Genomic DNA, 72,089 nt, shown 5'->3' on the forward strand with positions numbered 1-72,089 from the left:
GCTATACTAACCTATACTATTCTACATTATTGGGGACCAGAGTGAGCTCCACTAGATAACATATAGGGATTTAACATTTATGAGTCAAATAAATATTTTGAAGAAGCAACAGGAAGTGAGTATCCTAGAAAGACTGAAACATATTGACTTATCCAATTAAATTGGAAAAGCAATTTGCTTTCTCTTCAGTAACAGTCTTATTTGATTTTTAAAAATTCATTTCATTTGGAAAATGTAAAGATATCTTCTACTTCCTCAATCCAATGGCTTACATTTATTCAGAGGACAAATTCATGCTTGCTGAACTATTCTTGAAAACCCGACCACTCACAATGACTTTGATGGCTTTCCTAAACCACAGGTAAAATAAAGCATAGATCAAGGGGTTCATGGCTGAGTTGTAATAAGCACACCAACAGCAAATCTCATAAATATAGGCTGGGGTTATGAAGCCCATAAAGGCATCAATTAATGAGTCAATACTGTACGGTAACCACGAAATCATGAATGCTATGACCGTGATACCCAGGGTTTTAGCTGCTTTTCTCTCTCTCGGCTACTCTGGATGTGTAACTGTCTGATGAGGACTCTGTTTTGCTACCAGTATTTTCAATCTTTTTAGCCTGTTGTCTGGCCACAAGAAAAATATTACTGTAGAGAATGATCATGACAAGGGTAGGTATAAAGAAGGACAGAAAATCTATCAATACCCAGTTTTGATTTACAACTGTCTGGCAACCTCCTGCACAGTTGAGGGCACTAGACAATTCCTCTAGCCCATTCTCATTGGCACCTGTGTAGAACACGGCGCCACTGTAAGTAATGGGTAGGATCCAGGAGATGCTGATGCATATGCATGATACAGACACCGTGAACTTGGTGGGATAGACCAGAGAGTCAGTAACAGCAATGTACCTATCGATGGAGATGAAGGACAGGTGGAAGAGAGAAGAGTAACTAAATGCTGTATCAAAGCATGTCCGTGAACTTGGTGGGATAGACCAGAGGGTCAGTAACAGCAATGTACCTGTCAATGGAGATGAAGCACAAGTGGAAGAGAGAAGAGTAACAAAATGCTATATCAAAGCATGTGTGAAAAGTGCAGAAAGTTCGCTCAAAGTACCAGCAGCTCTCCACAAACTTGACCATGCTGAAGGGCATCACAGTCACTCCCACCAGAAAGTCTGCACAGGCCAGAGAGGCGATGAGACAATTGGTTGGTGAGTGCAGCTGCTTGAAATGAAGGATGGCAGTCATCACCAGGAGGTTTCCAAACACAGCCAGGACAGCCCCAAAGCCATACACCATGTACAGAATCACGCGGGATGCTGGTGAGTAGGGGCTTTTCACACAGGATCCATTCAGGTGCTCATAGCAGAGCTGCACAGCTGCAGTGGGGGACGAGTTGCTCATGATCTGCCCTTTACACTCAAAGAATTCTGTCCTCGATTTCCACAGACTTTCAATGTTTCTGAGGGAAAAACATACAGTAGGATGCCTGAGGAAATTATCACATATTAGTACTATTGTTTTTCAATTTTCCTTTTTTTTACTATAAATCTCAATTGTGTTCAATAGCAAAATAAAATACAAAAAATTACATTGGCCAAGATCACTAGGAGTTAGTTTTGACTAATGCTTAGTTTCCTTGATTTGGTAAAGTCCTAAATATTTTTAGATGCTTTACCTCCAGAGTTCCTCTTTTCAACAGGGTGTGATATGAGAAGTAATTGTAGACGGAAAGCATCATCTCCTGTTAGGTTTATCTGCATTACTGCCTAAAGCACACATTCCTTCCAGATAAATAAATGCCATCTATAGGAAAATCCCCAGATGGAACCCCTGTAGAGCAATGTGTGAAATTGGAAGATTGTTTTCAAGAGTGATTATTAAGACGGTTATTCTACAAAATGACTCCTCGCATTAAGTTACGTTACTCATTACATTTCTACAAAAAAAAAAAGCCAAAGACTTTTTTTTCTTCTTAGACTTCAAATATTCCCCTATTTTCACTTCTGTTGTGGACACTTTCTTGCATTTTTATTACAAAGATAAAAGAGGGTATGAGCAGTGACAGCAAATACTTGGCTTTTTTCTCCGGTTAAGAATCAGCTTTGCATCTTCACTGGACACCAACAAACAGAAAAAGGAACACACACTGTGAGCAACTTGCAATGAAAGCACTGAAAGCTCCATTCGTTGCATTTAGACACACCTTGCTTTCTGAACTTCTGTTATAGTTAGCGCTGGTAGGGAGAAGATCATTGTGTTCTTAGGGTATTGTCACCGGAAGCAGATTGCAATGTCTCTCCATCCATGTGAGAAATGGGTGGAAACCCCCCAAGTCCTGCCTCTGTGAGATACTCACAAACAGAAGACTTCCCATTCCCCTTTGCAGTGGGTTCCATGCTATCCCTGCCCCAGCCTTTGCCAAAGATATGTCCTTGTTCTAACCCCCCAAATCAGATCTTCTTTGGAAAAGAGGCCTTCACAAATTTAATAAAGAGATCACCCTGTACTACGAAGAAGGGCATTAAATCCAAGAGCAGTGTCCTTATAAGGAACAGAACTTGAGAAACGGAGAGGAGAGATGGCCCTGCGAAAATGGAGGCAGAGAATGGAATGATGCCACCAGAAACCAAGGAATGCTTGGAGGATCAGAAGCTAGAAGAGGTAGAGAATGACTCTCCCCAGAGCCGTGGGAGGGGAGCATGGCCTGTCAGTCCCTTGATTTCAGACTTTTGGTTGCAGGACTGTGAGAGAATACATTTCTGGAGAGAATAGTGCTGGCAAGGTTGTGGTTGTTTGTATGGCGGCCTGGGAAAGTAGGACACTCTCCTGGATGATTTTCATTAGAATGGTTGGCAAGGAAGAAATTGTAGCAAAGTATCAAAGGAGGAAAATCAACACAATTCACTCAAAAGCTGGATTTCATAGCTTTGAAGGCAAGTTGCAAACAATGAGAGTGTCTGTTGTCAGACAATTAGCAGTCATAACCTGATACTGTAGATATAATTATGTTCATTTTAAACAAAATATTTTTAGAGGAGTTTTAGGTTCAAAACAAAATTGTGTGGAAGGTACAGAAAATTTTAAATCCAGCTTGTACATCTGGAAGTTTTCGATTCATGTACCGTTGAAGCCTAGCTTGAAGGATTTTGAGCTTTACCTTGATAGCGTGTGAAATGAGCGAATTTGTGTATATGCACCACATCTTCCTCATCCATTCATCTATAGATAGACAGTGATGTTGCTTCCATGTCCTGGCACTGGAAGCATGGAGTATTAACCATTGGACCACCAGGGTCTCCTTTCATTCTCCTCACTGTGCTGAGTGTCAGAACCACCACCCACCAAAAAGTCAGCCAAGGTCAGAGAGGTGATGAGGAACTGAGCTGGAGAAGACAGCTGTTTGGAATAAGGCCAGTGAGTAGAGCTGTTGGTACTTCAGAGGGCTTTATTATCAACTGCACTATTATTTTGAAGAGATCTTTTGTTATTCTGCCAACTGTCATTGAGTTTGATTTCTACTCTTTATGCCATTTCTGAAAAAGTGATGAGCTACAATACACGAGTCTGGTATAAGCTATAGGGGGAGCCCACCTTCTAAGCTGGGAAGACAATGTCCCTGGAGAATGATTGTACAGGGGTTTGAATCAGAAAATACCAAGGGTAAATCCTGGATATGTAATCTTGGACAGCTTACCTGAACTCTCCTGGCATCAGATTGCTCAGCTCTGATTTGGGAGTAGTAATACCCACCATAAAGAGCTGTCTGAATAGAAGTAAGGTAGGAAAAGACTTAACTTATGCTTAAGTCCAATTAATTACTATATTAATTACATTACCAATAATATAGAATAATACAGGTTAGTATAGCATAGTAGAGTTAGAGATATAATCACCATTAGTAAAAATAATAAAACAAGTGCAGGTTCTTTCCTTCCAGTTTATAACTTCACTTCTAAGGACTGAGTAGAATGATGGTGGGTAAGTGATGAATGCCTGTAAGCAATAGGTGAAGGCTAGAATGCAGTTCGCTTCCTAGAGCAAGTGAGCTGGAAAGACTGGTGTCAGTGATTAGATACCCAAATTGGAGGGATTTCAAGTACCGGTCCATATTCTAAAATTCTAAAATCTATAACATTGAAGTTTGTTTCTAATTAATTTGTTGACAAACACTTACATGAGGCTATTTCTAGTGTTAATTTCTTATCAGTCTATCTGAATATTCATGCAGAAACATTGTTTTGACTATCGGAGTATTGATGTGGAAATAATGCATTGATGACAAGTGCTTCACACTCTCCACGGGTATATTCCAAATATTTAATGGATAGGCCTTTTAAATGAAAAAGTAAAAGAGTCTGATTTCTACAAGTCCTAGGGGGTTCAGATAAAAGATTGTATCTAGTAAATTACAAGTCCTAAGTAAGGACAGAGGCAGGGTGGAGGTGATATTCTAGAAGGAGAGAATTTCTAGAAACTGTGAGGCAGATTAGTGCATGGTCAAGAGCACAGACTCTGGATCCAGTTGTCCTAGGATTGAATTCAGGCTTCCCCCAACTTCATAAATGGCCCAGGCCTCAGTATTTTCAGCTGTGAAATGGGGACAATAATTTTACCTTCAACAAAGAGTTAGTACGATGATTATTAGGGTTAGTATTGCTAAAGCACATGATTCAGTATTTAACAGAGCAAGTGTTCACAACTTTAAATGTTTTATATACATATATGTTTATGTATAAATATATGTATTATAGTTGTGGAGAGAATGATGAAGTGCTCAGAATTAACATTAAGATGCAAAAAGGAAGAAGGACCCTGTGCCCATATTGACAATATTGGAGAGAGGCAAGACTGGTACAATCTGATGACCTTTGGGGGTTTCTGGGAGGTTGGAGGGTGAATGCTCCACCACCATGAGAAAGAACGCAAAGGATGTCCCCTCATTGCTCTGCTGTGAAAGAGTAGAGACCTCAGATGAAGACCAGGTTCCTAAAAGGTGCACAGAACTGACACAGAAGAAACATGTTTGTAAAGTTAAATCTCAAAATTTATTCTTTGTAATGTCTTTCGATCTTAATTCAGTTATGCTGAAATGCCAGTCTGGGGTCAGTGCCAGTCTGGGGGTCAGAGGAGAATGAGACCAATAAGATGCGTGTCTCATATTGTTTGTTCAATTTACAGAACTGCCCTTTATTCTTAAATAATCTATTTCTTATATATTGATATTAAAACATACTTTTCTTCTGTGCTGCTACTGCGGCTAAGTCACCTCAGTCGTCTCCGACTCTGTACAACCCCATAGATGTCAGCCCACTAGGCTCCGCCGTCCCTGGGATTCTCAAGGCAAGGATATTGGAGTGGGTTGCCATTTCCTTCTCCAATGCATGAATGTGAAAAGTGAAAGTGGAGTTGCTCAGTCGTGTCCGACTCCCAGCGACCCCATGGACTGCAGCCTACAAGGCTCCTCTGTCCATGGGATTTTCCAGGCAAGAGTACTGGAGTTGGGTGCCATTGCCTTCTCCTTTCTTCTGTGAAATTCAGCCAAAACATAAAGCTGTCCCTGCTACTGTTGCTGCTGCTGTCTATGATGTCCTGAGTTGTCAAAGTTTGTTTGGCAACTATCTGTTGGTTCCTTGAATTTTTTTTTTTTTTTTTTTTTTTTACAAATTTTCTTATTTCTGAAACCCAAGTTTCTAAGAACTACCATCCTGAGACATTAGTCTTTTTAATAACAAAGGTTGTATTTTTGCATAGAATAACCCTAAAAATAAACCAGGGCAGCCTCTAGTCAATTCCAAACTTCTGAGACAGTGAAATCTCTTCCAATAAAAGCAGATATCGGAAAAATCAACTACATATATTAAAAAAAATAAATAAAAAGCAAAAAAAAAAGAAAAAGCAATATCTAACATCGACTATGAAAAGAGTCGTGCTGAGCCTTTCTATATTGTTTTTGCTACTCGGCAAAACTTATTAGAGGAATCTATGCTATTTGCTACTCTAGTGTTTGACTCTCTCCTATATTCCACATACAGTGGGAGGTCCATCTAAGAGGTATTCATAGGAAGAGCTGGTTATCTTCCTCTGAGGAGCGCACATCTGGGGAGAGAGGGGGACACAATATACCAAACAGATCATCAGAAAGCAGAAAGCAGTGTAACAGACAAATGAACAAAGTGGTTCCTAAGAAGGCAGGGGCTATGTAGATATACATTTACAACCTCTATTGTTCTTGCTTTTCATTCATGAAAAAAATGAAGACACACGTTATCAGGTACTGCTGGGACTTCCCTAGTTGTCCAGTGGCTAAGACTCTCCATTCCCAATTCAGGGAGCCTGCTTTCAGTTCCTGGTTGGGGAACTAGATCCCACATGCTGCAACTAAGACCCGGTACAGTCAAATAAAATAAAATAAAAAATAAAATTATAAGGTACTGTTAATATATGAGCTATTAAAGGAGCACACGATTTGCAAATATAATCATTCCTTATCATAATAATATATGATATCCATGAAAAAATTGTATGCAATTTGCAAATTCATAACACTCAGGTGCCTTGAAATGTTTTGAAAGTAGAAGTCTTGCTGTGGAGAAGAGGCTCAAAGGAACCAAATAGTTATTAATAGAAACAACAAGATTGTTTGTATTTGCTTGCTGTGCAGACCAATCCTGCTATAGAAATTAAGATGTAATTTATCTAAATGATCCTCCCTTCACCCTTAGAGGGGGAAACCTTATACAGGAAAATATATAATGAAGAAGTCTAGGTTAAATGATATGTCACAGGAAATCAATTATTCCCACCAGTGTCCCCATATCTCCAAAGAATTTTCTCTAACCTTTCCTTTATGATGACAGAATTTTTCCTTTGAAATAATTAGTACAAAGCTTGTTTTCATATTGCTCCCAGAAACTTGATGGCAGTGGCTGGGCCACAATGGGGGAGAAAATTTACTTACTGGTTATTTCACTTAATTTCTGACTCCCTGGATGTGAATACTGGCTCTGTGTGTGTGTGTGTGTGTGTGCTTGTGTGTGTGTGTGTGTGTGTGTGTGTGAACACTCAGCCACATCTCACTCTTTGCGGTCCCATGGAATGTAGGCTGGCAGGTTCCTCTGTTCATGAAATTTTCCAGAATACCTGACTGGGTTGTCAGTCCTTACTCCAGGGGAGCTTCCTAACACAGGGATTGAACCTGCATCTCTCGTGTCTCCTGCACTGGCAGGCAGATTATTTACCACTAGCACCACCTGGAAAGCCAGAATACTGGCTCTATTGTTTAATGGATATGCCACCTTGGGCATGAGACTCACTTCTTTATACCCCAGGTTCCTCATTTATGATGTAAAATAATAATAATATAGTAATAATATTCCCTTGCACATGGAGTTGTTGTGAAGACTGAGTAGGGGAGGTAAGGTGGTCCCAAGTGCACAATGAAAGATCCATAATTTAGACAGCACTCTTAGGGTTAGATTGTTTTTATCGTTGTACCCTGCCAGTTTCAAAGCTCATGTGTTACACACCAGAAACACTCAATAAGTGTTCGCTGACACAAAGGCCAATAGACTAGCCCGCATACAACCAGAGTAAATTAAGAAGAGAGAAATGAGGGCAAGTGCATGTTGTTTTCTTAATAAGAAAGTTCTAAAATATTTATAATTATAGGCAGAATTGAATGTTGACCTAGGAAAGGAAGTGGTAAAACTAAATGTTTTGTCTAATATATGTGAAAGTCTACTAAAACAAAAGAAAGACAAGTAAATATGCATTAAACTAGATGTTAGAGTGCTTATTTGAATCCAGAAGTTTTATGACATTCAGCAGACTTTTAAACTTTGATTTTAGCTTTTTCATTTTTAAAACGACGAAGTATGATTTCTCTATATCTTGTGGCACAGGATTAGAGAAAGTTATTGAAACTGAAGAAGGCAAAGTGGTTATCTGAGGAGGTTTCACAAATAGCTGATGAAAGAAGAGAAGTGAAAAGCAAAGGAGAAAGGGAAGGATATACCCAACTGAATGAAGAGCTCCAAGAACAGCAAAGAGAGATTAGAAGGCCTTTTAAAATGAACAACTCAAAGAAATAGAGGAAAACAACAGACTGGGAAAGACTAGAGATCTCTTCAAGAAAACAGGACATATCGAGGGAACATTTCACACAAGGATGGGCATGATAATGGGCAGAAATGGTAAGGACCTAACAGAAGCAGAAGATACTAAGAAGAGGTGGCAAGAATACACAGAAGAACTATATATAAAAGGTCTTAATGACTGGGATTAACCACGATGGTGTGGTCAGTCACCTAGAGCTAGACATCCTGCAGTGAGAAGTCAACTGGGCCTTAGGAAGCATTACAAGGAACAAAGCTAGTGGAGGTGATGGAATTCCAGCTGACCTATTTCAAATCCTTAAATATGATGCTGTGAATGTGCTGCACTCAATACGCCAACAAATTTGGAAGGCTCAGCAGTGGCCACAGGACTGGAAAAGGTCAGTTTTCAATCCAATTCCAAAAAAGGGCAATGCCAGAGAATGTTCAAACTACCATACAATTGTGTTCATTTAACATATTAGTAAGGTTAGGCTCAAAACACTTCAAGCGCGGCTTCAACAGTGAACCAAGAACTTCTGGATGTACAAACTGGACTTAGAAAAGGCAGAAGAACCAGAGAGCAAATTGTCAAAATTAATTGGATCACAGAGAAAGCAAGGAAATTCAAGAAAAGTATCTACTTTTCCTTCATTGATTTCAAAAAAGCCTTTGACTGTATAGTTCAACAAACTGTGGGAAATTATTCAAGAGATGGGATTATCATACCACCTTACCTGTCTTCTGAAAAACCTGTGTGCAGGACAAGAAGCAACAGTTAGAACCGGACATGGAACAAAGGACTGGTTCAAAATTGGGAAAGCAGAAAGACAAGCCTGTATATTGTTACTCTGCTTATTTAACTTATATTCAGAGTATATCTGAATGTACTGGCATGTGTACATCTGGCATGTGAAATGCCAGAAGGGATGAATTGCAAACTGGAATCAAGATTGCTGAGAAAAATGTCAAAACCTCAAATATGCAGATGATACCACTCTAATGGCAGAAAGTAAAGAGGAACTACAGAGCCTCTGGATGAGGGTGAAAGAGAAGAGTGAAAAGCTGGCTTACAAGTCAACATTGAGAAAACTAAAATCATGTCATCTGGTTCCATCACTTCATGGCAAATAGAGCAGGAAAAAAGCCAAAGGAGTGACAGATTTTATTTCTGGGGGGGGCTCCCAAATCATTGCTGACAGTAACTACAGCCATGAAATTAGAAGATGCTTGCTCCTTGGAAGGAAAGCCATGATAAACCTAGACAGCATAATAAAAAGCAAAGACATAATTTTGCTGACAGAGGTTCGTAGAGTCAAAGCTATGGTTTTCCGGTAGTCATGTATGGATGTAACAGTTGGACCATAAAGAAGGTTGAGCACCAAAGAACTGATGCTTTCCAACTATGGAAACTCTTGAGAGTTTCTTGGACAGCAAGGAGATTAAACCAGTCAATCCTAAAGGAGATCAACCCTGAATATTCATTGTGAGGACTGATGTTAAAGCTGAAGCACCAATACTCTGGTCACTTGATGTGAAGTGAAAGTCGCTCAGTCGTGTCCGACTCTTTGCAACCCCATGGACTATAGAGTCGAGGGATTCTCTAGGCCAGAACACTGGAGTGGGTAGCCTTTCCCTTCTCCAGGGGATCTTCCCAATTCAGGGATCGAACCCAGGTCTCCTGCACTGCAGGAGGATTCTTATCCCGCTGAGCCACACATGATGGGAAGAGCCAATTCATTGGAAAAAACTCTATGCTAAGAGAGATTAAGGGCAGGAGGAGAGAGGGGTGACAGAGACAGAGGATGAGATGGTTAGATAACATCATGGACTCAATGAACATGAATTTGAGCAAACTCTGGAAAATAGTGAAGGACAGGGAAGCTTGGTATGCTGCAGTCCAGGAGGTTGCAACAAGTCAAACATGACTTAGTGACTGAGCAACAACAACGATTGCATTTTTGAAAGCAGTAAATCAAAATAAATTGATGATTTTCACTGTCAGAACTGAAGAGTTGAGGGTAAACTAATGCTAAGCAGTCTAGGGTGCCTTTAAATCATTTGTTTCATCTTTAACTATCAAGTAAAGATGAGAGAGTTTCTCATAAGTACATTAAATCATAGATAATACACGATCTCAGGAAAGGTTTACCAATTTAAAGCATTTGTTTAATAACAGTCAGAAATGATGTCCCTAATATATGATTGATTTACATTAAATAAGAAATTAGAGAAATAAACAAGAATATTTTGATATATATTCATCCCTGTCCCAATGATATGATGCTCTGATTTTTCAAACTTGATATCTGATTGCTACAAAATAAAATTAGAATAGAATCAAGAAATTTATTTTAAAAACTCTTAAAATTACAGAATACAGCATTCTCTAGTCTTAGTACCCAAAACAAGTCTCCATGTCTGAAAAGTTGACTGGCTTCTATACAATGTGAATTGCTTAACTTGTTCAGTTTCAAATTTGTGGGTTATATAAAATGCATTTATCAGCCTCTGTCTGTCATCTTTTTATATCCTTCATTTCAGTTCTGTATTTTTTAGAACATATTTGTAATTTGGGCTTTCATGTATATCATTGAAAATCCTTATAAATAATCTTTGAAACAATGCAAAAGTGAACAGAACAGAAAGCTAATTTAACATAAAGTACAGTAAAAAATGACAATGTTAAAAACTCGTGCATGCTCTAAACATGTTAGCTGGTAAAGTTTATAAAGTCAGCCGAAATTTTATGAGCAGACAATCACCAGGAAGTAGCCCACTCAACAAATGAATGCTATTTATAACATCAATTACCTTTCCCATAGCAAATAATTCGACAGATATTATAGTCAATATATTTATCTCTGGGTTGATTTTATCCGACTCTGACATTATATTTCTGGACTCACAAATGTGAACACTTGACAGGGCAGAGTCACTACTTTGCCCTCCCTGAGCCAGAATACTTTTAAGTATTGTACTAGTAATTAAAAAAATATTTTACAGGAATAAAGAGAAGCTATAACCAGGGATTAAACTATTATAAAGTAATAAAAGGGAGGATTTAGAATAACAAAACATTGCAGTTTCTATCTTTTACATTTTCTCAAGAATGCTACAAGGAAGGGATTAATAACTAGAGATGAACAGTGAAGATCAGAGACAAGTAGCAACCCAAAATCAATGGTAAAATGCCACATTTCTGGCTCCAAGGTCATGCTGTTTCCATAACAACTAGGTTTTTATGTTATATTGACCAAAGAATAATGAAACTGAATTTAAGTCTTCAGGTCATATTGGAAGCATAATTTATTCTTTTACTTTACAAGATCTTGCATGTATATGATTACATTTTCTACCCAATGAAGTGTTCACTGTGAATCTATACTCAATTCCTCCATCTAAAATGTGGGCTTACCCAGAAAATAAATTTGCTGTTGAGGAATTCTCTCTCAAGACTTTGCCAGTGACAATGAGTTTGATGGCTTTTTGAAACCAAGGATAAAAGAACGCATAAATCAAGGGGTTCATAGCTGAGTTATAATAAGGAATCCAAACCAGTATTTCATAAATATATGTGGGAGTGATGAAGCCTAGGAAGGCATCAATTATGGCATCCAGGAAGTAAGGCAGCCAGGAGACCAGAAACGCCAGCACTGCGACGCCCAGTGTTCTCGCTGCCTTTCTCTCCCTCTTGGCCACTCTGTCTTGGAAGCTGTCTGAGCATCGCCCAGTCTTGTCGTTCAGACTCTCAATTTTTCTAGCCTGTTGTTTAGCAATGAGGAAAATCTTGGAGTAAAGAACTATCATCACAAGGGTGGGGATGAAAAATAATAGAAAATTCACCAATACCCAACTCTGATTCACCGCAATTTGACAGCCTCCCACACAGGTGAGAGCACTTACTAGATCCTCCAGTCCAGCTGCATTCGCTCCTGTGCCAAGAAGGAAAAAAGAATAAATAATCGAAAAGAGCCAGGAGAAGGCAATACACATACTAGAAACAGACTCAGTGAACCTGGTTGGATAGACCAGGGGGTCAGTGACGGCAATGTACCTGTCCAGAGAGATAAAGCACAAATGGTAGATGGAAGCTAAACAGAATGACACATCAAAACAGGAATGAAATTTACAGTAACTCTCCCCAAAGTACCAGCAACTCTCCACGGACCTCACTGTGCTGAAGGGCATCACAGTCACTCCCACCAAGAAGTCTGCACAGGCCAGAGAAGCAATCAAGAAGTTGGTAGGAGAATGCAGCTGCTTGAAGTGGAGAATGGAAATCATCACCAGGAGATTTCCAAATACAGCCAGCACAGCTCCAAAGATGAACACTGTGTACAGGACGAGGCGGGGGCCTGGTGAGTAGGGGGTTTTCACACAGGATCCGTTCAGGTGCTCGTAGCAGAGCTGCACAGCTGCAGCAGAAGGAGACGCACTGCTCATGATTCTCTGCTTTGCTACCTGGAAACCTGTCACCCTCTGTGGCCCAGGATGTCATTCCAGTTTTCAAAATGTCCTTAAAAGATAAATACAATGTCAGCACTTGCCAGTGTATTCTGTCTTTAATTCCTTGTAAGTGCAAATCTTCACTTGCGTGTTTAGAAAGTGATTCATATCCTCATCTTGTAAAATGATCACTTCCAAATGAATAAGCAGTTAATTTTCAACATTACATAAAATGCTGTTGATTTAAATTTTAAAAAATCTCACCTAGTTTTTCATATTAAAGGAGAGGTTGTCTTCAAGAAGCTTTTACAGGATACATGTTCGAATGCCACATTTTATTAGCATTATTTTCCTAATTTATCAAAGCAATGATAATGACCCAAACACTCCCTCCCCTCAGGAATGTAACTAAACAATTTCAATCCCCAAAGCCCTTAAGATTGAATCCCCATAAGTTCAAGGTGCTTAGAAAGAAAATTAAATAACAATTATGTTTATGCTAAAATAAGTTTATGCCCTGCGAATTTCCTGATGACACTTTAGCTTTGCATGGAACAGAATAGTGCCTATCCTTTAAAACCTTTGAGTGGAATTCGAAAGTCATATTATTTGCTATTATTAAATACTACCTTTTCACTTTTTTTAAAACCTTTTATCAGAGAAGGCAATGGCACCCCACTCCAGTACTCTTGCCTGGAAAATCCCATGGTTGGAGGAGCCTGGTAGGCTGCAGTCCATGGGGTCGCTAAGAGTCGGACACAACTCAGTGACTTCACTTTCACTTTTTCACTTTCCTGCATTGGAGAAGGAAATGGCAACCCACTCCAGTGTTCTTGCCTGGAGAATCCCAGGGGCAGGAGAGCCTGGTGGGCTGCCATCTATGGGGTCGCACAGAGTTGGACACGACTGAAGTGACTTAGCAGCAACAGTAGCAGAACCTTTTATGTATATGATTTCTGTGTTGAATGTCACTAGAACTCTTTCAGATAAACTCTTTATCCCTACCAGTGTTGATTTGTGTTAAAAAAATTAAATGTGTGGGCTCAGTTGTTCAGTCACTCAGTCGTGTCTGACTCTTTGTGACCACATGGGTTATAGCCCACCAAGCTCCTCTGTCTCGCCTTTTCCAGGCCAGAACACTGGAGTGGGTTGCCATTTCCTTCACCAGGGGATCTTCCCAATCCAGGGATCTAATATGTGTGTTTTATGTCTCCTTTATTGGCAGTTGGATTCTTTACCACACCACACACTGAAAAGCTCCAAGAAGTTAAATAATCATATGTTAAATACTTGAAGGCTTCAGGTTTACTTTAAAAGTTCTGACCTGGGAAAGTGGGGTAGCAGAATACAAGGTGTTTGCCTCAGGGAACAACAAAGGAAGTGTAAGGACAAACAGAACATCGTTTCTGCTCCTGTTGTTGTTGGAGTTGTAGTGGGAGCAGCGTGGAAGATACTTAAAAAATAAAATAAAATGAAAGGACTTTTGGAATGTGGATATTCCTATGTTATACACTAGATTATACCACTGACAAATTTCCTTTTTCTCTCAGCATTCTAGAACAGATCTCACCTTAGTTTTTCCAAAAGTGGTTTTTGCGGCTTCCCTGGTGGCTCCGTGGTAAAGAATTTGCCTACCAGTGCAGGAGACACAGGTTCGATCCCTGATCTGGGAAGATCCCATAGGCCATGGAGCAACTGAGGCCCTGCACCACAACTACCGAGCCTGTGCTCTAGAGCCCGGAGCCGCAACCACTGAGGCCCGAGCTGCAGCTACTGCAGCTCACGCACCACGTGCTCACAGCAAGAGAAGCCACGGGGATGGAAGGCGGTGCTCTGCAGCTGCAGAACAGCCCCTGCTGCTGCTGCTGGAGAAAAGCCTGCGCAGCAACAAAGACCCAGCACAGCCAAAAACTGAACAAAGAAAATTATTTTTTTTTAAAGTGTTTTCTGAGGAATGACTTCTATGTTTAAAAATCAGCTTTTTCATATTGAGGCATAAAATAAATTTGAAAAGTTTACATTTTTAGCACGCACGGACTGATGATATGATAAATGTATCCACCCTTATATTCACCACCACAAGCAAGGTAGAAAGCAACACCCTGGCAATTCTCCTCAGGCCCTTTTATAGTTAATCTCACCCCACATTTCCTTTTCCCTGTCCTAGGGAAAACGCTGATCTCCATTCTATGGCTAGAGATTAAATTTTCAAGGCCTAAAAATCTTTTATGAAAAGAGTCACAAAGTTTGTCCTCTTTGGTGTCTGGCTTATTTCACTCAGGTCAATGTCTGTGAGTTTCATCCATGTCTGAATACATTTTCAGCTCATTCCTTGTTATTGCTAAATGTAATTCCATTGTCTGAATATACCACAATTATTTTATCTGTATTTTGTTATTGTCCAGTTGTTCAGTCATGTCTGATCAGTTAATAAATATTCAGACTGTTCAGCTTGGGGTTGTCATATTGGAAGTGTAGGCTTAACTCTGCAAGAAAGTATAAACTGTCTTCTAAAGTAACTGGACCATTTTATACTCCCACCAGCAAGCTATGAGTGTTCCAGTTTGCTCCAAATCTTTCTTTCCTCCTGATGGATTGTCTACCGACTTAAAAGATTTTGGAATAAATCAAAGCTTATCCATTATACTTTATATTACTTCTCTAACTCCACATGAGAGGCCAACATGTGAACAAGTAATGGCAACTCAGTGTGGTGACGGCTGGGATACACAGAGTGCGGTGGAGGTCACCACAATGAAGCAAGGGAACCGTATCCACAGGCAAAGTTACCAAGCAGGTAACTATAAAGATAGGTTGAGAGGGTCAAGGAGATACTTAAGGTAAAAACAGACAGGGGTTTCCCAGGGCAAGAGGGCAATGTGTTTTGAGGCTCCGAGATGGGGGCTGGATGCATTCGCAGGGCTGAGAGCGGCTGTAGCGCAGGCGCAATGTGGGGAGCAGCATGAACTCAAGGACACCTGCACACAGCCTGACCCCACCCTCCTCATTTTGCCAAGCTGTTTGGATTTCTGCAGAAGTCAGTGGGTAGGAGGGGAGAGGACATGAAATACCCATGGTAACAGATACAAATCTTCGCTTCACCTGCTCAGGGATGCTAGATAGGATTTATTTTTCTGCAATACTCTTAAATCTACTTATAGTCTCACACTGCACCAGGTATAAGAAAAATACCTCAGTAAATATAGGGATTGTGACCTTTATCCCCACAGTGTCATCCGTCTTCGGAGAGCTTGGTCTCACATTAGTATCTCTGGGTGTTCTTTGAGGTCTGTCTTCTGAGGAATGCATTTTCCTACCCTAATAGGCAGACTTATAATCTTTCCTGGTGGCTCTGTCCATGGAATTTTCCAGGCAAGAGTACTGGAGTGGGTTGCCATTTCCTTCTCCAGGGGATCTTCCTGACCCAGGGATCGAACCAGAGTCTCCCTCATTGTAGGCAGACGCTTTACCAAAGAATTCGCCTGCCAATGCAAGGGATGCGGGTTGACCCCTGGGTCAGGAAGATTCCTTGGAGAAGGAAATGGTAACCCACACCAGTATTCTTGCCTGGGAAATCCCAGGTACTCTAGCCCGCCATGCTCCTTTGTCCACGGGGTCACAAAAGAAAAGACAAGACTTCGTGACTAAACAACAAGGGGCAGACTGGGCAACATTCCCCTTCTAGAGGGGAAATGCTCCTTCCAGCCTCGCTGGGAGGTGAAGTCTCTTCTCAGAATATGTGCGTCTACTCAACACATCTACTGTTTATCGCTTTTCAAGAAATGACCTGAAGAGTAGAAATAAAGCACAAGTGGAACGTTGAACCATGACTCTTGGTAGCTTCCATCGCTCCTAAAGACAGTACGCAATTAATATAAACAAGAAGAGTTGGAGCATGTTAAAGATCTGCTGAAAGAAAACCGTAAAAATACTTAAAAATATTAACATATAATTCCTTAGATACTTAATCTATATAAGGTGCAGTTTCTAAAATATACTAATGTACCTGTTGGAGAAGGCAATGGCACCCCACTCCAGTACTCTTGCCTGGAAAATCCCATGGATGGAGGAGCCTGGTGGGCTGCAGTCCATGGGGTTGTCAAGAGTCAGACACGACTGAGCGACTTAACTTTCACTTTTCACTTTCATGCATTGGAGAAGGAAATGGCAACCCACTCCAGTGTTCTTGCCTGGAGAATCCCAGGAACAGGGGAGCCTGGTGGGCTGCCATCTATGGGGTCACACAGTGTTGGACATGACTGAAGTGACTTAGCAGCAATGTACCTGTGTCATAGTTTCATTAGATAAGACAAAAATATACCAAAGATATATTCTCAAAAGATATCCCCCCCAAAATAAAACAAGCAAGCACACAGATAAAGCTAATGATGCTTAGATAAAAATAAAGGTGGTATTATTAATATCAATTTTAACCTATGTATTTTAATCACAAACATTAAAATGATAAAGCTAAATTACAAAGTAAATCCCCCTCCCCAAACACAGACACAGTCAGTTATACATAAAATTACATTTTGTAAAAGTGTAATATGGGGACCTAGTCCATATATTGTTTTACAATCTAGGTCAGATTTTTTTGCTTCTGTTTTCTTTTGATTTTAGTGAAAAAAATATATTGTGGTTGTCTTACCTTGTTAATTGTTACAAGGCATTTGTTCTTTTAAATGGTTTTATAATGTTCCATTTCAAAAGTAGAACATAATTGATTTAATTTACACCATATCAATCCTAGTTTATTTCAATCTATAATTGAGAGATACACAATGAATGTCCTTGTCATGTTTCCTTCCTTGCCTGACTCTATCTTCTTAGGCTTGCTTGGCAGAAATGGAACTACAGAGTCAAGTGACATGTGATTTGAAATTTTATATAAATGTCTTCATTTTCCTCTAAGACAAGAGATATTAAATTGTGTTTTTCCTATATGAAATGCCCAACTCTCAGCAGTGTGCTCAACTTCTCAGAATCTAATTAATCTGATATTAATGATCCTTTCAATGCTGTCCTTCCAATTCGAGATATGAAACTTTATTACATTTTAACTAACTTTTAAAATTATTTGTACATTGGACATTTTAATGTATTTCTTAGCCATACCTCTGTAAAATTTCCTATTTATTTGTTTAGTGGGACATTTGTCTCAGTCTTTCTATTGTGTAAATTGCTTTTACATTTTAAAATCTACTAATTCTTCATCATGCATGCTACCAATAGTTTTTCTAAGTTTGTCTGTTTTTCCTTAACATGGCGTTCTCTTTCTTTGAAGTTTAAAAATTAAGTGCCCTAACCCTAACGTAAGACCAGAAACTATAAAACTCCTAGAGGAGAACATAGGCAAAACACTCTCTGACATACATCACAGCAGGATCCTCTATGACCTACCTCCCAGAATATTGGAAATAAAAACAAAAATAAACAAATGGGACCTAATTAACCTTAAAAGCTTCTGCACATCAAAGGAAACTATTAGCAAGGTGAAAAGACAGCCTTCAGAATGGGAGAAGATAATAGCAAATGAAGCAACTGACAAACAACTAATCTCGAGAATATACAAGCAACTCCTACAGCTCAACTCCAGAAAAATAAATGACCCAATCAAAAAATGGGCCAAAGAACTAAATAGACATTTCTCCAAAGAAGACATACAGATGGCTAACAAACACATGAAAAGATGCTCTCATCACTCATTATCAGAGAAATGCAAATCAAAACCACTATGAGGTACCATTTCACGCCAGTCAGAATGGCTGCAATCCAAAAGTCTACAAGTAATAAATGCTGGAGAGGGTGTGCAGAAAAGGGAACCCTCTTACACTGTTGGTGGGAATGCAAACTAGTACAGCCACTATGGAGAACAGTGTGGAGATTCCTTAAAAAACTGGAAATAGACCTGCCTTATGATCCAGCAATCCCACTGCTGGGCATACACACTGAGGAAACCAGAAGGGAAAGAGACACGAGTACCCCAATGTTCATCGCAGCACTGTTTATAATAGCCAGGACATGGAAGCAACCTAGATGTCCATAGGCAGATGAATGGATAAGAAAGCTGTGGTACATATACACAATGGAGTATTACTCAGACATTAAAAAGAATACATTTGAATCAGTTCTAATGAGGTGGATGAAACTGGAGCCTGTTATACAGAGTGAAGTAAGCCAGAAAGAAAAACACCAATACAGTATACTAAGGCATATATATGGAATTTAGAAAGATGGTAACAATAACCCTGTGTACGAGACAGCAAAAGAGACACTGATGTATAGAACAGTCTTATGGACTCTGTGAGAGAGGGAGAGGGTGGGAAGATTTGGGAGAATGGCATTGAAACATGTAAAATATCATGTATGAAACGAGTTGCCAGTCCAGGTTCCATGCACGATACAGGATGCTTGGGGCTGGTGCACTGGGACGACCCAGAGGGATGGAATGGGGAGGGAGGAGGGAGGAGGGTTCGGGATGGGGAATATATGTATACCTGTGGCGGATTCATTTTGATATTTGGCAAAACTGATACAATTATGTAAAGTTTGAAAATAAAATTAAAAAAAAAAAAATTAAGTGCCTTGATACTGGATGCTTGGGGTTGGTGCACTGGTACGACCCAGAGGGATGGTATGGGGAGGGAGGAGGGAGGAGTGTTCAGGATGGGGAACACATGTATACCTGTGGCGGATTCATTTTGATATTTGGCAAAACTAATACAATTATGTAAAGTTTAAAAATAAAATAAAATTAAAAAAATAAAAATAAAATATTAAAAAAAATTTAATAAATTATCTTTGATCAAAAAAAAAATTAAGTGCCTGAATCCATATGGATTTTCTGTCATGATTCCACCAAAAAAGTTAAAAATATATATATGTTTTCTTCTGGTTTTTTAACATCGGGAAGAAATCAGTTTTGATTTTGTGAAATACATGAAGCAAGATCCTTAAGAATTTTTCAAAAAGTTTTATACAACCTTTCTAAATTACACATTTTTCCAATAACATAGATAATAGTGGTATTTTTTATCATAAACATTGTAAAAGCTCCAAATAGTACCTGTAGAAGGAAAAATAACCAACAATTGCTCTCCATCATGAGCTGGAAGGTAAAACAAACTTCATGAAATGAGAAAACGGTTACATAAAGGGATGCAACTATGATAGAAACTGGGCTTCCATTTGGCTAACGGTTATTCCTACATTTACAAAATATCTCCTAAAAAAATAAAACATGAATCTCATCCTGAGTCTGAAATGGCTGATGGATACGTCTCAGAGACCTTTGGGAGCTCTAGAAGACTGGACCCCAAGAATCAATTTGCTCAAAATAAATGCGGAGTCCACAGAACAACCTGATATTAACAGGGAACAGAGAAGGAAGAAACGTGAAAATGAAAAAAAGTTAAGTGGTAGGAAAGGTAAAACAGCAACAGGCTTGAAAGAAGAAAATAACAACTGACAGAGCAGGCTGGTGTAAATATTTGAGGAAACGAAATTACGGCCACTGTGTCGACCACTACGAGATAACAGGGTTCTATCAAATGCTCAAAGGATGCTCACTTTTCAAAATACATAAACGTATAAAAGTGAAGCTGCCAAAGTCGAGGTGCCATGTCTCCTCCTCAACTGAATGATCATTGTCAAGTCTATATTTCATGCAATCATCACTACAGAAATTTCCAATATATCACCAGATCAACTTAAAATTTTCAAATCATCGATATGAAACTTAGGCTTTAGAAGTTAGTTTTATAATTCATAAACTGTCTTTTAATATTGCCAGTTTAATAAGTTTTATTGCTTTCCCAAACCAATGGTAAATGAAGCATAAATCGAATGATTTAGGGCAATTTGCAATAGCTGAACCAACAAAGTATCTCATAAGCATATGAAGTGTGATAAAACTTAAAGAAGAATCAATGAATGAATCAGATACATCGAGTAATCATGAGACCAAAAGTGCTACATTGTGAAGCCTAGGGTTTTAACTGCTTTTCTCTGTCTCTTAGCCACTCTGATCTTGCGAGTCCCTGGTAACAAATTTATTTTCTAGTAATATTTTCCATCTTTTTAGTCTGCTTTTTAACCATAAGAATAATATTTCTGTACAGTAGCATTTTAACAAAGCCAGGTGTGAAAAATAATAGAAATTCTATCAATATCCAAAACTGATTTAAACAGGGTGAAAATCACTTATTACGCAGAAAGCACTTACTAATCCCTCCATCCCATCAACTCTGACATCTGTGTACAGCTTGGCACCACTGTACTCCAGGGGCAGGATGTAGAAGATGCTGAAGCCAATTCCTGACACAGACACCATGCAGACTTAAACATAATACTTTTAACTGCATCCCAAAAAAATTCCCTGGGAAAATAAAGCACAAAAAGCAGCAAACTGGAGAAAGTTAATCACAGAGAAATTTTTGATAAAATTGGGAAAGAGTAGATCAGTTTGTAAGGAAAAAAAGAAAAGAAATAAAAGGCAACAGACATGTTTACAGGTTACAAAGGGAAGAGTCAATGGAATAAGAGAGAAAAGGTGGGGAATGACTGCAGGGAATGGGAAATGGTGCGTTCTACAGCAGTTAACAATAATGGGCTTAAAATTTATTAGTCAAATAAATAATTTTGGAGAAGCAAAAGGGAAATGCACATCCTAACAGACTGAGACCCTGATTTATCCAATTAAACTGGAAAAGCAATTTGTTTTCTCTGCAGTAACAGTCTTACTTGATTTTTTAAAAATTCATTCATTTGTAAAATGTGAAGATACCTTCAACTTCCTCAACCCAATGGCTTACATTTATTCAGAGAATAAATTCATGCTTGCAGAACTATTCTTGAAAACCCGACCACTCACAATGACTTTGATGGCTTTCCTAAACCAAGGGTAAAATAAAGCATAGATCAAGGGGTTCATGGCTGAGTTATAATAAGTACACCAACAGCAAATCTCATAAATATAGGCTGGGGTTATGAAGCCCATAAAGGCATCGATTAATGAGTCAATACTGTATGGTAACCATGAAATCATGAATGCTATGACCGTGATACCCAGGGTTTTAGCTGCTTTTCTCTCTCTCTTGGCTACTCTGGATTTATAACTGTCTGATGATGACTCTCTTTTACTACCGGTATTTTCAATCTTTTTAGCCTGTTGTCTAGCCACAAGGAAAATATTACAATAGAGAATGAGCATAATGAAGGTAGGTATAAAGAAGGATAGAAAATGTACCAACACCCAGTTTTGATTTATAACTATCTGACAACCTCCTACACAGTTGAGGGCACTAGACAGTTCCTCTAGCCCATTCTCATTGGCACCCGTGTAGAACACAGCACCACTGTAAGTAATGGGTAGGATCCAGGAGATGCTGATGCATATGCATGACACAGACACTGTGAACTTGGTGGGATAGACCAGAGGGTCAGTAACAGCAATGTACCTGTCGATGGAGATGAAGCACAGGTGGAAGAGAGAAGAGTAACAAAATGCCACATCACAGCATGTGTGCAAAGCACAGAAACTGTGCCCAAAGTACCAGCAGCTCTCCACGGACCTGACCATGCTGAAGGGCATCACAGTCACTCCTACTAGAAAGTCCGTACAGGCCAGAGAGGCGATGAGAAAATTGGTTGGTGAGTGCAGCTGCTTGAAATGAAGGATGGCAGTCATCACCAGGAGGTTTCCAAACACGGCCACGACAGCCCCAAAGCCATACACCACGTACAGAATCACACGGGATGTGGGTGAGTAGGGGATTTTCACACAGGATCCGTTCAGGTGCTCATAGCAGAGCTGCACAGCTGCAGTGGGGGATGAGTTGCTGCTCATGATCTGTCCTTTACATTCAGAGAATTCTGTCCTTCTTGATTTCCACGGACTTTCAATGCTTTTGGAGGAAATCATACATACAGTAGGATGCCTGAGGAAATTATCAAATGTTAGTACTATTGTAAACAGTAACAGAGTAAAATGCAAAAAATTTACATTGGACAAAGTCACTGGGAATGAATTTCAACTAACTAAAGCTTAGATCCTTGAATTTGATGAAATTCCCTTTAGGTCCTAAATATCTTTAAAAAACTTTTACCTTCAGAGTTCCTCTTTGCAACAGGCACTGATATGGGAAGTAATTATAGCATCAACTCCTGTTAGGTTTATCTGCCTTACCGCCTAAAGCATACAGCCCTTCCAGACATACAAATGCCATCAATAGGAAAATCCCTAGATGGAATCCCTGTAGTGCAAGGTGTGAACTTGGAAGTTTATTTTCAGTAGTGAGTGTTAAGAAAGCTACTGCACAAACAACTGTTTTAATTAGGTCATTATGTTTCTTTTTTTTTTTTTCTCATACTTTTTTTTTTAACTTTACAATATTGTATTGGTTTTGCCATATATCAACATGAATCCGCCACAGGTATACATGTGTTCCCCATCCTGAACCCTCCTCCCTCCTCCCTCCCCATACCATCCCTCTGGGTCGTCCCAGTGCACCAGCCCCAAGCATCCAGTATCATGCATCGAACCTGGACTGGCAACTCGTTTCATACATGATATTATACATGTTTCAATGCCATTCTCCCAAATCATCCCACCCTCTCCCTCTCCCACAGAGTCCAAAAGACTGTTCTATACATCAGTGTCTCTTTTGCTGTCTCGTATACAGGGTTATTGTTACCATCTTTCTAAATTCCGTATATATGCCTTAGTATACTGTATTGGTGTTTTTCTTTCTGGCTTACTTCACTCTGTATAATAGGCTCCAGTTTCATCCACCTCATTAGAACTGATTCAAATGTATTCTTTTTAATGTCTGAGTAATACTCCATTGTGTATATGTACCACAGCTTTCTTATCCGTTTATCTGCTGATGAACATCTAGGTTGCTTCCATGTCCTGGCTATTATAAACAGTGCTGTGATGAACATTGGGGTACACGTGTCTCTTTCAATTCTGGTTTCCTCAGTGTGTATGCCCAGCAGTGGGATTACTGGGTCATAAGGCAGTTCTATTTCCAGTTTTTTAAGGAATCTCCACACTGTTCTCCGTAGTGGCTGTACTAGTTTGCATTCCCACCAACAGTGTAAGAGGGTTGGTTCCCTTTTCTCCACATCCTCTCCAGCATTTTGCTTATAGACTTTTGGATCACAGCCATTCTGACTGGCATGGAATGGTACCTCATAGTGGTTTTGATTTGCATTTCTCTGATAAAGAGTGATGAGAGCATCTTTTCATGTGTTTGTTAGCCATCTGTATGTCTTCTTTGGAGAAATGTCTATTTAGTTCTTTGGCCCATTTTTTGATTGGGTCATTTATTTTTCTGGAGTTGAGCTGTAGAGGTTGCTTGTATATTTTTGAGATTAGTTGTTTGTCAGTTGCTTCATTTGCTATTATTTTCTCCCATTCTGAAGGCTGCCTTTTCACCTTGCTTATAGTTTCCTTTGCTGTGCAGAAACTTTTAAGTTTAATTAGGCCCCATTTGTTTATTTTTGCTTTTATTTCCAATATTCTGGGAGATGGGTCATAGAGGATCCTGCTGTTATGTATGTTGGAGAGTGTTTTGCCTATGTTCTCCTCTAGGAGTTTTATAGTTTCTGGTGTTACGTTTAGATATTTAACCCATTTTGAGTTTATTTTTGTGTATGGTGTTAGAAAGTGTTCTAGTTTCTTTTTTCACAAGTGGTTGACCAGTTTCCCCAGCACCACTTGTTAAAGAGATTGTCTTTAATCCATTGTATATTCTTGCCTCCTTTGTCAAAGATAAGGTGTCCATAGGTGTGTGGATTTATCTCTGGGCTTTCTATTTTGTTCCATTGATCTATATTTCTGTCTTTGTGCCAGTACCATACTGTCTTGATGACCATGGCTTTGTAGTAGAGCCTGAAGTCAGGTAGGTTGATTCCTCCAGTTCCATTCTTCTTTCTCAAGATTGCTTTGGCTATTCGAGGTTTTTTGTATTTCCATACAAATTGTGAAATTATTTGTTCTAGCTCTGTGAAGAATACTGTTGGTAGCTTGATAGGGATTGTGTTGAATCTATAAATTGCTTTGGGTAGTATACTCATTTTCACTATATTGATTCTTCCAATCCATGAACATGGTATATTTCTCCATCTATTAGTGTCCTCTTTGATTTCTTTCACCAGTGTTTTATAGTTTTCTATATATAGGTCTTTAGTTTCTTTAGGTAGATATATTCCTAAGTATTTTATTCTTTTCATTGCAATGGTGAATGGAATTGTTTCCTTAATTTCTCTTTCTGTTTTCTCATTATTAGTGTATAGGAATGCAAGGGATTTCTGTGTGTTGATTTTATATCCTGCAACTTTACTATATTCATTGATTAGTTCTAGTAATTTTCTGGTGGAGTCTTTAGGGTTTTCTACATAGAGGATCATGTCATCTGCAAACAGTGAGAGTTTTACTTCTTCTTTTCCAATTTGGATTCCTTTTATTTCTTTTTCTGCTCTGATTGCTGTGGCCAAAACTTCCAAAACTATATTGAATAGTAATGGTGAAAGTAGACACCCTTGTCTTGTTCCTGACTTTAGGGGCAATGCTTTCAATTTTTCACCATTGAGGATAATGTTTGCTGTGGGTTTGTCATATATAGCTTTTATTATGTTGAGGTATGTTCCTTCTATTCCTGCTTTCTGGAGAGTTTTTTATCATAAATGGATGTTGCATTTTGTCAAGGGCTTTCTCTGCATCTATTGAGATAATCATATGGTTTTTATTTTTCAATTTGTTAATGTGGTGTATTACATTGATTGATTTGCAGATATTGAAGAATCCTTGCATCCCTGGGATAAAGCCCACTTGGTCATGATGTATGATCTTTTTAATGTGTTGTCGGATTCTGATTGCTAGAATTTTGTTAAGGATTTTTGCATCTATGTTCATCAGTAATATTGGCCTGTAGTTTTCTTTTTTTGTGGCATCTTTGTCAGGTTTTGGTATTAGGGTGATGGTGGCCTCATAGAATGAGTTTGGAAGTTTACCTTCCTCTGCAATTTTCTGGAAGAGTTTGAGTAGGATCGGTGTTAGTTCTTCTCTAAATTTTTGGTAGAATTCAGCTGTGAAGCCGTCTGGACCTGGGCTTTTGTTTGCTGGAAGATTTCTGATTGCAGTTTCAATGTCCGTGCTTGTGATGGGTCTGTTAAGATTTTCTATTTCTTCCTGGTCCAGTTTTGGAAAGTTGTACTTTTCTAAGAATTTGTCCATTTCTTCCACGTTGTCCATTTTATTAGCATACAATTGCTGATAGTAGTCTCTTATGATCCTTTGTATTTCTGTGTTGTCTGTTGTGATCTCTCCATTTTCATTTCTAATTTTATTGATTTGATTTTTCTCCCTTTGTTTCTTGATGGGTCTGGCTAATGGTTTGTCAATTTTGTTTATCCTTTCAAAGAACCAGCTCTTGGCTTTGTTGATTTTTGCCATGGTTTCTTTTTTTTCTTTTGCATTTATTTCTGCCCTAATTTTCACCCCCAAACAATGAATTTCACCTTTTTCTCAAGAGCACATGGAACCTTTTCCAGGATAGATCACATCCTGGGCCATAAATCTAGCCTTGGTAAATTCAAAAAAATTGAAATCATTCCAAGCATCTTTTCTGACCAAAATGCAGTAAGATTAGATCTCAATTACAGGAGAAAAACTGTTAAAAATTCCAACATATGGAGGCTGAACAACACGCTGCTAAATAACCAACAAATCACAGAAGAAATCAGAAAATAAATCAAAATTTGCATAGAAACGAATGAAAATGAAAACACAACAACCCAAAACCTGTGGGACACTGTAAAAGCAGTCCTAAGGGGAAAGTTCATAGCAATACAGGCATACCTCAAGAAACAAGAAAAAAGTCAAATAAATAACCTAACTCTACACCTAAAGCAACTAGAAAACAAAGAAATAAAGAACCCCAGGGTTAGTAGACGGAAAGAAATCATTATGTTTCTTGAGCTCAAGAGTTTTTTTCTTCAAACATTTGGATGTTTCCCCTATTTTTAGTCCTGCTGTGACCGCCTTATTGGATTTTTGTTACAGAGGTATCATAAGGTACAGGCACTGCGAGTCAATACTTAGCCTTTCTCTCCCAGTAAGAATTATTTTTTGCTTGTGCACTGGCTACTAACAAACATAAAAGGTAGCATACAGTGTGAGCAACTTGAGATGGATGAATTACATTTCAGGAAAACATTAAAAAAAAAAAAAAAACATGGTATTTAGACATGTCCACTTTTCTGAACTACTATGACTCTCGGTGCTCTTAGAGAAAAGATGTGTTCTCTTCTCAAGACATCATTGGAAGTGGATCTGTAATGTCTCCTCATCCACGTGAGAAGTCCACACATAAACCCTCCAAATGATTCACATTCGTTTGTGAATCCAAGTGATTTCTGTCCCTTGTGCTAAAAAATGTCAACTAAGGAATAATGAACAGAAAACGGAAACATAGCAATACATTTCTTGGTAATTTCCCACCCTTGGAATGTCGGGACAGAGCAGAGCAAAAGAAAGTATTATCCAGCCTTCTTCAAGCAGGATTCCAGACTCGATCATATGATACTTTTTTTTGCCTAGAATCATGGTTCTAAGTAAGGCAGATCCACTGATATATTGGGTTCAGACAGTAAAGAATCCATCTGCAATGAAGGAGACCTGGGTTCAATCCCAGGGTTGGGAAGATCCCCTAGAGAAGGAAACGGCTACCCACTCCAGTATTCTGGCCTGGAGAATTCCATGGACAGAGGAGCCATTGATTTTGAAGATATATCTGGACTGTAGGGCCACTGTAGGGCCACTGATTTGGAAGATATATCTGGACTTGTTCTTTTGAATTGTGCCATAGGAATTATTATTAATTCATCTGGCTATCTGACTCCTAATCACACACACACAAAATATTCTTAATGATCTCTTAGATTCTTCCTAATGTATTCTGAGAGTTTGATTTTGTAAAATAATCAGTTACTTAAATTGACAAAGATTTAGGCTAGGCTTTCTCACGGAGAAGGCAATGGCAACTCATTCTAGTACTCTCACCTGGAAAATCCCATGGACGGAGGAGCCTGGTGGGCTGCAGTCCATGGGGTCGCGAAGAGCAACACGACTGAGCGACTTCACTTTCACTTTTCACTTTTATGCATTGGAGAAGGTAATGGCAACCCACGCCAGTTCTCTTGCCTGGAAAATCCCAGGGACAGCGGAGCCTGGTGGGCTGCCATCTATGGGGTCGCACAGAGTTAGCCACGACTGAAGCGACTTAGCAGCAGCAGCAGCAGCAGCAGCAGCAGGCTTTCTCAGCTTCAGCACTATTGACATTTGAGTTCTGATAAGTTTTGATGTGGGATCTGTCCTGTACATTGAAGGACATCTAGCAGCATTCTTGCTACTAGGTGCCAGGAAAATCCCCTTAATTGTGAAAGCCAAAAATATCTCCAGACACTGAGAAGTGTCCTCTGAGGGGCAATTGTATCAGAAAGGGAATGAGTGAAATGAGCACAGTCGTGTCTGACTCTTGGCAACCACATGGACACCTCTGTCCATGCCAGGCTCCTCTGTCCATGGAATTCTCCAGGCCAGAATACTGGAGTGGGTAGCCGTTTCCTTCTCCAGGGGATCTTCCCAACCCTGGGACTGAACCCAGGTCTCCCTCATTGCAGATGGATTCTTTACTGTCTGAACCCAATATATCAGTGGATCTGCCTTACTTAGAACCATGATTCTAGGCAAAAAAGAAGTATCATATGATTACAAGTATTACAAGTAACACTTGTCATTTGGGGTACAGAAATAACTTTATCGCCCTCCATTATTTTAAATTTATTCAATAATTAATTCTTTAATCCAAGGCATATTTACTGAGTGCCAGGAGCTGGGTACAAAGAAATGAACAAAACAAATATGACCCCTTTCTTTATGACACTTTCAGTCTTGAAAGGAGAACAAACCTTCAACAAGTAAGCAGATAAATGGATGTATGAATAAAAATTGTGAGAAGTATTACAAAGATGAAAGACAGTATTGTGTGAGAGAGTAGTGACCACCTAGACAGCCAGGTGGAGACAGGAAAGTTCCTACCAACAGAGTAAACCCAAAATGCTGCTACAATATTGTAGACTTTTAATGTAATATATGGGCTTCCTTGGTGGCTCAGTGGGAAAGAATCTGCCTGCTAATGCAGGAGATGTGGGTTCTATCTCTGGGATACGAAGCTCCCCTGGAGAAAGAATTGGCAACCCGCTCCAGTGTTCTTACCTGAGAAATCCCTTAGACAGAGGAGCCTGGTGGGCTATAGTGCATGCGGTTGTAAAAGTGTCAGACACGACTTACAACTAACAACAACAACAGCAAGTAGAATATATACTCAGAGAAAGAAAATAGGAAATGAGTGAAACTATAGTTGGGGTTTTCAGACCTTTTTTTAGCATAGAGAAACTTAATGAGAAAGAAATATTACACCAAAAGTATAGAAAGAGGGAGAGATAGAAGTCTGGTTGTAGTCAGAAGCAGGATGGGGTGGGAGACCTGAAGCTTCTTCTGTGTAAAACCTGGACAGACCCCTAGATCTCCATAAAGTGAGGAGCTAGATTCCTCCCAAAGTAAAGCACACTTTTCTTTTATGAAATTATTGCAACGTATATATGATTGTCCTTGCTGCTGTTGTTGTTTTTTGCCATGTCCTCGGTTGGCAGGGTTAACACTCAGAAATTATCTGTGGGTTCCTTGAATTTTTCACCATCTTTATTATTTCTGAACCCCATGTTTCTAAGAACCACCATCCTGATACATTAGTCTTTTTAATAGTAAAAGTGGTATTTTATAAAGTTACAGACATAGAAAACAATTTATAATACCAGGGTATAAGTGGTGGAGGGATAAACTGGAAGACTGAGATTGACATACACACAATTTCTATATATGAAATGGACTTCCCAGATGGCTCAGTGGTAAAGAATCTGCCTGCCAATGTGACTGAACAACAAAATGGGCAGAGAGTATGTTATGCTTAAATTTTCTTCTCCTGCCTCGAAAAATAAATTGCATTCCATCAGTAGCTTGCAAAACAAGATTATATAGGAAAATTACTATATTGAAACCACAGTAATCAAAATAAATTCATTACACTGTGTTAGAACTGAAAAATTGTGTATAAACTGATACCATGCAGGCTAGGGTGCCTTTAATTATCTGTAAAATCAGATAGAAATAGTATGTTCAGTCACTAAGTCGTGTCCGACCCTTTGTGACCCCATGGAGCCCGCCAGGGTCCTCTGTCCATGGTATTTCCTAGGCAAGAATACTGGAGTGGGTTGCCATCTCCTTCTCCAGAAACAGTATAATTAGGAATAATACACTATTTCTAGAAATGTTTACCAATTCAAAGTATTTGTGTAATGGTAGTCAGAAATAATGTACTAATAGGTAATGCTGATTTACATCAAGCTAGAAATTTTTAAAATATAGCAAGAATACTTTGATGTATATTCTCTCCTGCCCCAAAGATATCATAATCTGATTTTAAAATCTTGATGTCTAATTGACATACAGAACCCTCCAGTCTTAGTATCAAGAATAATTCTCTGAAATAATTGGCTTGATTTATCCACTGTTAGTTGCAGAACTAATTCATTTCCTTTTTTTTTTTTTTTTTTTTTGCCTTAGAACTGAGTTTGTGGGACATAAGAAAATGCCTTTCACAGCCTCTGTCTTGGCTTCATTCTATGCCCTTCACTTCAGTTTTCTTTCTTCTTTTGAGCACACTTTTAAACTATGCTTTCAAGTGTATCCTCAAAATCCACTGTAAATTACTTTTAGAACACTGTACAACTAAATGAATATGGAATAAATTAATCTGAAAATAAAGTAACATAATGAATTACAGTCTTAAAACCCTGCTTTAAACATCTGCTAACTGGCTCTAAACTCTAATATAATTTTATGAGCAGACTTACTAATAAGGAAGAAGCTCACTGAATAAATACATGCTATGATGCAAATTATCTTTCCCATTGTACATAACTGAATTGATATTATAGTTAACAGAGTGATCACTTGATTTATATTCCCTGACTCTGAAACCACAATGCGGGAATCATAAATCTCAACACCTAACAGTGCAGACCCACTGCTTTGCCCTCCCCGAGCAAGGAGGCTCCACGTCACTAAGTGGTATTTACATTTTAATAGAAAAATAATACAAAGGAAGAAACAGAAGATTTAGACAGAGATTGAACTAATACAAGGTAATTGAAAGAAGGATTTATATTAACAAATATATATTAGGTCCTTCACTTGTATTCTCCTAAATTTGGTCATGACTACTACAACAGAGAGGTTATTATCCAGAGAAATACCATGAATTTCAGAAAGAGCCAAGCCACTCAAGATCACCTAAGATCACCCAAGTGTTCAACAGCAGAATGAATATTGCCATCCAGGCATTTCTGGCTCCAAAGCTGTGCTGTCCCCATTACAAATAGATTTTGATGTTATATTTACCAAAGAATTATGAGCTTGAATTTAAGCATCTGGGTCAGGGTTGAACTACAATTTAGTTATTTTACATTGCAAAAATTGCACTTTTACACTCAACTTTTTTCTCTTCATTATCCGTCTAATGTGAGTCTATTTTCAGTTCTCCCAAACTAAGACCAGAACCTACTCAGAAAACAAATTTATTGTTGAGGAATTCTCTCTCAAGACTTTGCCTGTGATGATGAGTTTGATGGCTTTTCGAAACCAAGGATAAAAGAAAGCATAAATCAAGGGGTTCATAGCCGAGTTATAATAAGCAATCCAAACCAATATTTCATAAACATATGTGGGAGTGATGAAACCTAGGAAGGCATCAATGATGGCATCCAGGAAGTAAGGCAGCCAGGAGACCAGAAACGCTAGCACTGCGACGCCCAGTGTTCTCGCTGCCTTTCTCTCCCTCTTGGCCACTCTGTCTTGGAAGCTGTCTGAGCATCGCCCAGGCTTATTGCTCAGACTCTCAATTTTTCTAGCCTGTTGTTTAGCAATGAGGAAAATTTTGGAGTAAAGAACTATCATCACAAGGGTGGGGATGAAAAATAATAGAAAATTCACCAATACCCAATTTTGATTCACTGCAATTTGACAGCCTCCCACACAGGTGAGAGCACTTACTAGATCCTCCAGTCCAGCTGCATTTGCTCCTGTGCCAAGAAGGGAAAAAGTATAAATAATGGGAAAGAGCCAAGAGAAGACAATACACATGCCAGAAACAGACACGGTGAACTTTGTTGGATAGACCAGGGGCTCAGTGATGGCAATGTACCTGTCCAGAGAGATAAAGCACAAGTGGTAGATGGAAGCGTAACAGAATGACCCATTAAAACAAGAGTGGAGTTGACAATAACTCTCCCCAAAGTACCAGCAGCTCTCCACGGACCTCACTGTGCTGAAGGGCATCACAGTCACTCCCACCAAGAAGTCTGCACAGGCCAGGGAGGTGATCAAGAAATTGGCTGGAGAATGCAGCTGCTTGAAGTGGAGAATGGAAATCATTACCAAGAGGTTTCCAAACACAGCCAGCACAGCTCCAAAGATGAACACTGTGTACAGGATGAGGGGATGAGGCGGGGAGCTGGAGAGTAGGGGGTTTTCACACAGGATCCGTTCAGGTGCTCATAGCAGAGCTGCACAGCTGCAGCAGAAGGAGACGCACTGCTCATGATTCTCTGATTTGATACCTGGAAACCTGTCACCCTCTGTGGCCCAGGATGTCACTCCAGTTTTCAAAGTCCTTAAAAAAGAAAAAAAGATAAATACAATATGTTAGTAATTACCAGCATATTCTGTCTCCATTTCTTTGTAAGTGCCAGTCTTTTTCTTTTTAAAAAATTATTTATTTGCTATATTGCATCTTAGTTGCATCATGTGGGATCTTTTGTTGCACGCAGGGACTCTCTAGTTGTGGCTTGTGGACTCAGTACTTGCAGTGTGTGGGTTTAGCTGCCTTGCAGCATGTGGGATCTTAGTTCTCCCACTAGGGATCAAACCCATATTGCCTGCCTTGCAAGACAGATTTGTAACCACTGGACAACTAGGGAAGTCCCCAAATCCTTGCTTTCATGTTTAGAAAGTGATTCATGTCTTGTAAAATAATTCACTTACAAATGCATTGACAGTTAACTTAAATCATTAAATTATTTAAATTAAAAAAAATGTATTCCTTTGCATTACCTGGTACTTCATGTCTGAGAAGTGCTGGTCTTCAAGAAGCTGTTATATGATGCTTGTTCAAATGCTACATTTTATAGGACCCTTTTCCTAATTTATCAGAGCATGGATAATGCCCCAAACACTATATCCCCTCAGGAAAGGAGCCAAATGATTCTAATACCCAAAACACTTAAGACTGTATCCCCATAGTGGAAGGTATAGAAATAAAGGAAATTTTAAATCATGATTGTGTTTATGCTAAAAATAATTTTATGCCCTACTAATTTTCTGATGACATTTGACCTTTTCATGAAATAGAAATGGGAATAGTCTCCTTAAAAACTTGCTCAAGTTTTGAAAGCCGTATTGTTTATTCTTACTAATTATGGGTGACTCAATTTTCATTTTGTAAGGACCACTGGTTGTTGATTCCCATTTGTCACTAGAAGTCTTTCAAAGAAGTACTTAAGCTCTTACAGTTTTAGTTTGGGTAAAGAGATTAAATACAGAATTATATTAAAATCTAGACTGTTTCAGGTTTAGTTTTAATAATTCTGATTTGGAAAACTGAATGTGGAGAATCAAAAATGTTTCCTTATAGAAATACATGAAGGAAGAGTAAGTACATCATAAAAGCAGTTCTGCTAAGGTTTTTATTTTGGAGAGGGAGGAATTTTGTTGTTTCTAAATGGGAACTGTTGGGAATATATTAAAGAAATAATATGAAAAATGTATTTTTGGAATGTGAATATTCATATATTATACTATGAATTTTACCATTGACAAATTCTCCTCTTAGAGCTCTAGAACAGAACTCAACTTAGACTTGAAAAAAATTTTTTCTGATGAGTGACTTCTGGTCATTTTACAAAATCAGCTTTCTAAATCTGAGGTGTAGTTTATATTTGAAATTTTCACACTTTTAAAGTGAACAGGTTGTGGAATTATGGTAACTGTATCCACCCATGTAACCACCCCTGCAATCAAGGTATAGAATAGACTGTTTCCAACACCTCAGTTCAGTGTCTGTGCAATATTCATCCATTTATTTGGTACATAAGGAATGCATTCCCAATTATTTGCTAAGGAGTGATCTATTGTGGGAACATACCACAATTGTTTTATTCATATATATTTTGATATTCATTTGGACTCTTGTTCACATTAGGGCTGTTATTAGGTGTTTCTAGAGAATACTCTATATAATTGTCTGCATAGACATGTGTTTCATTTCTTTTGGGTAAATTGCTGGCCCTATCATGATGGTGTGATCACTGACCTAGAGCCAGACATCCTGGAATGTGAAGTCAAGTGGGCCTTAGAAAGCATCACTACAAACAAAGCTAGTGGAGGTGATGGAATTCCAGTGGAGCTATTGCAAATCCTGAAAGATGATGCTGTGAAAGTGCTGCACTCAATATGCCAGCAAATTTGGGAAACTCAGCAGTGGCCACAGGACTGGAAAAGGTCAGTTTTCATTCCAATCCCAAAGAAAGGCAATGCCAAAGAATGCTCAAACTACTGCACATTTGCACTCATCTCACACGCTAGTAAAGTAATGCTCAAAATTCTCCAAGCCAGGCTTCAGCAATATGTGAACCATGAACTTCCTGATGTTCAAGCTGGTTTTAGAAAAGGCAGGGGAACCAGAGATCAAATTGCCAACATCCGCTGGATCATGGAAAAAGCAAGACAGTTCCAGAAAAACATCTATTTCTGCTTTATTGACTATGCCAAAGCCTTTGACTGTGTGGATCACAATAACCTGTGGAAAATTCTGAAAGAGATGGGAATACCAGACCACCTGATTTGCCTCTTGAGAAACCTATATGCAGGTCAAGAAGCAACAGTTAGAACTGGACAGGGAACAACAGACTGGTTCCAAATAGGAAAAGGAGTACGTAAGGCTGTATATTGTCACCCTGCTTATTTAACTTATATGCAGAGTACATCATGAGAAACGCTGGACTGGAAGAAGCACAAGCTGGAATCAAGATTGCTGGGAGAAATAGCAATAACCTCAAATATTCAGATGACACCCCCCTTATGGCAGAAAGTGAAGAGGAACTAAAAAGCCTCTTGATGAAAGTGAAAGTGGAGAGTGAAATAGTTGGCTTAAAGCTCAACATTCAGAAAACCAAGATCATGGCATCTGGTCCCATCACTTCATGGGAAATAGATGGGGAAACAGTGGAAACAGTGTCAGACTTGATTTTTTTTGGGCTCCAAAATCACTGCAGATGGTGACTGCAGCCATGAAATTAAAAGACGCTTACTCCTTGGAAGGAAAGTTATGACCAACCTAGATAGCATATTCAAAAGCTGAGACATTACTTTGCCAACAAAGGTCCATCTAGTCAAGGCTCTGGTTTTCCCAGTGGTCCTGTATGGATGTGAGAGTTGGACTGTGAAGAAGGCTGAGTGCCGAAGAATTGATGCTTTTGAACTGTGGTGTTGGAGAAGACTCTTGAGAGTCCCTTGGACTGCAAGGAGATCCAACCAGTCCATTCTGAAGGAGATCAGCCCTGGGATTTCTTTGGAAGGAATGATGCTGAAGCTGAAACTCCAGTATTTTGGCCACCTCATGCGAAGAGTTGACTCATTGGAAAAGACTCTGATGCTGGGAGGGATTGGGGGCAAGAGGAGAAGGGGACGACAGAGGATGAGATGGCTGGATGGCATCACTGACTCGATGGACGTGAGTCTGGGTGAACTCCGGGATTTTGTGATGGACAGGGAGGCCTGGCATGGTGCAATTCATGGGGTCACTAAGAGTCGGACATGATTTAGTGACTGAACTGAACTGAATGGAAAATATATGTTTAACTGTACAAGAAAATACAAACTATCTTCTAAAGTAATTGTAGCATTTTATACTCCCACCAGCAATTTATGAGTGTTCTAAATGCTTCAAGTCTTCTTCAACACTTGCTATTGACATGTTTTTAAATTCAACCATTCTAGATGGTGTATAGTCACATCTCATGCTTTTACTTTAATGAATGGTGGTATCGAGAACCTGTTCATGTTATTATTGGCCATTAATGTATCCACTTTTGGTGACATGTCCATTAAAAATTTTGTCCATTTTTACTTGAGTTCTAAAATTTCTTATTATTGAGTTTACTGGGTACAAGTTCTTTGGCATATATCTTCTGAATATTTGACTGAATATTTGAGTTTAGTTTCTTGGATAGTTTCCTGAGAGTGTCTTTTGAAGAATAGGGGAACACATGTATACCTGTGGCGGATTCATTTTGATGTTTGGCAAAATTAATACAATTATGTAAAGTTTAAAAATAAAATAAAATTTAAAAAAAAATAAAATTAATTAAAATAATAAAAAAATGAAGAATAGAAGGTTTTATTTTTAATGAAGTCCAACTTACTATTTTTTAGTGGCTAGTGTTTTTTTTCTTGTCTAAGAAAATTGTCTAATGCAGTCACAACTATTTTCTTCTATGCTTCTTCTAGAATTTTTATAATTTTTCTGCTAGTGTTTTATGACTCACATCATATTAATTTTAAATATATTATGAGGAGGGGGTCTGAGGTTTATTAGGAGAATGAGTAGTAGTATAAGGATAATCAGTAATTCCAGCAGAATTTCTTGAAATGACTATCTTTCTCCAGTGAACGATATTTGTTCATGTCAAAAATCAATCAACCATATGTGTGTGGATTTATTTCCGGGTTCTCTTCTATTCTGTTGATCTCTATTTCTATATTTAGGTCAAAACCCTTTTGTCTTGACTGAAACTTTACCTTAAGTCTTAAAACCAAGTTGTATAAACCTTTTACTTTTTTGTATTTTCCAAAATTGTTTTGGCCATCTTATGTCTTTATTTTTTATAAAACTTTTAAAAACACCTTGTCAAAAAAGCAAAAAAAAAAAAAAAACACCCAGCAGTGTTCACTGTTATAAAACTGAGTCTTTAAAACATTTATGAAGAGGGGCACTGGAATATTTGACTGGGACAGTAAATTTTCTCATTTCCCCATTTGATTACATCATGTATGGTTTTCTGGCTCATTGGAAAAGACCTTGATGCTGGAAAAGATTGAGGGCAGGAGGAGAGGGGGTGACAGAGGATAATATGGTTGGATGGCATCACTGACTCCATGGATCATGGGTCTGAACAAACTCCAGGAGATGGTGAAGGACAGGGAAGCCTGGTGTGCTGTAGTCCATGGGGTTGCAAAGAGTTGGACTTAGTGACTGAACAACAACAAACACAATAATGATTTATGAATTTAGATGCTTTTCAAATAGTTGCAAAGCCTCTAAATTTTAAATTGCTATAGTTTCCTAACATTGAAGGATTGTACATTTTAATAATATTGAGCCTACCTGGCCAAATGCATATTTTGTCTTTCCATGGTTAAGAAGCAAAAGAACACATTTGAATCAGTTCTAATGAGGTGGATGAAACTGGAGCCTATTATACAGAGTGAAGTAAACCAGAAAGAAAAACACCAATACAGTATACTAACGCATATATATGGAATTTAGAAAGATGGTAACAATAACCCTGTGTACGAGACAGCAAAAGAGACACTGATGTATAGAACAGTCTTATGGACTCTGTTGGAGAGGGAGAGGGTGGGAAGATTTGGGAGAATGGCATTGAAACATGTGTAATATCATGTATGAAACAAAAAAAAAAAAAAAGAAGAAGCCAAAAGAGGGGAAAAAAAAACAAACTAAAAGTATTATTTTAGCAAAATTAAAAAAAAAAAAACTGAAGGAAACAATAGAGAAACAAAATATAACGAGAAACAAGTTATCAAGAGAATAGAATCAAGTCAAATACGGAAAAACATTTATCCAAACTAGTACCCACTCCAGTATTCTTGCTTGGAAAATCCCATGGACCAAGGAGCCTGGTGGGCTACAGTCCATGGGGTCGCAAAGAGTCGGACACGACTGAGTGACTTCACTTCACTTCACTTCAGTATCTGTAGACACCTGTAATCGAGTGCCTACAGAAGAAAGGGCTCCGGGTGGCCAAAGGTTCTTGCTGCATTAAACATTTTGGTAAAAATAAGCAGTGTCTTGTGTTGATTAGTTTCTTTTAACTGCTCTGAAGAACTTGGCAGGGAAATGAGCTTAAAGACTTTAAAGTGCCAGCTTAACGTTCATATAAGAGACTCGAAACCTTTGATAAAAGCTCTGAAAGAACTCTGAATATCCTAGAGTCACAGAACTGAGTTTCTGAAAACCAAACTCCAAGCTGAAATCTGTAGGGCCCTGAATTACAAGGCAAATAGAATTCTCAAATTTCTAGAGCCTCTTTCACTAAAAGTCTGGTATTGATTAGCAAGGAAAGGGATTCTTGAAACTAGGATGGTGACATAAAGGCAGGTCCTAATGAAACTGGTTACCTCCGACCTCTAATTCTGTCAAGTCTTCTCTGGCAGAAGCAGCAGCCCTTCCCGCCACTGCCTGGCGCTTTCAGTCTTCCTTTCTCTGAAGGAGCTGCGGTGTCCTCCTCCAAGGTAGCTGCTGTAACAATGCACCTGGACCCTCCTCGGGGCGTCCCCTCACACCTGTCCTCATCTCCTTACCTATCATCAGGACCCAGTCCTAGCAGGACCCAAAGGGAACAGTACAAAGTGAGACTCATGAAGACATGCATCTCCAAACTGAAGCATGTAGGATTCTGCACATCTATATGGACAGAAACCCAAGGAATATATATAAGAATGGATCTCAAGTGTGTGATATCAGTGTGGAAGTTGAGTAAAGCAGAATCAGGCTTAATGTATTAATAAAGGCCCACCATGCAGCACATAATCTTTAGTGAAGGAAGAGTTGAAGAATCTTAAAGACATGCTCATGTTCAGTCATGTCCAGTTATTTGCAATCTCATGGACCGTAGCCTGCCAGGCTCCTCTGTCCATAGGATTTTTCAGGCAAGAATACTGGAGGGGATTGCCATTTCCTTCTGTGGGGGATCTTCCCAACCCAGGGATGAAAGTCACGTCTCTTGAGTCTCCTGCTTTGGCAGGTGGATTCTTTACCACTGATTCACCTTGGAAGCTTTAAAGACATGCTGCAAAACAATATTAAACTACTTTAATACAGAAAGATATAATAATTCCTGAGATATTTTAATCACTTTAAGATGTAGTCCCCAAAATATTGGGCTTCCCAGGTGGCTTAGTGATAAAGAATCTACCTGCCAAGGAGAGGGCGTGAGTTTGATCCCTGGTTCAGCAAGATCCCCTAGAGAAGAAAAAAGCAATCCGCTCCAGTATTCTTGCCTGGAAAATTCCACTGATAGAGGAGTCAGTCAGGCTACAGTCTATGGGGTCGCATAAGAGTTGGACACGACTTAGAGACTAAACAACAACAACCCTAAAATATACCAACACTGTTACAGTTTATTTTCATTAGGTAAGAAAAATATATGCTAGACATATACACAAAAAACGTATTTTCATTAAATTAAAAGAAGCAAACATCTTTTGAGATCGACATGTACACATTGCTCTATTTTAAAAGGATAACCAATAAGAACATAGGGCATAGTGCAGGGAACTCTGCTCAATGTTATATGGCAGCCTGGATGGGCGGGAACTTCAGGGGTGAATGAATACATGTATGTGTATGACTAAGTCACTTTGCTGTGAACCTGAAACTGTCACACATTTGTTAATTGGCTTTACTCCAATATTTAAAAAAAAGTTAAAAGGAAAACAGTGGACAAACTTTGGATAGTGTTTATAGAAAAAAACTGCCCTGTCATAACTGGAAGGTAAAATAACACACTTGATGGGATGAGAAAAATAATCATAAAAAGACAATCACTGTTGTGGAAATAGCACCACCTGCTCATGACTATTCCCACATTTACAGAAATCCCCAAATTATGTAAGTCCAGCCCTGAGTCCGAAATGGCTGATGTATATGACTCAGGGAGCTCTTTAGGTCCCTGACTTCACTCAAGGACCAAAAGACCTTTCTCCAAGATACAAGCCTCTGAAAATGAGAATAAAGTTAACCGAGTTCAGAAAAAAAGACAGGGAATACAAGACGTTCATGGGACATGGAACTAAGAAACTTTTGAAAGTAAAGGAAAGGTCAACCTGAAAGAGAGGCCCAGAAAAGGAAAATCATTAACAACAAAGCAAGGGAGCATGCAGATTTGAGGAAACTAGAAAATATCAACTTGTGTCAAATATTTTTATTGAATATATTTCTGTCAAATGATTAAAAATGTTCACTCATCAAAAAAGTAAGAGCGTGAAGGTGATGCTGCAGAAATTGAGGTATCGTTTCTCCTCCCCAGCTGAATGGAACAATTTTATGCAATGTATTGCATGCCACAGTTACTGAGAAATTCTAAATAAATCATTAAATTCCTCAGTTTGAAAATTTGCTCTCTTTAGAAAATAAGTTTATGGTTGATGAGCTGTCTGTTAACACTTGGCCTGTTACGATAACTTTTATTGCTTTCCTAAACCAAGAGTAAAATAAAGCATAAATCAAAGGATTTAGAGCAGAATTAAAATAACCAAACCAGCAAAATAGCTCATAAACATATGAAGGTGTTATAAAGCCCCCCAAAAAAATCAATAAATGAATCAATCATATACGGTAACCATGAGATCAAAAATGCTATCACCAAAAATGCTATACTTAGAGTTTTAGGAGCTTTCCTCTCTCTTAGTCACTCTGGTTTTGTATATGCCTGATAATCCTTCTACTTTGCTAGAAATATGTTCAATCTTTATAGCCTGTTGTCTAGCCACTAGAAATATATTACTACACAGAATTATCATAATAAAAGTAGGTACAAAAAATAATAGAAAGGTTATCAAAATCCAAAATTGATTTATAACAAGCTGACAACTTCCAGTGCAGATGAGGGCACTTACTAATTCCTTTATCCTGTTCTCGTGAACACCTGTGAAGAACACAGCTCCGCTGTACACAAGGGGCAGGATCCAGGAGATGCTGACGCATTCCCCTGACACCGACACCGTGAACTTGGTGGGATAGACCAGGGGGTCAGTAACAACAACGTACCTGTCAATGGAGATGAAGCACAAGTGGAAGAGAGAAGAGTAACAAAATGCCACATCACAGGAACTGTGAAGGGCACAAATCGGGCTCCAAAGTACCAGCAGCTCTCCACGGACCTGACCATGCTGAAGGGCATCAGGGTCGCTCCCACCAGAAAGTCCGCGCAGGCCAGAGAGGCGATCAAGAAATTGGCTGGCGAATGCAGCTGCTTGAAGTGAAGAACTGAAGGCTGAAGTCATCACCAAGAAGTTTCCAAAGATAGCCAATAAAGACCCGAAGCTAAACCCTGTGTACAGAATCACCCAAGATGCAGGCAAGTAAGGAGATTTAATACAAGATCTGTTCGAACTCTCATAGCAGAGCTGCACGGTTTCAAATTGGGAAGGATTGCTGGCCATGGTTCTTCAGTTGGATGCTTGCTGTGTTTCTGCTTTTCAGAAAAATGGTCTTCAATTCTGAAAATTTAAAAAAATAAAATAAAATAAAACTGCATACTTTAGTACTACTTTTAAAAACTGTCTCACATTTCATCCTTTTCCCATTTTGTTATCAAGAGAAACTAAAAGAATTTTTAAAACTCAGAAATACATTCTTTATCTGTTTACACAATATTTCTATAACATATATAATATAATATAAGTATATATATTTATATATAATATATAATAGAAATATAGAAATACATATATTTCTATATATTTTCATAATATCTAAATTTCCTAGATAGTTAATGCTAAGCAAATATACTATGATTTTTCATCAGTCCAGAAAACACACTGCCTAATAATTGAAGAAATTTAATTTAATTACTTGGTCCTTTATACCTGCCGATTTCTTCCTTACTAAGGATATGTGTGCATGCTTAGTTGCTCATTCACTTAATTGTCTCAACTCTTAATGACCCCATGTCCTGTACCCACCGCTCCTCTGACCATGGCATTTTTCATGCAAAAATACTGGAGTGAGTTGCAATTTCTTACTCCAGGGGATCTTCCCAACCCAGGGAATGAACTCATGCCTCCTTCATCTCCAGCATTGGCAGGCAGATTCTTCACCACTGAGCCACATGGGAAGCCCCCTTATAAAGGATAATCACATGCAACAATTGCATGTTTAAAAAGTCACATCTTGATAGACTTCCACCTTCACATCTGAGAAGTTAACACCCAGGATGCTTTAAGAAGCCAGCCAATAAACTTGGCCCATGATAAACTCCTCACAAGCAACCCCGGTAGTGTAACTCATGAAAGGAAACTTACTTTATGTCATTATAATTAAAAAGTTCTACAGAACATATTTCTCTGAGCCCTGTTATCTTATCAAAATCCTTACAATTTTCACAACAGAGAAATTTCTTTTAATTCAACTGTTCTGAAATAGCCTTATTCTGATTTTGACAATAATGTTATCTATTCACTATTTACAGGACTCGCTGCATAATTTGCAGGGTTGGGCAAAATAAAAATGTGGAGATCCTTATTCAAAAATATGAAAAATAGTGCCCTCAAAGTATCAAGCTTTCCCCCTTCTCTTCAGTTTCTCTCGACCTGCCAAGGTGTTTGATTTTTGCTATGGAATGCCTCTCTCTCGGACATGGAGATACTTGCAGGGTAAGTGCAGGTCTCAAAGGTGCCTGGAGATCCTGCCCTGTGACTCAGTGATCCAACCACTACCAGGCTCCCTCTCCCACCAACTGAAATAATAGTCCAGGCTCAGGTTGGAGTGAGGAAGCTGAGCCAGGTATCTGCCCTTCTCCTGGGCCGGCCACCTCAACCAAAGGCAGATAGACAACCCCCTGAGATGGCAGCCTCCACATCAGGAACCACACAGTACCTGAACTGGTGAAGGAGGGGCTTGGACTCCCTGAATCTCTTAAATAACATGCTGTGCCCTACCAGCCTGAGATGGGATGACACGTCATGCTTGCCTTGAGACTGCTCAGTGCACACCTGACCACAACCTTCCCCGCATCATATCCAGTCCTCATATAGGATGGAGGGGGGAGTGGCAGTGCCAGTAAGTCTGGTTGAGGAAGGAAAGGTTGAACTGGGCCCAAAGAGCCAGGGGTTAGGGATCAGGTGGATGAGAATCCTGCCCATGAAAACAATTATTCAATAATCATCTACCAAATTCTTCTGGGGAGTGCTAGCATTTCTTTTCTTTCAATTCTCAAATATAACTTGATTTCTTCCCACTCTTATTTAGTAACCTTGCCTCCCCCTTTTTTGATAATATAACATATAGAATTTAAAGACTGAGAGGGTGGAGAGGTTTGGGGTGCATAATAGAAGCAAGAATCAAGGATGGTTCCAGGCTTTTAGCTTGCCAACAAGAAAGATGCAATAGGAGAAAGAGTACACTAGGGAGAAAGATGATGGGTTAAGTTGGGATTGGTCAGAGGGACATAAAACTGAGGTTCTTTAGTGAGTGGTTTAGTCTGTAAATGTTTAGCTCAGAAAAGAAACTTTGCCTGCTATGATCACATGAAATTCTTCAGCATCCTTGTGTTTTGAGAAGTAAATGTTTGCCTGCTATACACCTGTCATAAAGCCTAGGATATATATCTGATACTCAATAAACATTTGTTGACCAGTTTGGAAGGTATATAGTGAAAATAGAAGGAACTGGATGTGCACCAACTTCAAAGTTATGTCTACAAACAAATACAGAAGAGAAAAGATGAAAAAGTGGTCCCACAGACTCCCATGGGACGAAAGTGATTTGTGAAGGAGAGAATACCAAGAGTGTCAAAGGTTAGTGACAGGTCAGGTTAAATAAAAACTGAGAATTGTTTGTTGTCATTAAAAACTGGATCACTAATGAACATGATTCTACCTCTTCTGGTGGAATATTAGAGATAGACTCCAAATTGCATCGGATTGAGAATTAATGGGAATGAGTAGGGAAGACAAAGACACCATGAGCAATGGCTGATATTTTCATGTTAATTATAAAGAGGAAAAGACATGAATTTCTATCAGGAAACATAGGTTCAGAGAATGCCATGTTGCTATTTAGATTCTGTTTTGATTTGATTCATGTTTATTTTGTCTGGGAATGCTAAAGTAGCTAATGAGGAATACAAGACCAAAGACTGAGCTCTGATCAGAAAAGTTTTACTGCCAAGCTGGGACGCAAACAAGCACAGATCTAGGCCCTGGGAGACTAGAGTCAAGGGAGCAGAAATAGAGTTTTCTTAAAGCCAAGGGGCCATGAACTACGAATAATTAAGAAATCAAAGTTTCTGAGCACTGCTGATAGGGTAATGGAACATGGGTTCACTTGTTAGATAAGCAGCAGCCTTGTTGGAAATGTCTGCAAACCTACAAGGAGTGCTTGACTCAGGATTTGGGCCTTGTACTAGATTCCTATTGTTGCTCTAACAAATCACCACAAACTTAGTGGTTTACAGCAACACAAGTTTATTACCTTATAGTTTCAGAGGCTAGAAATTTAATGGGTCTCATTGGACTAAACCAGGCATTGACAGTGCTGTCATCCAGTGGAAGTTCTACAGGAGAATCTGTCTCTTGTCCTTCCTGACGTCTAGAGGTCAACTGAGGAGCTTCCGTGGTGGCTCAGATGGTAAAGAATCTGCCTGCAATGCAGGAAGCCTGGGTTCAATCCCTGGGTCAAGAAGATCCACTGGAGAAGGGAATGGCAACCCACTCTAGTATTCTTGCCTTTAGAATTTCATGGACAGAGGAACCTGGTGAGCTACATACAGTCCAGTCCATGGGGTCAAAAAGAGTTGGACACGACTAACCGGTGTGGCCTCTAGAGGTCACCTGCATTCCTTAGCTTGTAGTCCCTTTCTCCAAACAGGATGCTGCTGCTGCTCCTGCTACTGCTGCTAAGTCGCTTCAGTCATGTCTGACTCTGTGTGACCCCATAGACGGCAGCACACCAGGCTCCCGCATCCCTGGGATTCTCCAGGCAAGAACACTGGAGTGGGTTGCCATTTCCTTCTCCAATGCATGAAAGTGAAAAGTGAAAGTGAAGTCGCTCAGTCATGTACGACTCTTCGCGACCCTATGGGCTGCAGCCTACCAGGCTCCTCCATCCATGGGATTTTCCAGGCAAGAGGACTCATGTGGGGTGCCATTGCCTTCTCTGCCAAACAGAATAGCATCTTCAAATCTCTGATTCTGACTCTTTCCTCATCTCCCTTTTTCATTTTTAATGATCCTTGTGATTACATTGAGCTCATCTGGATAGTCAAAAATAATCTTGCCATCTCAAAATCCTTAACCACATCTACAAAGTCCACTTAGCCACGTAAGGGCCTTGTCCAGTTCACTTCAGAGATTAAGCTATCACTTTGAAACAGCAAATAAGTGATGAAGTCAAGTCAAGTGGAGGCAACTGCAAAAGCTGACATCCACAGGTTCTGAGGATTAGTATTAATACATTAAAAATCCCTTGAGGGAATCCCTGTACTGCAAGGTGTGAACTTGGAAGGTTATTTTCAAGAGTGATTATTAAGAGAGTTATTCTACAAAACAGTCTTCACATTAAGTTAGATTATCATTATGTTTATTTGGCCAAAGACTTTTTTTCTTCTTAGACTTGAGCTTTTTCTCTAGTCACAGTCCTGCTGTAGCCACATTACTGGATTTTTTGTTACAAAGATATGACGGGTTACAAGCAGTGAGAATCAGTCCTTGGCTTTTTTTTCTCCAGTTAAGAATCATTTTTGTATCTGAACTGGATACCAACAAACAGAAAATGAAACACACATTGCGAGCAACTTGAGAAGGATGAATTACATTACCGGAAAGCATTAAAAATGCCATGGTATTTAGACACACCCTCCTTTATGAGCTTCTACAACTATCAGTGCTGGTAGAGGAAAGATCATTCTCTTCTCAGGATGTTATCACTGGGAGAAGATTGCACTGTCTTCCATCCACGTGAGAAATGGGTGTAAATCCTCTGAATACTGCTGCTGTGAGATTCTCACAGACAGAAAACTTCACATTCCCATCTGCAGTGGGCTCAATGCTGTACCCCACCCCCACAAAGAATATGCCCATGTTCTAACCCCCAGAGCCAGATCTTCTTTGGAAAAGATGCCTTCATGAGTTTAATAAGATGAGATCATCCTGTACTACATGGATGGGCACTAAATCCAAGAGCAGTGTCCTTAGACAAAAGCTGAGAACGAGAAGAGAGAAGATGGCCTTGTGAAGATGGAGCCAGAGATTGGAATGATACTGCTACAAGCCAAGGAATGCTTGGAGTCATCAGAAACTGGAATAGAATGACTCTACCCAGAGCCATGGGAAGGGAGCAAGGCCCTGTCAGTGTTCTGTCAAGACCTCTAAAATCAGAGGTTTTGATTTCAGACCTCTAGTCTACAGGACTATGAGAGAATACTATGAGAGAATTTCTGTGAGAGAATAAAGCCAGCAAGATTGTGTTCATTTGTTACAGCAGTCCTGGAAAAGAAAACACTCTCCTGGGTACTTTCCATTTCAGTGGTAGCGTGGTTGGTGAAGAAGAAATTTCAGCAAAAAATTAAGAAATGAAAATCAACACAATCGTTCAAAAAAACAGATTTCAAAGCTTTGAAAGCAAATTGTAAATAACGTGAGCTTCTATCATCAGCCATTTAGCAGTCGTCAACCTTATATTGTAGGTATAATTTAACTCATTTTAAAAATAAAGTACATTTTAGAGGAGTTCTAAGTTCAAACCATGGGGCTTCCCTGGTAGCTCAGCTGGTAAAGAACCTACCTGCAATGCAGGAGACCATGATTCTATCCCTGGGTCAGGAACATCTTTTGGAGAAGGGATAGGCTTACTCCAGTATTCTTCGGCTTTCCCTGGTGGCTCAGATGGTAAAGAATCTGCCTGCAATGCAGGAGACCTGAGTTTGATCCCTGGGTTGGGAAGATCCCCTGGAGAATAGAACAGCTATTCACACCAGTATTCTTGCTTGGAGAATTCCATGGACAGAGGAGCCTGGCGGGCTACAGTCCATGGGGTTGCAAAGAGTCTGACATGACTGAGAGAATTTCCCTTTCACTTCAGTTTCAGGTTCAAAACAAAATTGTGCAGAAGGTACAGAAATTTCCCATATGCAGCCTACCCCCATGGAAGCATGTCCTCCCCTACTTCAATATCCAGCCAATTTTGAAACTAGACAAGTTAATTTCAGTGACAGAGATGAAAGAGGAATTCAGGTTCAGTCCAAACCCCGTGCTCTTTTCATTCTCCTCACTATGCTGAATGTCAGAACCACCTCCACCAATAAGTCAACTAAGGCCAGAGAGGTGATGAGGAACTTAGAGTGGACAGCTGTTTGAAATGAGACCAGTGAGTACAGCTCCTTATACTTAAACTGGAGGGATTTCAGGTTTTAGTACAAGTCCACATTCTAAAAATTCTAAAATCAATAACATTGTAAGTTTATGTCTAATTAATTTGGTGACAAACACTGACATAAGGCGATTTTAATGTTTATTTTTTAATCAGTCTATCTGAATATTCATGCAGATATATCAATATTGTGTTGAATATCTGATTACTGGTGCAGAAATAATAATGTATTGATGACAAATGCTTCACACACTTCATTGGTTTATTCCAAACATTTAATGGATGTGCCTTTTAAATGAAAAAGAAAAAAATTTGATAACTAGAAGTCCTGGGAGTTTTAGATAAAAGATGGTAGCTGGTAAATGACAAGTCCTAAGTAAAGACAGAGGCAGATTGCAGGTGATATCCTAGAAGGAGAGAATTTCTAGAAACTGTTAGAGGCAGATTAGCATTTGGTCAAGAGTGTGGACTCTGGGGTCTTCCAGTGATTGTTCAGTGCGAGGAATTTGCCTGCCAGTGCAGGGGACGCAGTTTCGATCCCTGATCCACGAAGATCCCACAAGCCTAGGAGCCACTGAGCCCGTGTGCCACACTATTGAGCCTGTGCTCTAGACCGTGGGAACTACAACTACTGAGCTCCTGCCATGCAACTACTGAGGCTCCCGAATATAAAGCCCATGTTCCTTAACAGCAGAAGACACCGCAATGAGAAGCCCTGGAACCGCAGGAGAGCAGCCCGGCTTGCTACAACTAGAAACAAGCCCACACAGCAGGGAAGACCCAGCAGAGCCTAAAATAAATATAAATTATGTTTTTAAAAAGGCATGGATTCTGGATCCAGTTGCCTAGGGTTGAATCCAGGCTCTCCCCAACTTTGTAACTGACCGAGGACTTGGTTTTTCAGCTGTGAAATGGGGATAATAGTATTCCCTTCAACAGAAGGTTATTATGACAACTGTTGGGGTTACTAATTCTAAAGCACATTATGTAGTACTTAACTAGCACATGTTCACACTTTAAATGTTTAAGATCTATATATATTCAGAGTAGTTCTGGAGAGAATGACAGAGTGCCGGGTATTAACATTAAGATGCAAGAAGGAAGAAGGACCCTGTGCCAGTTGACAGTATTGGAGAGAGGCAAGCCTGGTACAATCTGATGACCTTGAGGGTTTGAGGGAGGATGGAGTGTGAGTGCTCTGCCACCATGAGGAACATGGAGGATGCCCCAATGGAAGGAGAAGTCCAAGAAACCAGCTGCATAGAAGAAGCAATGTGAAACATCTACTATAAAAAGGGAAGAATTGTCTTGCATTTTTCTGCATTTTTTTTTTTTTTGCTACAACTCTGAAGCCTCTTGATGAAAGTGAAAGAAGAAAGTGAAAAAATTGGCTTAAAGCTTAACATTCAGAAAACTAAGATCATGGCATCTGGTCCCATCACTTCAAGGCAAATAGATGGGGAAACAGTGGCTAACTTTATTTTCTGGGCTCCAAAATCACTGCGGATGGTGATTGCAGCCATGAAATTAAAAGATGCTTGCTCCTTGGAAGGAAAGTTATGACCAACCTAGACAGCATATAAAAAAGCAGACATTACTTTGCCAACAAGATCTGTCTAGTTAAGGCTATGGTTTTTCCAGTAGTCATATATGGATGTGAGAGTTGGACTATAATGAAAGCTGAGTGCAGAAGAATTGATGCCTTTGAACTATGATGTTGGAGAAGACTCTTGAGAGTCCCTTGGACTGCAAGGAGATCCAACCAGTCCATCCTAAAGGAGATCAGTCCTGGGTGTTCATTGGAAGGACTGATGTTGAAGCTGAAACTCCAATACTTTGGCTACCTCATGCGAAGAGTTGACTCATTTGAATAGACCCTGATTCTGGGAGGGATTGGGGGCAGGAGGAGACGGGGACGACAGAGGATGAGATGGTTGGATGGCATCACTGATACAATGGACATGGGTTTGGGTGGACTCCGGGAGTTGGTGATGGCCAGGGAGGCCTGGCGTGCTGCGGTTCAAGGGGTCGCAAAGAGTCAGACATGACTAAGTGACTGAACTGAAGTATATTACAGGAATCTAGGTTCTTTTAGGTTAGTCCCTAAAGAGAACTCATGTCATGTTGAGATGAGATGTAAATTAGAGGCTCTAAGCAACCTAGATGTCCATCAGTAGATGAATGGATAAGAGACTGTGGTACATATACACAATGGAGTATTACTCAGCCATTAAAAAGAATACATTTGAATCAGTTCTAATGAGGTGGATGAAACTGGAGCCTATTATACAGAGTGAAGTAATCCAGAAAGAAAAACACAAATATAGTATGATAAGGCATATATATGGACTTTAGAAAGATGGTAACAATAACCCTGTATGTGAGACAGCAAAAGAGACACAGATGTATAGAACAGTCTTTTGGACTCTGTGGGAGAGGGAGAGAGTGGGATGATTTGGGAGAATGGCATTGAAACATGTATAATATCATATATGAAATGAATTGCCAGTCCAGGTTCCATGCATGATACAGGATGCTTGGGGCTGGTGCACTGGGATGACCCAGAGGGATGGTATGGAGAGGGAGGTGGGAGGGGGGTTCAGGATGGGGAACACGTGTATACCCATGGCGGATTCATGCTGACATATGGCAAAACCAATACAATAGTGTAAAGTAATTAACCTCCAATTAAAATAAATAAATTTATATTAAAAAAATAAATAAATTGGAGGCACTTCCTAAGGCCTTCATAAGACCATCTTAAGTAAATGCATTTGCATCAGATAAAGATCAAGATTAGGCAGCAGTCACGTTTCTCAAGGGTTTAGAGAACACAAGGCAGCATTTGGAGTCAAACTTTGGTTGTCTTGCATCATCTACAGTTTTCAGTCTCATACCTACATTGAACATTTGTTTACAGGCTTTGAACTTCTCTAAGACATTCCTCAAATTAAGTCTGTTTAATAAATTCCCCAATGGCTAAGAATGTGAGGTATTCCTCAGTTATGATGAAAGTGGGAGAAAGATGTGTTAATGATGCTCTGTGGTCTTTCCAATGCCCAAACTCAGAAGCTTGCTAATGAGAAGGGGAGAGACATATTTTGTACTCTTGTCTCTTTGGATTAGAGTCAAGAGGTAACCAAACACAAAGCAGGGTCAGAGTGTTAAACTATAAATAAACAGCCCTTGGCATTGGCCACTTTGATCAATATATCTAATTTACAGTCTAAGCAATTCTTCAAGTTCGTGCCTAACTGAATCAGTTCTTACCTAGATTCACCATACAGTCCATTTGTATTTAACAAGTATTTCTTAGAAATGTGTATAACTGCTTATAGAATATTTTGGGGGTGAGAAACAGTACAAAATTATATTCTCTCCCATCACAGCCCAGTGTGCTCTAACATATCTTCCTTTTTATCCCTTCATGAGATTTCAGGCAGACCCCAGAGCTGTCCAGTCACTCTGAGTGTTAAAAATTTCCATTTTGATCTACACTAATTTAAAACCATAATCTCTATCAAATCGAGTATCTGCATTCTCACTGAACCCAGACTAGCCAAGCCTAAGTTTAAAACTCTGGATTTTAGGGAAACAGCATGTCTGATCATTTATTCCTTATCCCGCCCTCCTTTTCCGCTCTATCCCATAGAGAGAAGAATAGAGTAGAAGAAAAAGAGCACAATCATTCTGTGCCCAATTTGGTTCCTTGTAACCTTCATTTTGGAGAAGGCAATGGCACCCCACTCCAGTACTCTTGCCTGGAAAATCCCATGGATGGAGGAGCCTGGTAGGTTGTAGTCCATGGGGTCGCTAAGAGTTGGGCACGACTGAGCAACTTCCCTTTCACTTTTCGCTTTCATGCATTGGAGAAGAAAATGGCAACCCACTCCAGTGTTCTTGCCTGGAGAATCCCAAGGATGGGGGAGCCTGGTGGGCTTCCGTCTATGGGGTCACACAGAGTCGGATACGACTGAAGCGACTTAGCAGCAGCAGCAGCAGCAGCAGCAACCTTCATTTAGTGGTCACAACCTCTGTGTATGAGCCTTCTAACAGCACCCCACTCCTGCATCGCATATCTGGGGGCTGCAGGCATCCCTGCAGGAGGCATTCCCACCCCAGGTCCCTCGCCCTTGTGATCAGTGCTGGTTTGGCCTTTCTCAGCATCCTCCTCAAGTCCTGCGGGATGTGTCACTGTTGCCTGGCACACCCTGAAGTGGGAGGGCTGAGGAAGGGCCAAACCAGACTGGCTTCCACTGGTCTCCAGACCTCATGAAACTGATGCATCTCTGGCACCTGAATCGTTAACAGTATGGCCTTCTCTCCCCACTGGCCCATTTCTCCTCACAGCCATCTCTCTCCATTTCTACTTTCCTCTGCTTAACATGGCTTTCCAGGTGGTGCTAGTGGTAAAGAACCCACCTGCCAATGCAGGAGATGTAAGAGACTCAGGTTCAATCCCTGGGTGGGAAAGAATCCTTGGAGGAGGGCATGGCAACCCACTCCAATATTCTTGCCTGGAGAATCCCACAGACAGACGAGAATGGTGGGCTACACTCTACAGGGTCGCAAAGAGTTGGACTTGACTGAGGTGACTTTGCATGCACACACTGCTTAACACAAACACAGAGCAGGTCAGCAAGCAATTGAAGAAGCAGATTTAAAGAGGCAATTAAGATGAATCATCTTGCCAGTACCTTCTTCACTGGAGTAGTTTCCAGAACAAAGGACCCCAGAAGAAAAGTCTGCCTGGAGAGATTCTAAGAAGTCATGAGAGGTCAGCTGGGGGGGTGAGGGGGTTCACCCCACATTAGGGTACTGAAGAGTGGGTGGATTCCCCCAAAAGAAGTTACATGTATACCTCATCACTGAGCCTACAGTTGGGCTTCTGCCACAATCAAGACATAGGTCATTAATACCATGACACTACAAGGCATGAGAATACAGCTTTCATCTCTTTATTAATACTCTTTTTATTCTTGTCCCATCCTGGAGGGTGGTGGGGCTCCAAGCAGAAACTGGGAGTGAAAGGAAGAGGCCTAAGCCTGGATGGCACTGACTGGGGTAGGAAAGATAAGATTACTTAACTGGATGTGATTTTAAAGCTTTACTGTGAATTATAAAGACCTTATCATGACTTCATAAATTTTGGAAATTGAATGGAAAATTGTAATACCTTCCCAGAATGTTCTTAAAATATGGGGAAGGGAGAATCAGTAGAGTAGATTTGCCTGCTCTAGGAGATAAATGGTAAAGCTGTTTTATGTTTGAGATGCAGCAAGTTCAGACTGTCCCAAATCTAGTGACATATTTGATGGGCCAGACTTCCTAATCAGACTAGAAGGAAGGATGAAGTTAATGACTAGAGTTCTATTCTTTCATGCTTTTCCTGAATAATTTGAAAACTTCTTCCCATCATCTCATTATAGATTTTCAGAAATCTCATTTATTTCTTAGAAAGTGAATAATAATTATTTAAACAATCACTCGGTACTTCTGAGTACATTCTTAAGTTTCCCCTATTTAAGTTTTCATCATCAAAAGTAAATTTACAGTTGATGAAGTGCTCTTCAAAAAGTGACCATTTGATTTCTGGGTCAGTATTTAGGGCTGATATTTCAAAACGTGAAAAAATCCATCTGCTAAGACATGAACAATGACTAGTCAGAAAGGATGCTCTTTTGAGAGATAGTTAATCTGTGGAGATGCCCACCTTTGCTTTCCATTGATCTTTCCTTGTTGGATCATGTCAAGGCTTGAGACGTGTAGGAGGCTCAGGTCAACAGATATTTACCAACCAGTAGTTAAGCATTTCATCATTTTCACAATGGAATGGTTGAATTGGTACATACCATCTGAAGATTAGCCCTGCCAAGATAAGTGAGCCGATAATTTACTTACTTCTGATATCCCAGTAAGATGCCCTAAAGTGTATCTCTGAAAGATAAAAATGAGATAGGGTCAAACAGATGGAAAACCCTAGGTACAGAAAATACAACCCACATTAAACACAGTGAAAGTTTATCAGAAGGGTAAGAGAAATATTCTTTCCATAGGACCTGGGAGAAATTCTTAATCCCAGAAAAAAGCAGCTGAAGAATGAGCACAAGAAAATAATAAAAATGATCCTAGAGAAAGTTTTCTCTGGGCTAAAGAATCTAAACTCCAAATGTAAATGCCTACCAACTACAAAGAGACAAAACAAAACAAAAAATAGAGGTGCTTAAATATAAACAAATATAAAGAGAAGTTCTTAAAAGTTCCTAGGAACGAAGGCCACAGAGAACTAGTCTATGAAAATGAAATGAATACCATACTGGGACCAAGCTTCTCATCAGTACACTAGGTCCAAGAAGACAATGGAGTTATGTTTTTGAAGTTGCAAGATAATTTATTTTTGGAAATATAACTCTTGTGAAAATTAAAACTATAATTTAAATCCTATAAAATTTTAAAAAACTTTTTGGAATTGTTGCTGTTCAATTGCCAAGTCATGCCCGACTCTTCATGACCCCAGGGACTGGAGCACGCCAGGCTTCTCTGTCCCTCACTGTTTCCCAGAGTTTGCCCAAGTTCATGTTCAAGGAATTGGTGATGCCATCCAACCATCTCATCTTCTGTCACCCTCTTCTCCTTCTGCCTCAAATAAGAAGTAATATATAATGGATAATTATATATAGTATACATTTCTATATACTAAAATATACAATATGGTGGCTCAAGTGGTAAAGAATCTACCATCAATGCAGGAGACCCAGGTTCAATCCCTGGGTCAGGAATATCCCCTGGAGGTGGAAATGGCTACCCACTCCTGTATTCTTGCCTGGAATTGCATGGGCAGAGGAGCCTGGTGGGTTACAGTCCTTGGGGTGGCGTAGAGTCAGACACAACTGACTAACATTTTCACTTTTCACAATATAACAAATGTTTTATTATATTAAATTATAATTAATAAACATGATTATATAACATAAATTTATAAATAAAATTTGCATTAATATAAAATAGAGCATGAAACAGATGGTCATGGATCATTAGAACCAGGCAAGTCACATCGAAGTGAATAGAGGTGAGGCAATTCTTAGAAAGAAGACCTTTGGCCAAGACTAGGGGGAGGAGGGGATGAAAGTAGATTTCTGCACTTCTCAGCAAGGCCCAATCCAGCCAGACACCTCCTGGAGGGTGGCCTTCTGTGAATTCATGAGACTGGTTATCTTGCTCAAGTACTTAAGTTGTGACCTGCATCTAGAAATGGTTGGTTTGGATGGTTCAAACCAAACTTCAGTCAACAGGTGAGATGAATAAACAAATTGTGCTCAGTGCACACAGTGAAATGCTGCTGCTGCTGCTGCTGTGAAGTCACTTCAGTTGTGTCCGACTCTGTGAGACCCCATAGACAGAAGCCCACCAGGCTCCCCTGTCCCTGGGCTTCTCCAGGTAAGAATACTGGAGTGGGTTGTCATTTCCTTCTCCAATGCATGAATGTGAAAAGTGAAATTGAAGTTGCTCATTCGTGTCTGACTCTTAGCGACCCCATGGACTGCAGCCCAACAGGCTCCTCCATCCATGGGATTTTCCAGGCAAGAGTACTGAAGTGGGGTGCCATTGCCTTCTCCACTACTCCATCACAAAGAAAAAAGACTAAAATATATATTTTTTAATTTTTTATTATTATTATTATTATTATTTTTTACTTTACAATATTGTATTGGTTTTGTCATACATCAACATGCATCCACCACGGGTGTACATGTGTTCCCCAACCTGAACCCCCCTCTTACCTCCCTCCCCATACCATCCCTCTGGGTCACCCCAGTGCACCAGCCCCAAGCTTCCTGTATCCTGCATCAAACCTGGACTGGCGATTCGTTTCTTACGTGATACTATACATGTTTTAACGCCATTCTCCCAAATCATCATCCCCCCTCCTCGATTCATGCTTTGACATGGGTTATTCTCCAAATTACTATACAGAGTGAAATAATTCAGACAAAAATGAGTATATATAATGTATAGCTGTATTTATATAAAATGCTAGAAGTACAAACTAGTATAGAGTGACATAAAGCTGATCAGTGGCTGCGTGGGGATGGAAGAGGGTTGAGTGTGTAGGGATGAGCAGGAAGGACACTACAAAGAACATGAAGAAACTTTGAGGAGATAGGTATGTTCAGTCTTGATTTTGGTGATGATTTTACAGGTATCTACAAATGTCAAAACTTATCAAATTGTATAGTTTAAATATGTTCAGTTTATATGTCCATTATGAAAAATATTTAATTATGAGCTTCTCTGTTAAAAAATTTAAACATGGGGAGTCTCCTGGTGGTCCATTGGTTAGGATTCAATGCTTTCACTTCCATGGCTTGGGTTCAAAACTTGATGGGCTAACTGAGATTCTGTAAGCCATGCAGTGCAGCCAAGAAAAATTTTAAATTACTTAATTAATTATTTTAAAGGGATGGTTCAGAATAGATCATCTCAAAGTCACCTTCAGTTTGATTATTTTGTACATTTATCACAGCAGACTAACAATTGAATGGCCAAGAAACTGTAACCAGCTTGCTTTTCTTGGTGTGCGAATTTTTCTGTCTCTGATTTCATCTCCAAATGTCTGACAGAGAGGGATGCTCTTTCCAGAGGTACATCCCAATAACCACAAAATAAGTGTGAAGTGTCTGCAATTTGCATATCACAATAACCACTATGATGCATAAAGAATTATTTCTTTTATATACTCATGCACATAAATGAGAAGAAGCTTGTGCTTTTAGAAAGAAAGATATGAAATGAGTTGCCAGTCCAGGTTCGATGCACGATAATGGATGCTTGGGGCTGGTGCACTGGGAAGACCCAGAGGGATGGTATGGGGAGGGAGGAGGGAGGAGGGTTCAGGATGGGGAACACATGTATACCTGTGGCGGATTCATTTTGATGTTTGGCAAAACTAATAGAATTATGTAAAGTTTAAAAATAAAATAAAATTAAAAAAAAAAGAAAGATATGAAATATTCACCAAAATACAATGATATGTTGATCTGGGGAAGATAGGAGCAAAATTAAATCATTTGTTAAATATATGTGAAAAGGGACTTAAAAAACAGAAAGACAAGTGTAAAAGTACTAAACTAGATGATAGAAGTGCTTATTTGAATCCAGAAGCTTAGATATGAATCCAAAATCTGCTAAGATATTCAGCAGATTTTGTAAGCACTTTGTAGCTTTTTCTATTTTTCGAATGATCAGTATGATTTCTCTATAGCTTGTGGCACAGGATTAGAGAAAGTTACTACATTGAAAGCACTAATCAAAATAAATTGATGATTTTCAGTGTTGGAAGAGTTGTGTATAAACTAATACTAAGCAGTCTAGGGTGCCTTTTGGAGAAGGTGATGGCACCGCACTCCAGTACTTTTGCCTGGAAAATCCCATGGACAGAGGAGCCTGGTAGGGTGCAGTTCATGGGGTCACTAAGAGTCAGACATGACTGAGCAATTTCACTTTCACTTTTCACTTTCTTGCATTGGAGAAGGAAATGGCAACCCACTCCAGTGTTCTTGCCTGGAGAATCCCAGGGACGGGGGAGCCTGGTGGGCTGCCGTCTATGGGGTTACATAGAGTAGGACACGCCTGAAGCAACTTAGCAGTAGGGTGCCTTTAAAATATCTGTATCATCTTTACTCATAAAATGAAGATGAGAGAGTTTCATTCAAGCATAGTATATTCAGAAAAAGTTCACTGTCTCAGGAAAGGTTACCAGCTTAAAGCATTTCTTTAATAATAGAAATGATGTGCTAATATATTTCTGATTTATATCAATCAAGAAATTAAAGAAAAATAACAAGAATATTTTTAATATGTATTCACTCTTGCCCCAAAGAGATGATGCTCTGATCTTTAAATTTTGATGTCTGATTACAACAATCTAAAAATTAGAAGAGAATCAATCAGTTAACTCACTCAGTGCATGGGACACACAGCACCCTCCAATCTTAAGACCCAGAACAAGTCTTCATGTCTGAAAAGCTGGTGAATGTTATACAAAGTGAATAGCTTAGCTTACCCAATGTGAGTTGCTTAAATTACTTCAGTTTAAAATCTGTGGGTCACACAAAATGTGTTTACCAGTCTGTCTATCATCATTTATCTCCTTCACTTCACTCTTCTATTCTTTTGGGTGTTTTTTAATTTGGACATTTCATGTGAATCATTGAAAGCCGTTATAAATAATTTTGGTACATTTAATCACTATACTTTAATAAAATGAATGTTTAAAAAATAATATTTTTGGTACAATGCAAAAGTGAACAAATATTAAATTAATTTAAGATAGAGTACAGTAATGAGTGACGGTCTTAAAACCCATGTTCTAAACATATGTTACCTGGTAAAATTTCTGAACCAAAATGAAATTGTAGGAGTAGAATTAATCAGTACAAAGAAGCTTACTGAATAATCAAATACTATTAATGACACCAATCACCTTTCCCATAGTAAAGACTTAAATGGATGTTATAGTCCCTCTTTCTCTCTGGGTTGATCTTACTCGACTCTGAGATCATATTTCTGGACCACAAATCTGAACACCTGACAGTGTGGAGTCACTACTTTGCCCTCCCTGAGCCAGGATGTCTCTGAGTATTCCCCAGCTGCATGTACATTTTAATGGAAAAATATTATAATCACAAAAATATAAAGAGAAGTAATAACCAACGCTGAAATATTATAAAATAATAAAAGGGGGGATTTAGAATAATAAAAACATAGTAGTTTTTTTTTCTCTTCTACACATTCTTTTCAGCTTCTCTAATAGCTCAGTTGGTAAAGAATCTCCAATGCAGGACACCCTGGTTCGATTCCTGGGTAGGGAAGATCCACTGGAGAAGGGATAGGCCACCCATTCCAGTACTTGGGCTTCCCTCATGGCTCAGTTGGTAAAGAATCCACCTGCAATGCAGGAGACCTGGGTTCAATCCCTGGGTTGGGAAGATCCCCTGGAGAAGGGAAAGGCTACCCACTCCAGTATTTTGACCTGGAGAGTTCCATGGACTGTATAGTCCATGGGGTGGCAAAGAGTCAGACATGACCAAATGACTTTCACTTTCTTTATACATTCTTTTACATTTTCTCAAGAATGCTACAAATAGAGACATACAGTGACGTTCAGAGATGGAAGCAGCCCAAGATTGGTGTTAAATTGCCATGTTTCTGGCTCCAAGGTCATGTTGTTTCCATTACATACAGGATTTTATGTTATAGTTACCAAAGAATGATAAAGCTGAATATAAGTGTTTGGGTCAAATTTGAAGTATAATTTATTTTACATTAGAAGACCTTAAACACATATGACTAAATTTTTTTCCCAGCCTGTGTTCACTGTGAATCTACTGTCAATTCCTCCATCTAAAACGTAGACTTACCCAGAAAATAAATTTACTGTTGAGGAATTCTCTCTCAAGAATTTACCAGTGACAATGAGTTTGATGGCTTTTTGAAACCAAGGATAAAAGAATGCATAAATCAAGGGGTTCATAGCTGAGTTATAATAAGCAATCCAAACCAGTATTTCATAAACATATGTGGGAGTGATGAAACCTAGGAAGGCGTCAATGATGGAATCCAGGAAGTAAGGCAGCCAGGAGACCAGAAACGCTAGCACTGCAATGCCCAGTGTTCTCGCTGCCTTTCTCTCCCTCTTGGCCACTCTGTCTTGGTAGCTGTTTGAGCATCGCCCAGTCTTATTTCTCAGATTCTCAATTTTTCTAGCCTGTTGTTTAGCGATGAGGAAAACATTGGAGTAAAGAACTATCATCACAAGGGTGGGAATGAAGAATAAAATGAAATTCACTAATACCCAACTTTGATTCACTGCAAATTGACAGCCTCCCACACAGGTGAGAGCACTTACTAGATCCTCCAGTCCAGCTGCATTCGCTCCTGTGCCAAGAAGGGAAAAAGAATAAATAATCGAAAAGAGCCAGGAGAAGGCAACACACATGCCAGAAACAGACATAGTGAACCTAGTTGGATAGACCAGGGGATCAGTGATCGCAATATACCTGTCCAGAGAGATAAAGCACAAGTGGTAGATGGAAGCATAACAGAATGACCCATCAAAACAAGTGTGAAATTTACAGTAACTTTCCCCAAAGTACCAGCAGCTCTCCACGGACCTCACTGTGCTGAAGGGCATCACAGTCACTCCCACCAAGAAGTCTGCACAGGCCAGGGAGGCAATCAAGCAATTGGTTGGAGAATGCAGCTGCTTGAAGTAAAGAATGGAAATCATTACCAAGAGGTTTCCAAATACAGCCAGCACAGCTCCAAAGCTGAACACTGTGTACAGGATGAGGCGGGGACCTGGTGAGTAGGGGGTTTTCACACAGGATCCATTCAGGTGCTCGTAGCAGAGCTGCACAGCTGCAACAGTGGATGAGCTGCTGTTCATGGTGCTGCTGTAGATAGCACGTAAACATCCGGAGAAGTTCCTCCCTTTTTCAATCAAATAAAATGGAACAAAAGATCTTTGAACCGGTTATTTCTGTTATAATTACCAAATTATCATGTGACCTGTCATGTATTTATGTTAGTTTTAATTTCTGAACATATTAAATAACTGTATATTGAATTAGAATGTATTTTAATTTTAGAATATAAAGTATTATTTTTATACTTAAAATGTACTATGAAACAATATTCTAAATTGAATAATAATTTAACTTCAAATAAATCTGTTGCAAATTTTCTTTTCCCACAAAAGATGTCTTACCTTACAATTTAACAACAATCTTTTATTACATGGCTGATGTTTGGGTGGGTATTCCTCTTTGTCAAAGTTAGCACGGTGCATGTTAATTTGTTATTCATTCATTACCTTTTAGGGAAGCCCATATAATGCCAGTGGTAAAACTCCTGCCTGCCAATGCAGGAGATGCAAAAGATGCAGGTTACCTTTTACTACTCACCTCCAAACTATCTAACAAGTTAATGCCAAATCCCTCCAGGAAGCACAGCCAAATCCCATATCCAAAATCATCTACAGTGGAGTCCCTATGGTGCAAGGTGTGAAGAAGAAGAAATTTACACTTTTATTCTCCAATTAAAATTTATTGTTTGATGTAGAATAGCATGGATACAAAACCCAAGGAAAAAGAATGAACACTCTCACTCATAAGGGTTCAGGATGGGGAACACATGTATACCTGTGGCGGATTCATTTTGATATTTGGCAAAACTAATACAATTATGTAAAGTTTAAAAATAAAATAAAATTAAAAAAAAAAGAAGCAGAATAAACAAAATAAAATTAACAGCATATACAGAGATGATACATCTTGATTAGAGTCTATGCCAAGAATGGAAGTTTGCTTTAACAATTGAAAATCTATTACTATAATTCACCATTTTAACAGAATTAAATTGTATGATCATCCAATGAAATACAAAATTCCATCTGATATATTTCAAAATTTATTCATTGCTAAAAGGAAAAAGTCCTAGCTAAGTAAAAATATGAGATTGTTTTATCTGAAGAGGTTTACACAAAAAACCTATTGCACAGGATATATTGCAGAGAGATATTTAAGAACATTCTCCTTAAGATGAATAAAAAGTCAGAGACACTTCAGTAGGAGAAAATTTTTGAGCTGTAAGGCATGCAAGATATCTGTAAATTCAAATGCATTCCAGTCATTCATGTATATTACATTTATATTTGCTTATTTATTGTATAGACCTTGTCAAGAAAATGAGAGTTATCAAGGGAATAGTTCATGCAAAGATGGACACAATATAGGACAGAAATGGTAATGACCTAATAGAAGCAGAAGAGATTAAGAAGAGGTGGCAAGAATACACAGAAGAACTGTCCAAAAAAGCTCTTAGAGACTCAGATAACCATGATGGTGTGGTCATTCATCTAGAGCCAGACATCCTGGAGTGTGAAGTCAGATGGGCCTTAGGAAGCATTACTATGAACAAAGCTAGTGGAGGTTATGGAATTCTAGCTGAGCTATTTCATATCTTAAAAGATGATGCTGTGAAAGTGCTAACTCAATAGGCCAGGAAATTTGGAAAACTCAACAGTGGCCACAGGACTGGAAAAGGTCAATTTTCATTCCAGTCCCAAAGAAGGACAATGCCAAAAAGGTTCAAACTACTTCACAATTGTGCTTATTTCACATGCTAGTAAGGTAATGCTCAAAGCTCTCCAAGTTAGGCTTCAAAGGTGAACTGAGAACTTCCAGAGGTACAAGCAGGATTTAGAAAAGGCAGAGGATCTAGAGATCAAATTGCCATCATCTGCTGAATCAGAGAAAAAGCAAAAGAATTCCAGAAAAACATCTGCTTCATTGACTTTGCTAAAGCATTTGATTGTGTGGATCACAACAAACTGTGGGAAATTGTTCAAGAGATGGGCATACCAGACCACCTTACCTGCCTCCTGAGAAGCACTGTATGAGAAGCCCTCCTTCAAGAAGCAACAATTAAAACTAGACATGAAACAATGGACTGGTTTAAAACTGGGAAAACAGTATATTAAGGCTGTATATTGTCACCCTGCTTACTTAACTTCTATGCAGAGTATATCATGCAAAATGCTGGGCTGGATAAAGCGCAAGCTGGAATCAAGATTGCCAGGAGAAATATCAGTAACTTCAGATACGCAAATGACACCACCCTAGGGGCAGAAAGTGAAGAGGAGGTGAAGGGTGAAAGAGGAGAGTAAAATATCTGGCTTACAATTTAACATTCAAAAGACTAAGTTCATGGCCTCTAGTCCCATCACTTCATGGCAAATAGAGGGGAAAAAATGGAAACAGTGAGCTTCAGAATCACTATGGATGGTGTCTGCAGCCCTGAAATTTAAAAATGCTTATTCCTGGGAAGAAAAGTTATGACAAACTTAGCATATTAAAAGCAGAGATATTACTTGCCAACAAAGGTCCATATAGTCAAAGCTATGGTTTTTCCAGTAGTCATGTATGGATGTAAGAATTGGACTATAAAGAAGGCTGAGCCTGAAGAATTTATGTTTTCAAATTGTGGTGCTGGAGAAGAATCTTGAGAATCCCTTGGATGGCAAGAAGATCAAACCAGTCAGTCCTAAAGGAAATCAATCCTGAATATTCATTGAAAGAACTAATGCTAAAGCTCCAATACTTTGGGCTCCTGATGCAAAGAGCTGACTCATTGGAAAAGACCCTGATGCTGGGAAAGATTGAGGGCAGGAGGAGAAAGGGGCGATAAGAGGATGAGATGGTTAGATAAGACCACCATCTCAATGGACAAGAGTTTGAGCAAACTCAGGGAGACAGTGAGGGACAGGGAAGCCTGGTGAACCACTCTCCATGGGGGAGGTCACAAAGAGCTGGGCATGACTTAGTGACTGAACAACAGCAATAAAACAATGTTTACAAAATGTGATAATATTGGACCATTTTGTCTTTTACTGGACTCCAAAGAGATTGCTTCTAAATTTTCATCTCTCAGTGTGTGCTGAACTTCAGTGATATATTTTTATCATTTTAAAGAAGGAAACAATGAGCAATCAAAACTTTGAATAGAACTCAGGCAAGATCAAAGAGCTTCATTCACATACTTAGTATTAACATGATCTGGTGTCTTTGTTACTTTTCTCTTGAGTAATAATATGATAGATTCACTCCTACCTATTTATGGAGAAGGAAATGGCAACCCACTCCAGTGTTCTTGCCTGGAGAATCTCAGGGATGGGGGAGCCTGGTGGGCTGCCATCTCTGGGGTCACACAGAGTCGGACACGACTGAAGTGACTTAGCAGCCTAACTACTAATGAGTTTTCGTGGAATCATTTTGCCAACTGTAATTCAGTCATCTAAGGCTGCTGCAAGTCACCCTTCACCTATTGCTTGCTGGAATTCATTACTATTCTTCTCACCCACCTTAAATGTCAGCTGCTACTGATGCTGTTAAGTTGCTTCAGTCGTGTCCGACTCTGTGCGACCCCATAGACGGCAGCCCACCAGGCTCTGCCATCCCTGGGATTCTCCAGGCAAGAACACTGGAGTGGGTTGCCATTGTATCTAAGGCTAAGGAGGTTATAATACAGTACCAACAAAAGCATTACATGCTTGTATAATCAGAAAGCCTTGATCAGCCAACCTGGGTACTCATATTTAGGAAAGACTATTCTGAAATAATCTTCCCTGTAGCTCAGATGGTAAAGAATCTGCCTACAATGCAGGAGACCTGGGTTCAATCCCCAGATCAGGAAGATGCTCTGGAGAAGGGAATGGCAATCCACTTCGGTGTTCTTGCCTGGAGAATCCCAATGGACAGAGGAGCCTGGCAGGCTATAGTTCGTGGGGTTGCAGAGTCAGACACGACTGAGCGACTAACACTGCTACTGCTATCCTGGACTGAATGCAAGAATCTGCTTTTTTGTTTTCTTTTTCTTTTGTTGAGTTTCACATACTCACTACATGCTCAAAAGAAATTTCATATTCAGAATTGTACTAGAGATTTTGGTATCATACATAACAGTAGTATATTTTTCCTACCCATAGGAAGTATTTTAAAAATCTTTAATTTTCCTTGGTCTATCTATAATTTAATTTAGTAACAGTGTAATTCTGTGTGACATTTATTGAATGGAACTATTATCTGACTCTTTCATTAATTTTTTCTATGTGCTCTATGCTCTAAAAATAGGAAGATGTCCTTTTTTAAAATCTGCTGCAGTTAATCTGATGTATTGAGGATAGTAAGTGATAACATGAAAATGTACTTATTTTTATCATGCTACTGCTCTACTTGATTCCCTCTTTTCCAAGCCCAGTCTTCCATTTATGGAAATTAATCCTACAGTCCCAAACTAATCTACCCTTCTATTTGCCTACTTTTGCCTACACAAGTCCAAACATCATTGGGGATTCCTCAAAAATCCTTCCTACTGAAAAATAAGGTTGTTTTAACAACTTTTTACCCCGCAGGCCATGGGACCATATGTGGGTGAGAAGACAATATTATAGGAATGACCAAATAGCATGTGCCAGCCTTGTGATGGCAACTCATCCTCTGCTCACAGGAGTTAGATCTGCGATATCCTTCTGAGGCTCAAAAACTATATTTTAAAATGAATTATCCATACTACCCACAAAATTATTTTCCTTGAGGAAAATACTAGATAAAATACATTTTTTTTTAATCCTTAGCTATCCTTGCCCAGGTACTTAGTGAAGTCGCTCAGTAGTCTCCGACTCTTTGTGACCCCATGGACTGTAGCCTACCAGGCTCCTCTGTCCATGGGATTTTCCAGGCAATAGCCCTGGAGTGGATTGCCATTTCCTTCTCCAGAGGATTTCCCCAACCCAGGGACTGAACCCGGGGCTCCCGCATAGTAGTCAGCCGCTTTACCTTCTGAGCCATTTACTTGTATATAATTAATGTTCAGTATTTGTTTGAAAACAATGAAAAGACTCAATGAAAACCAATGAGAAAAAATTACTTCAAATGAATGACAAGACAGAAATATCCAAAAGAAAAAGACCTACATACCAGTACTTATACTACAATGGTTTCATTATGCAAAATACACTGGACTTCTGCAATGGCTCAGCAGATAAAGAATATGCCTGCAATACAGGAGACACAGGAGACATGGGTTTGGAGATTTATACATTGTTTATGCTTTTTCTAATATTAGGTTTTTTTGCAGCAAAAGCAAAGAATTTTTGATCCTACAACATCCTGGAGAAGTAAATACAGACTACACTTAGGTGAGGAAACTGCTGAGAAAAAAATGAGAATGTGAATTACACATTATTTTCAAGTGAGAGAAATTGATGCAGAAATGGTCCCTGCTAGAGATAATAGATAATTTTTCACATGCAGATTTTATATTAGCTAACAATCATTATATCAGATTTTTTGGTAATTTTTTCCACAATTTCTACTTCTTTATAATATCTGTAACTAATACCTGATTCTAAAGCAGAATTACTGTTTCCACAATACTACAAGGGAACATTCTAAGATTCTTCCCAGCCGTTAAGCAGGAGGGGCTTACCTGCTGCTTCAAAAGCTCCAGGAAGATACAGAGGAGACAGAGACTCAGGAGAGCAGTAAATAAACAGACTCTTCGATAATGATCTCAAGCTTAGACTGTCTGATACGGGCTGAATCAGGTCTTCTCATCCCCAATTCATATGTTGAATTCCTAACTCTCAGTATTTTGCAATATAACTATATTTGGAGACAAGATCTTTAAAAAGTTAATTAAGCTAAAATGAGTTTTTAATCCTATATGACTGGTATTCTTAGAAGAGTAGATTAGGATGCAGACTCACATGTAACAAGGACCATAAGAGGACACAAAGAGAAGACAGGCATCTGCAATCCAAGGAGAGGGGTCCTCTGAGCAAACGAACTCTTGCTGACACATTGATCTTGGAAGTCTAACCTCTACATTTCTAAGTGGGAGAAATAATTTCTGTCAACTGAGCCACCCCACCTGTGATACTTTGCTATGACAGCTCTAGAAAATGAAATAATGTTGCAGAAGACTGAGAAAGAAGAACCATTGAAAGATAAATGAAAGTTGAGCCTAAATGAGAAAATGATTACAGATTTGAGAACGAAAAATGAGATTCAGGATTCCAGAAATGGATATATAGTACATATAGTATACATATACATATAGTACAACAAGTACCTATAGTAAGGATGTGTACAAAGCATCAAGACAGATGATACAAGTAAACCACTTAATCATTTATTACTTTGTTATATCGCTTCAGTTGTGTCCAACTCTTGCTGAGTCTATGAACTGTAGCTCCCCAGGCTCCTCTGTCCATGGAATTCTCCAAACAAGAATACTGGAGTGGGCTTCCAGGGCCTCCTCAAGGCCATGCCTTTATTACTTAGTGCAATAAATATCTTTTTTATATAATGAAAGCACCTGTCTGTGACTTTACTCCTGGCTAATTTGAAATATATGTATATATTTCCCCAGTTTTGAAAAGCTTTATTCACTTTTTTGTATCTAATTTCATCATATAGGTTGATTCCTCCAGTTCCATTCTTCTTTCTCAAGATAGCTTTGGTTATTCAAGGTTTTTTGTATTTCCATACAACACCTTATCTTCGACAAAGGAGGCAAGAATATACAATGGATTAAAGACAATCTCTTTAACAAGTGGCGCTGGGAAAACTGGTCAACCACTTGTAAAAGAATGAAACTAGAACACTTTCTAACACCATACACAAAAATAAACTCAAAATGGATTAAATATCTAAACGTAAGACCAGAAACTATAAAACTCCTAGAGGAGAACATAGGCAAAACACTCTCCGACATACATCACAGCAGGATCCTCTATGACCCACTCCCAGAATATTGGAAATAAAAGCACAAATAAACAAATGGGACCTAATTAAACTTAAAAGCTTCTGCACAACAAAGTAAACTATTAGCAAGGTGAAAAGGCAGCCTTCAGAATGGGAGAAAATAATAGCAAATGAAGCAACTGACAGACAACTAATCTCAAAAATATACAAGCAACTCCTACAGCTCAACTCCAGAAAAATAAATGACCCAATCAAAAAATGGGCCAAAGAACTAAATAGACATTTCTCCAAAGAAGACATACAGATGGCTAACAAACACATGAAAAGATGCTCAACATCACTCATTATCAGAGAAATGCAAATCAAAACCACTATGAGGTACCATTTCACGCCAGTCAGAATGGCTGCGATCCAAAAGTCTACAAGTAATAAATGCTGGAGAGGGTGTGCAGAAAAGGGAACCCTCTTACACTGTTGGTGGGAATGCAAACTAGTACAGCCACTATGGAGAACAGCGTGGAGATTCCTTAAAAAACTGGAAACAGAACTGCCTTATGATCCAGCAATCCCACTGCTGGGCATACACACTGAGAAAACCAGAAGGGAAAGAGACATGTGTACCCCAATGTTCATCGCAGCACTGTTTATAATAGCCAGGACATGGAAGCAACCTAGATGCCCATCAGCAGATGAATGGGTAAGAAAGCAGTGGTACATATACACAATGGAGTATTACTCAGCCATTAAAAAGAATACATTTGAATCAGTTCTAATGAGGTGGATGAAACTGGAGCCTATTATACACAGTGAAGTAAGCCAGAAAGAAAAACACCAATACAGTATACTAAGGCATATATATGGAATTTAGAAAGATGGTAACAATAACCCTGTGTATGAGACAGCAAAAGAGACACTGATGTATAAATCAGTCTTATGGACTCTGTGGGAGAGGGAGAGGGTGGGGGGATTTGGGAGAATGGCATTGAAACATGTATAATATCATGTATGAAACGAGTCGCCAGTCCAGGTTCGATGCACGATACTGGATGCTTGGGGCTGGTGCACTGGGATGACCCAGAGGGAGGGTATGGGGAGGGAGGAAGGAGGAGGGTTCAGAATGGGGAACACAGGTATACCTGTGGCGGATTCATTTCAATATTTGGCAAAACTAATATAATATTGTAAAGTTTAAAAATAAAATAAAATTTAAAAAAATAATAATAATTTCATCATAAATTCATAATTTTAAAAATAGTCCTAAATTTTTCAACTTAGTGCTTTCATTTACTCTGAAAATAAGCTAGGGGTTTATGAACTATCCTTAAAAAGTCCCCCACTTAAAATAGCTTTCAAGCCTTTCCTAAACCAAGGGTAAAATAAAGTATAAATCAAAGTGTTCATGGCTGAGTTATAATAGGAACCCCAACAGCAAATCTCATAAATATAGGGAGGGTTTATGAAACCCATAAAGGCATCAATTAATATATCAATTGTATATGGTAACCATGAAATCATAAATGCTACTACTGTGACCCCCAGGGTTTTAGCTGCCTTTCTCTCTCTCTTGGCCACTCTGGATTTGTAACTCTCTGATTCTGCTTTGCTTTCAGTATTTTCAATCTTTAGAGCTTGTTGTTTACTATTTAAAAAATCTTGCCATAAAGACTTATCATAACAATGGTAGGTATAAAAAATAACAAAACACTTATCAAAACCCATATACAGTTGAGAGCACTTACTAATTCCTCCATCCCATCGTCACTGACACCTGTGTAGGACACAGCTCCACTGTACCCAATGGGCAGGATCCAGGAGATGCTGACACATTCCCCTGGCACAGACACCGTGAACTTGGTGGATAGACCAGGGGGTCAGTAACAGCAACGTACCTGTCAATGGAGATGAAGGACAGGTGGAAGAGAGAAGAGTAACAAAATGCCACATCACAGGAACTGTGAAGGGCACAAAATCGGGCTCCAAAGTACCAGCAGCTCTCCAAGGACCTGACCATGCTGAAGGGCATCACGGTCACTCCGCACAGGCCAGAGAGGTGATCAAGAAATTGGCTAGAGAATGCAGCTGCTTGAAGTGAAGAACTGAAGTCTGAAGTCATCACCAAGAAGTTTCCAAAGACCCGAAGCCAAACACTGTGTACAGAATCACCCAAGATGCAGGCAAGTAAGGAGATTTAATACAAGATCTGTTCATATTCTCATGGCAGAGCTGCAAGGTTTCAGGTTGGGAAAGATTGCTGACCGTGGTTCTGCAGTTGGATGCTTGCTTTGTTTCTGCTTTTCAGAAAAATGGTCTTCAATTCTGAAAATTTAAAAAAATAAAATAAAACTGCATACTTGAGTACTACTTTTAAAAACTGTCTCATACTTTGTCCTTTTCCCGTTTTGTTATGAAGAGAAACTAAAAGAATTTTTAAAACTCAGAAATACATTCTTTCTATGTTTACATAATATTTCTATACTTATATCTCCTAGATAGTTGACTCTAAGCAAATCTAGTATGATTTTTCATCAGTCCAGAAAACACTGCCTCATAATTGAAGAAATTTAATTTAATTACTTGGTCCTTTATACCTGCCGATTTCTTCCTTACAAGGATATGTGTGCATGCTTAGTTGTTCAGTCACTCAATTGTGTCAACTCTTAATGACCCCATGTCCTGTAGCCCACCAGGCTCCTCCAACCATGGCATTTTTCAGGCAAAAATACTGGAGTGAGCTGCAATTTCCTACTGCAGGGTATCTTCCCGACCCAGGGAATGAAATCATGTCTCCTTCATCTCCAGCATTGGCAGGCAGATTCTTCACCACTGAGCCACCTGGGAAGCCCCCTTATAAAGGATAATCACATGCAACAATTGCATGTTTAAAAAGTCACATCTTGATAAACTTCCACCTTCATATCTGAGAAGTTAACACTCAGGATGCTTTAAGAAGCCAGCCAATAGACTTGGCCCATGATAAATTCCTCACAAGAAACCCCTGTAGTGTAAGGTATGACTCATGAAAGGAAACTTACTTTAGATCATTACATTTAAAAAGTTCTACAGAACACATTTCTCTGAGCCCTGTTACCTTATCAAAATCCTTACAATTTTCACAACAGAGAAATTTCTTTTAATTCAACTGTTCTGAAATAGCCTTATCCTGTATTTGACAATAATGTTACCTATTGACTATTTATTTGTAAGGCCTCCCCAGGCAGCCATTTTGCTTTTTTGCATTTCTTTTCTATGGGAATGGTCTTGATCCCTGTCTCCTATACAATGTCACGAACCTCATTCCATAGTTCATCAGGCACTCTATCTATCAGATCTAGGCCCTTAAATCTATTTCTCACTTCCACTGTATAATCATGAGAGATTTGATTTAGGTCATACCTGAATGGTCTAGTGGTTTTCCCTACTTTCTTCAATTTAAGTCTGAATTTGGCAATAAGGAGTTCATGATCTGAGCCACAGTCAGCTCCCAGTCTTGTTTTTGCTGACTGTATAGAGCTTATCCATCTTTGGCTGCAAAGAATATAATCAATCTGATCTCGGTGTTGACCATCTGGTGATGTCCATGTATAGAGTCTTCTCTTGTGTTGTTGGAAGAGGGTGTTTTCTATGACCAGGGCATTTTCTTGGCAAAACTCTATTAGACTTTGCTCTGCTTCATTCTGTATTTCAAGGCCAAATTTGCCTGTTACTCCAGGTGTTTCTTGACTCCTACTTTGGCATTCCAGTCCCCTATATGAAAAGGACATCTTTTTTGGGTGTTAGTTCTAAAAGGTCTTGTAGGTCTTCATAGAACCATTCAACTTCAGCTTCTTCAGCATTACTGGTTGGGGCATAGACTTGGATTAGCATGATATTGAATGGTTTGCCTTGGAAACGAACAGAGATTATTCTGTCGATTTTGAGACTGCATCCAAGTACTGCATTTCGGACTCTTTTGTTGACCATGATGGCTACTCCATTTCTTCTAAGGGATTCCTGCCCTCAGTAGTAGATATAATGGTCATCTGAGTTAAATTCACCCATTCCAGTCCATTTCAGTTTGCTGATTCCTAGAATGTCGACATTCACTCTTGCCATCTCTTGTTTGACCACTTCCAATTTGCCTTGATTCATGGACCTGACATTCCAGGTTCCTATGCAATATTCCTCTTTACACCATTGGACCTTGCTTCTATCACCAGTCACATCCACAGCTGGGTATTGTTTTTGCTTTGGCTCCATCCCTTCATTCTTTCTGGAGTTATTTCTCCACTGATCTCCAGTAGCATATTGGGCACCTACTGACCTGGGGAGTTTCATTTTCAGTATCCTATCATTTTGCCTTTCCATACTGTTCATGGGGTTCTCAAGGCAAGAATACTGAAGTGGTTTGCCATTCCCTTCTCCAGTGGAACACATTCTGTCAAATCTCTTCACCATGGACTGTGAAGAAGGCTGAGCGCTGAAGAATTGATGCTTTTGAACTGTGGTGTTGGAGAAGACTCTTGAGAGTCCCTTGGACTGCAAAGAGATCCAACCAGTCCATTCTGAAGGAGATCAGCTCTGGGATTTCTTTGGAAGGAATGATGCTAAAGCTGAAACTCCAGTACTTTGGCCACCTCATGCGAAGAGTTGACTCTTTGGAAAAGACTCTGATGCTGGGAGGGATTGGGGGCGAGAGGAGAAGGGGAGGACAGAGGATGAGATGGCTGGATGGCATCACTGACTCGATGGATGTGAGTCTAAGTGAACTCCGGGATTTGGTGATGGACAGGGAGGCCTGGCGTGCTGCGATTCATGGGGTCGCAAAGAGTCGGACACGACTGAGCAACTGATCTGATCTGATCTAATCTGATTGACTATTTATAAGACTGGTTGCACAATTTGCAGGGTTGGGCAAAATAAAAATGTGGAGATCTTTATTCAAAAACATGAAAAATAGTGCCCTCAAAGTATCAAGCTTTCCCCCTTCTCTGCAGTTTCTCTCGACCTGCCAAGATGTTTGATTTTTGCTATGGAATGCCTCTCTCTCGAACATGGAGATATTAGCAGGGCAAGTGCAGGTCCTCAAGGGTGCCTGGAGACCCTGCCCTGTGACTCAGTGATCCAACCCCTACCAGGCTCCCCCTCCCACCAACTGCTGAAATAATAGTCCAGGCTTAGGTTGGAGTGAGGAAGCTGAGCCAGGTATCTGCCCTTCTCCTGGGCCTGCCACCTCAACCAAAGGCAGATAGACAACCCCCTGAGATGGCAGCCTCCACATCAGGAACCACACAGTACCTGAACTGGTGAAGGAAGGGCTTGGACTCCCTGAATCTCTTAAGTAACATGCTGTGCCCTACCAGCCTGAGATGGGATGACACTTGCCGTGCTTGCCCTGAGACTGCTCAGTGCACACCTGACCACAACCTTCCCCGCATCATATCCAGTCCTCATATAGGATGGAGGAGTGAGTGGCAGTGCTAGTAAGTCTGGGTGAGGAAGGAAAGGCTGAACTGGGCCCAAAGAGCCAGGGGTAGGGGATCAGGTGGATGAGAATCCTTCCCATGAAAACAATTATTCAATTAATCATCTACCAAATTCTTCTGGGGAGTACTATCATTTCTTTTCTTTCAATTCTCAAATATAACTTGATTTCT

General features: G+C 39.4%; 4 protein-coding genes and 3 pseudogenes across 4 annotated transcripts; all 7 read right to left on the reverse strand.

Moving 5' to 3' along the window:
* Window positions 1–274: 274 nt before the first annotated feature.
* LOC112587632 (trace amine-associated receptor 6) lies at window positions 275–1,413 on the reverse strand. The gene is given in 3 exon segments (XM_025295044.3): window positions 275–554; window positions 556–915; window positions 1,028–1,413. Coding segments are annotated over 3 exon segments (1,026 nt in total).
* Window positions 1,414–11,519: 10,106 nt separating this feature from the next.
* On the reverse strand, window positions 11,520–12,551 carry LOC112587289 (trace amine-associated receptor 7a). Its single transcript, XM_044924560.2, has one exon. The coding sequence runs from the start codon at window positions 12,549–12,551 to the stop codon at window positions 11,520–11,522; it is 1,032 nt and encodes a 343-aa protein (XP_044780495.2).
* An 8,821-nt stretch (window positions 12,552–21,372) lies between these two features.
* LOC102391577 (trace amine-associated receptor 6) lies at window positions 21,373–22,404 on the reverse strand. The gene has a single exon (XM_045161994.1). It carries the CDS (start codon window positions 22,402–22,404, stop codon window positions 21,373–21,375), a length of 1,032 nt encoding a protein of 343 aa, XP_045017929.1.
* An 8,838-nt stretch (window positions 22,405–31,242) lies between these two features.
* On the reverse strand, window positions 31,243–32,282 carry LOC112587633 (annotated as a pseudogene).
* A 7,859-nt stretch (window positions 32,283–40,141) lies between these two features.
* Window positions 40,142–41,202, reverse strand: LOC102390537 (annotated as a pseudogene).
* A 17,342-nt stretch (window positions 41,203–58,544) lies between these two features.
* LOC102390870 (trace amine-associated receptor 7a-like) lies at window positions 58,545–59,614 on the reverse strand. The gene has a single exon (XM_025294223.3). The coding sequence runs from the start codon at window positions 59,574–59,576 to the stop codon at window positions 58,545–58,547; it is 1,032 nt and encodes a 343-aa protein (XP_025150008.3). The 5' UTR covers window positions 59,577–59,614.
* An 8,126-nt stretch (window positions 59,615–67,740) lies between these two features.
* On the reverse strand, window positions 67,741–69,079 carry LOC102411623 (annotated as a pseudogene).
* Between the last annotated feature and the right edge of the window lie 3,010 nt (window positions 69,080–72,089).

The sequence above is a fragment of the Bubalus bubalis genome, chromosome 10, assembly GCF_019923935.1.
Source record: "Bubalus bubalis isolate 160015118507 breed Murrah chromosome 10, NDDB_SH_1, whole genome shotgun sequence".
Lineage (NCBI taxonomy): Eukaryota > Metazoa > Chordata > Mammalia > Artiodactyla > Bovidae > Bubalus > Bubalus bubalis.

What these genes read in the sequence shown, in the direction of transcription:
- LOC112587289 (XM_044924560.2), bottom strand. Translation starts at nt 12,551, where the DNA reads ATGAGCAGTGCGTCTCCTTCTGCTGCAGCTGTGCAGCTCTGCTACGAG.
- LOC102391577 (XM_045161994.1), bottom strand. Translation starts at nt 22,404, where the DNA reads ATGAGCAGCAACTCATCCCCCACTGCAGCTGTGCAGCTCTGCTATGAG.
- LOC102390870 (XM_025294223.3), bottom strand. Translation starts at nt 59,576, where the DNA reads ATGAACAGCAGCTCATCCACTGTTGCAGCTGTGCAGCTCTGCTACGAG.